The 70344-nt window shown below is 50.5% G+C and overlaps 4 protein-coding genes across 4 annotated transcripts; all 4 read right to left on the reverse strand.

The window, feature by feature from the left end:
- Positions 1–18390: 18390 nt before the first annotated feature.
- GJA4 (gap junction protein alpha 4) lies at positions 18391–19859 on the reverse strand. Its single transcript, XM_028113944.2, has one exon. The coding sequence runs from the start codon at positions 19857–19859 to the stop codon at positions 18858–18860; it is 1002 nt and encodes a 333-aa protein (XP_027969745.1). The 3' UTR covers positions 18391–18857.
- Positions 19860–28512: 8653 nt separating this feature from the next.
- GJB3 (gap junction protein beta 3) lies at positions 28513–29325 on the reverse strand. The gene has a single exon (XM_028113850.2). It carries the CDS (start codon positions 29323–29325, stop codon positions 28513–28515), a length of 813 nt encoding a protein of 270 aa, XP_027969651.2.
- A 22559-nt stretch (positions 29326–51884) lies between these two features.
- On the reverse strand, positions 51885–52685 carry GJB4 (gap junction protein beta 4). The gene has a single exon (XM_028113851.2). The coding sequence runs from the start codon at positions 52683–52685 to the stop codon at positions 51885–51887; it is 801 nt and encodes a 266-aa protein (XP_027969652.2).
- A 3000-nt stretch (positions 52686–55685) lies between these two features.
- GJB5 (gap junction protein beta 5) lies at positions 55686–56507 on the reverse strand. The gene has a single exon (XM_028113849.1). It carries the CDS (start codon positions 56505–56507, stop codon positions 55686–55688), a length of 822 nt encoding a protein of 273 aa, XP_027969650.1.
- Between the last annotated feature and the right edge of the window lie 13837 nt (positions 56508–70344).

A 70344-nucleotide genomic window follows, 5' to 3' on the forward strand; every position in this document is an offset into this window, starting at 1 on the left:
TTGTCTTTGCCCCCTTTTCAAAGATTGACAATATTTATATGGGTTTATTTCTGGGCTCCCTATTCTGTTTCACTGATCTACTTTTCTATTCTTTCTCCAATACCACATGTCTTGATTCCTACAGCGTTATAGTAAGTCTTGAAGTTGGGTGGTGTCAGTCTTCCAACTTTGTTCTTCTCTTTCAATATTATGTTGGCTCTTCTGGGTATTTTGCCTCTACCTATAAACTTTATGTCTGGTTTGTTGGTATCCACAAAATAACTTGTTAGGATTTTGATTTGGGTTGCATTTAATCTATAGATCAAGTTGGGAAGAACTGACATCTTTATACCATTGAGTCTTCCTATTCATGAACATGGAATATCTCTCCATTTATTTAATTCTTTGATTTCTTTCATCAGAGTTTTGTAGTTTTCCTCACATAGATCTTGTACATATTTTGTTAGATTTATACCTAAATATGTAATTTGGGGGGTGCTAATGTAAATGTTATGGTGTTTTTAATTTCAAATTCCAATTGTTCATTGCTGGTATATAAAGAAAGTGATTGATTTTTGTATATTAAATTTGTATCCTGGCAACCTTGCTACATTTCTTGTTAGTTCTAGGAGTTTCTTTGGTTGATTCTTTTGGATTTTCTACATAGATAATCATGTCATCTGTGAACAAAGACAGTCTTATTCTTTTCCTATCAATATCACTATCAACTAATCCAAATCCACTTTCCTATGATATTATACCACTTCATGGGTAGTGTGAATAGCTTATAATAATGAAATAATCCTAGTCCTTTCCCACTGTTCACTTCACTTATATATAAACATACACACACACACACGAATAGATATTTGCTATTATTGTTTTTGAACAAACCTGTTAGATCAAATGAAAATAGAAAAAAATAAAGGCTTTTTATTTTATCTTTACTTACTCCTTCTCTGATTTCTTTCTTTATGAATTTCTGAGCTATATAATTTTCCTTCTCTCTAAAGAACTTCTTTCAACATTTCTTTCATGGCAGGTATACTGGCAAACAATTTCCTCAACTTTGGTTTGTCGGAGTAAGTATTTCTTCTTTATTTTTGGTTGGTGACTTTTTCCTCTCAACTCTTTAAATATCTCACCTCATTCTCTTCTTTCTGAGAAAAAATTGGATATAATTCTTAGCTTTGTTCCTCTATAGGTAAAGTGTTTTTTACTCTAACTTCCTTCAGGATTTTTTCTTTATTTTTTGATTTCCTGAAATTTGAATATATATATCAAGTTGCAGGAAATCAAAAAATAAAGCTGTGAGTGTTTTTTTTTGGAGAAGACTTTTTATCTTGCTTGATGTTCTCTGAGACTCCTAGATCCATGGCTTGGTGTCTGATTAATTTGGGGAAATTCTGAGTCATTATTTCTTCACATATTTCTTTTGTTCCTTTCTTTCTTTTTCTAGTATTCCCATTATGTGTATGTTATACCTTTGTAGTTGTCCCATAGTTATTGGATATTCTGTTCTGTTTTTTTCTTTTTTTTTTCAGTCTTTTTTCATTTTGTTTTTAATTTTGGACATTTCTTTTTTTTAAGATTTTATTTATTTATTCATGAGAGACAGAGAGAGAGAGAGAGAGAGAGAAGCAGAGGGAGAAGCAGGCTCCCAAGGAGCACGGAGCCCAATGTGGGACTCGATCCCAAGACCCTGGGATCATGACCTGAGCCAAAGGCAGATGCTTAACCATCTGAGCCACCCAGGCGCCCAATTTTGGAAGTTTCTATTGAGATAGCTTCAAGATCAGAGATTCTTTCCTCAGCTGTGTCCAGTAATAAGCTGTGTCTACTAATAAGCCCATCAAAGGCATTTTTCATTTTGGTTACAGTGTTTTTGATCTCTACTTTTCTTTCTGATTCTTTCTTAGAATTTCTGTTTCTCTGCTTACATTATCCACCTATTCTTGTATCCTACGTTATCCATTAGAGTCCTTAGAATATTATTCATAGTTGTTTTAAATTCCCAGGCTGACAGATCTTGTCATATCCATGTCTGGTTCTGATGTTTGCTCTGTTTTTTTTTTTTTTCAAACTGTGTTTTTGCTTTTCAGTATGCTTTGTGATTTTTCTCTTGATAGCTGGTCATGATGTACTGGATAAAAGGAACTGCTATGAGTAGAACTTTAGTAATGTGGTGGTAAGGTGTGGGTGCAGGGGAAGTGTTCTATATTCTTATGATTAGTCTCAGTCTCTTAATGAGCCGTGTTTCTGGATTGTGAACCTCAATGCTTCTCAGCTAGGTCTACACCTCCTCCCCATTAGGTGGGACAAGTTGTCTAGAGGGGGCTAGGGTTGAGTATTTTTCTTCCTCCAGATCAGTTCGGCTCCCATAAAATGCCAGTAGATTAGGTCCTGATTCAGTAGTTTCTCTGAGGGCAGCCCTATTCAGAAGAACAGAACTCTCTGATGTGTTTCAAAACAGCTACTTTCCCCTCCCATTGCAGGAAGCATGAGGGGATTTTTCTCTGATATTCACTGTGAGAACCTAGTTGAGCCCTTGAAGTTAGAACTCACAGAAGTGTGGAGACCTTCCCACCCCATGACTCGGTCCCCCTGGAATTTTGGACTCAGACTTGTCCATACTGAGTTTCTAGGAATTTGTCAATTATTGTTTAGGTTTTCCTACCCTGGCACTGGTTCTGTCAGAAGTCTCAGTGGGTGGGTCTCATCTGTTGTGATTTTCTATATTAACCTCTTGGTCTTTCTTTTTTGGGGGCAGCAGTTTGCCTTGTGACCTCAATTCTCTTACAGATCCAAGGAAAGTTGTTGGTATTTCAGTTTGTTCAGCTTTTTACTTGTTGTTAGGATACAATGGTGGCTTTTGAATTCCTAATGTGCTGGACTGGAAACTGGAAGTCTTACTTTCATTTTCAAAATCTATTTTCCCTGAGTTTAGAGTTCTAGATTAATAGTTCTTTTTGTTGTTGTTGTTTCATTTTTATTTATTATTACTTATCATTCTTTATTAGGAAACATTTCAAATCTTCAGAAATATATAGACTAGTAGAGTGCCCAGGAATCCATTCCCAGTATTTAACAAATGTTAATAATTATGTACTGTAGATAATTAAAAAAAAAAATTTCTTGATTCAGTTGAAATGGACCTGCATACCTTCCCCAAACCAATTCCCTTCTCTCTCTCTCTCTTTCTTTTTCCCCGTCATGATAAGTGTACTTCTCAATGGGTAAAATAAGTGATGGAGACTAAGGAGTACACTGATTTTTTTTTTAACTTTAAAAATATTGTTCCATTTTTCTTTGGCTTGCTTAGTTTTTGATGAGAAATTTTCTCTCATCTTTTGTTCTTTTACGTGTAATGCTTTTAAAAAAAGTTGTGGATGCTATTAAGATTTTCTCTGTATCTCTGGTTTTCAACTATTTGATTATGATGTACCTTGGTGTAATTATATTTATTCTTCTTGTGTTTCATTGTGCTTTTTCATTGAGATATTTATGGCTTTCATCCACTTCAGTTTTTTCGGTCATTTTTTCCCTTAAATATTTTTTCTGTCTCCTTTCTTTCTACTTCTAGTATTTTCCCACTTCTGTGTTAGACTACTTGATATTATTCCATAGGTGGTGGGACTCTGCTCAATTTTTTTTCAGTGTTTCTTTTGTACTTCATTTTGAATAGTTGCTCTTGGTATGTCTCCAGTTTTACTCATAATTTTTACTGCAATGGCTAATCTGTACAAATCTCCTCCAGTGTATTAAAAAATTTCAGATATTGCATTTTTTCTATAAAGTTCCATTTTGATCTTTAAAAAATATTTTCCAGGGATGCCTGGGTGGCTCAGTTGGTTAAGCGACTGCCTTCACCTCAGGTCATGATCCTGGCATCCCAGGATTGAGTCCTGCATCAGGCTCCCTGCTCAGCGGGGAGTCTGCTTCTCCCTCTGACCCTCCCCCATCTCATGCTCTCTCACTCTCTCTCCCTCAGATAAATAATAAAAAACCAAAATCTTTAAAAAATTTTTTTCCATTGTTGTCTTCAGTATGTTCATGTTTTCCTTTATATCCTTTTCTTTTTTTGAGTTTTTTTTCTTTTATTTATTTGATAGAGAGAGACACAGTGAGAGAGGGAACACAAGCAGGGAGTGGGAGAGGGAGAAGCAGGCTTCCTACTGAGCAGGGAGCCTGATGCGGGACTCAATCCCAGCACCCTGGGATCATGACCTGAGCCAAAGGCAGACGCTTAACGACTGAGCCACCCAGGTGCCCCTTCCTTTATATCCTTGAGCATAACTTTATATATATATATATATATATCTATAATAACTCTTTTAACTCACTTTTTTTGGTAATTCTTTCATTCTATAATTACTGGCTCTGTTTCAATTTATTAAAAGTTCTCCTGGTTATTGGTTATATTTTCATGCTTCTTTGCATGCCTGGTAATTCTTATTGCATTGCATTCCTTTAAACAAAGTTCAAATTGTTCTAGCATACAACTAAATTACTTGGAATTAGTTAGATCCTTGTGAAGCTTACCTTCAAGTTTTGTTAGGGTGGGTCCAGAGGAGCCTTTAGTATGCAACAAATGTAAATCCACTACTATGCAATGCCCTTGCAGGGACTTTTTTCATTGCCTCATGATTTATGTGGTCTCTCCAATCTGGTGGGTGGAAACGTGAACTGTTCCCAGACCTGTGGAGTTCCAGGATTTGTTCAGCTTAGAGTTTTCCAGTGATTCTTGACTTGTCTTCATAGGATGCATGGACTCACCATGGACTCAAAGGACCCTTCTGAGGATCTCTGGAGTTCTTTCTCTGTGAGGCTCCACATTCTGTGGTACTCTGCCCCAGACAGCCTACCTGTCTTGACTTCCCTTAAGTTTGATCTCTTTCTCTTCAATTCAGCAAGACTGCTGGTCTCCATCTGACCTGCTTCTCTGCTCTGAAGCCTGAAAACTGTTTCCACACAGTGAACTGGGGCAATCATAGTGCCCACCTTGTTATTTCCTTTCTCTCAGGGATGATAATCCTTTACTGTCTATTGCTCAAAGTCCAAAGGAATTATTCATATATTTTATTTGAGTTTTCTAGTTGTTTATAATGGGAGGGGTTTTTCATAGCAGTTGATTCTTTGTGACTAGAAGCACAATTCTCCATTAGTTTTAAATTTCAATAACTTCTAAAAATTGTTCTGTAAGTTTGATTTAGTTCTTTAAAATGTGTGGACCTTAATTTCTTAACATTGTCTTTTTTGCTCACTTTTTATTTCTTTTCTTTTTGTTTATTTTAAGATTTATTTATTTATTTATCTGACACAGAGAGAGAGACAGCGAGAGAGGGAACACAAGCAGGGGGAGTGGGAGAGGGAGGAGCAGGCTTCCCGCAGAGCAGGGAGCCCAATGCAGGGCTCAATCCCAGGACCCTGGGATCATGACCTGAGCCAAAGGCAGACGCCCAACTGACTGAGCCACCCAGGTGCCCCTCACTTTTTATTTCTTTTTGTTTTTTTTCTTAATCATTTTAAACATATTTATTTGTATAACTTACCTATAATATTGTGTCAGTTATCACCCCAAAACTTAGTGGCCTTCTTATGCATCTGTTGATTGGCTGGGACAGCTCTGCAGAGTGAGGCTAGGCTCAACTGGGTGCCTCTGCTTAACACTGTGGCAGCTGGCATGGCTCTACTTCTCACTGAAGATCTGTGGTCAGCTGGGGCAGCTTTGCTTCTAGAGTGTTTACTCAGGGCTCTGGCTGAAAGGGCAACAGCCACTGAAGGGACGAGTTTCTCATGATGATTGAAGAGGCACAAAAGAACAAACAGAAATATATGAAGCTGCTTAAGGCTTAGTCTGGGAACTAATCCATGGTTACTTCCTCCACATGCCATTGGTCAAAACAAGGCATCTACTTAAGCTCTAAGTTAAGGGGTGTAAAAGTACAGTCTGCCTTTGATAAGGCCATTGCAAGGGTGTAGATGCAAGGAGGGATAAAGTACTGGGGCCAATAATTCAATCTTTCACAATTCTATCTGTTGAACCTATCCAATGGTTCAATGATTCGAAGTTTTGGGGGATCATATTCTTTTGTATGTTGTTTTGCTTATTCTAATTCATAGTGCATTATTTTCTTGTGTGTTTTGTAATTTTGGATTGTGTGTTCATATATAGTGGGGCTTTGTCTATGGGATTTCCATGTGGCTTTGCTCTTCCCTCAAGAGTGACTTTCAGTTTCTTCTGGGTGCCCTAAGGCTCATATTGGCTAAAGACTACTCATCATGTTAATTTCTGAGCTTGGGGTATCTGGCTGTCACAAAGATCAGAAATTAAACTCCATACTTGTGTGAGAACAGGTTTGTGGTTACTAAATCTCAAGGGAGGCATTATGCCCCCCCTACTAGCATGAGGGCTGAGAGAGAGAGAGATTGAGAGAGACATTATTGGCTTTATCGGGAGTCTCAGTTCCAACTCTGCCACAAGTGGGCCCAAAACCTTGTCTCCTGTTCCCATATCATTATTAAAGTGTAGGCTGGCACTCTGACCTCTGACTTCCTGGCCTCCAGAACTGTGAGAAATAAACAATTGTTTAAGCCACCTAGTTTATGGTATTTTTGTTATAGCAGCCCACACTGACTAAGACACCATCATACCACTGTGCTCATCTCTACCTGTCCTGTGTCTAGGCAGCCCTTCCAGGAGGGTCCTGGGCAGAAACATCTGATTGACTGAACTTAAATTATGGTCCCTGGTTGCTAGGTTCCAGGGAAAAAGTGTTTTCTCTTCACTTCAGCTTCCATGATGGGAGGTAGACCCAGTCTTCAGTTTCTCCTAGGACTCCTTCCACACTGGGAAAGGTTTGGATGCCTGTTCAGAGGTGGCTGAACTTCTCTTATCTGCCTGGGTCTCTGCCCCATTTCCCCCTACCTCTGCCCCATGCTCCATGGATGTAGCTTACTTTCCTTTCCTTTCCTTTTGTGACATATACCTGCCTTCATGCGATATCTTGGAGTTCTCTTAAATTGGTTGTAAATCTCTTGCTCTCTACTTCTTCATATATTGCAGAGAAGCTCATGGACTTTGCTCTTTTGAAAGTGTTCCTGCTGTGCCCTGTCAGAATCTCTGAGTTCAGTTTAATTAAATTCTATAAACCTTAATGAAGTCATTTTTTATGGTTCAGAAAATGTATACTTTTTGTGCGAATTTCCTGATTGCAGGTTTTGTAGATGCATAGTCCAGGCCCTCAGGGATCTCATGGTCTAGTGGAGGAGACCTAGAAACTCAGATTATTTAAATCCTTAGTCCAGGTTTCTCTTTTCAAAGCTTTTCAGGAGTTGAAAATCCTGGGCTACTTTTACTTCTTGAGGCTCTTGCTTATTAGATAGTAAATAATTGTGTATTACATTTGTGGTATGTTTCAAAGATGTAAATTTTGAATGTTTTTGACAGACATGCTAAAGCACAATTGTATGTATAATCTCACTTGGAAATAGTGTCAAAACTTCTACTGATGTTACTGATGGGTTGGTGTTCTAGGCTTGTCCCCTCATTGTCTCTACTCTAGGTATGTCTGGCTCAGATACAACCTGCTGTTATCTCTCAGTTCCTCTGGGGGCCTCTTTCAAGCCAATCACGGGAAGCTACCTGGGTTCCCTGCCATAATGTGTTTTGTTCTTTGCAGGGACTGACTGCTGTAAGGCTGAGAATGATTTTTCCTATAGCTAAAGCTTGGGTTGGGGACCTGTAGTCCTAACCTAATGCCTGGGCATCTGGTCTTGAGAAGCTTTATGGGTCCTGTGCTGAACTTGACTTTCCATGTCTGTCCCTCATTCCCCTTGTAAAAATCCACCATCCCCCAACCCTTGAGTTTCTGTTTCTGCTCTTAGAGATCCTCTGGGTCACAGCCAGGCTGGGCTGATTGAGATTCTCTGAGCTCAGGACATGGACTAGGTAATCATGTCCCCCACACCCTCAGGTTCCTGTGATACTTTGCTGTTCTGTGCTGCCCTCCCTCCTATAGAGTGGGGTGGAGCAAGGGGTATGGTCTTTTAGAAATAGTATTTTGCCCTTAACAAAGACCCTAAACATACAGACCAGGAATAAATGTTGACTCCACCAGGGAAAGCCACTTAATTGTATTAAACTCTCAGACTTACCAGATGAAGGATAAATCCGATTTATCAAAGCTAAGAGTGGCTAATACTCTGGATGAGAGTCCAGATTTAAGAGGATGGTTTTTGTCAGTTGGCATAATGGGCTGAAGTGGACTTGCTGACATTTTGCTGTTGTAGATGTCAGATGTGTCACTTTTATTGCCCAAATTCCAAATTACATAAGCTCATGCTTAGTAATAGCTTAGTGGCAGCCCACCAAACTAGTATAACTCTGATACAAAATTTCTCCACATGGCACACAAAGAAGCCAAGGAACAATCTTATTTAGGGCTTTTAGTTGAAATGTAAGCAAAGTGAGAATAAATGGCATGATTACCTAAGGCTGCCCAAACACCTAATTCAAATAGCATTTTCTTTTTTTGTGGGAAAATATAAAGTACGAAGATTCATGAAGAAGGAAATCTGAGTAAGCACATAGTTGCTGGAGACAGTAAAAAAAAAATTTAAAGAATGACATAAAAAGGCATTGAAAGAAGAGTTACTTATTCTTCTCAACTATTCCAAAAAATAGAAGAGGAAGGACAACTTCCAAGTTCCTTCTATGAGGCCAATATCACCCTAATACCAAAACCAGATAAAGACACCACAAAAAAAGATAACTACAGGCCAGTATCTCTGATGAACATAGTTATAAAAATCCTCAACAAAATACTAGCAAACTGAATCCCACAATACATTGAAAAAAATCATTCACCATTGAGCAAGTGGGATTTATTCCTGGCCTTCAAGGGTGGTTCAATATTCGCAAATCAATGGTGATACATCACATCAATGAGAGAAAGGATAAAAACCATATGGTCATTTCAATAGATGCAGAAAAAACATTTGACAAAGTGCAATGTCTGTTCATGATAAAAATCTTCAACAAAGTAGATTTAGAGGGAAAATACCTCAACATAATAAAGGCTATATATGAAAAACCCACAGCGAACATCATACTCAATGGGGAAAAACTGAGAGCTTTTCCCCTAAGGACAGGAACAAGACATGGATTTCCACTCTCACCACTTTGATTCAAAATAGCACCAGAAGTCCTAGACATAGCAATCAGACAAGAAAAAGAAATAAAAGGCATCCAAACTGGTAAGGAAGAAATAAAACTTTCACTATTTGCAGATGACCTGACTATATATAGAAAACCTGGGGGCGCCTGGGTGGCTCATTCAGTTAGGCATCTGCCTTTGGCGCTGTTCGTGATCCCAGGGTCCTGGGATCAAGGCCCACGTTGGGCTCCTTGCTCAGTGGTTAGCTTGTTTCTCCCTCTGCCTGCCACTCCCCCTGCTTGTGCTCTCTCTCTCAAATAAATAAATAAATAAATAAAGTCTTAAAAAAAAGAAAACCTGGGGTGCCTGGGTGGCTCAGTCGTTAAGCGTCTGCCTTCAGCTCAGGTCATGATCCCAGGGTCCTGGGATCGAGCCCCGCATCAGGCTCCCTGCTTGGTGGGGAGCCTGCTTCTCCCTCTCCCACTCCCCCTGCTTGTGTTCCCTCTCTGTCTCTGTGTCTCTCTCTGTCAAATAAATAAATAAATAAATCTAAAAAAAAAAAAAACCTGAAAGACCACCAAAAATCTATTAGAACTGATAAACGAATTCAGTAAAGTCACAGATACAAAACTAATGTTTAGAAATGTGTTGTATTTTGGGCACCTGGGTGGCTCAGTTGGTTGAGCGACTGCCTTCAGCTCAGGTCATGATCCTGGAGTCCCGGGATCAAGTCCCGCATCAGGCTCCCTGCTCAGCAGGGAGTCTGCTTCTCCATCTGACCCTCTTCCCTCTCGTGCTCTCTCTCTCTCATTCTCTCTCTCTCAAATAAATAAATAAAATCTTAAAAAAATAGAAATGTGTTGTATTTCTATACACTAATAATGAAGCAGTAGAAAGAGAAATTAAGAAAACCCTCCCATTTACAATTGCACCAAAAATAATAAGATACCTAGGAATAAAGCTAACCAAAGAAGTGAAAGACCTGTATTCTGAAAACTATAAAACATTGATGAGAGAAATTGAAGATGACACAAAGAAATGGAAAGAAATCTCATGCTCATGGATTGGAAGGACACATATTGTTAAAATGTCTATACTACCCAAAGCAATCTACAGATTTCATGCAATCCCTACCAAAATACCAACAGTGTTTTTCAAAGAACCTCAACAAACAATCCTAAAATTTTTATGGAATAACAGAAGACCCCAAATAGCCAAAGTAATCTTGAAAAAAGAAAGCAAAGATGGAGATATCACAATTCCAGACTTCAAGTTATATTACAAAGTAATATAATCAAAACAGATATCACAATTCCAGACTTCAAGTTATATTACAAAGTAATATAATCAAAACAGTATGATCCTGGCACAAAAATAGACACATAAATCAATCGAACAGAATAGAAAATCCAGAAATAAACCCACAATTATATGATCAATTAATCTTTGACAAAGCAGGGAATATCTAATGGGAAGAAGACAGTCTCTTCAACAAATGTTGTTGGGAAAACTGGACAGCTACATGCAAATGAATGAAACTGGCCTACTTTCTTACACCATACACAAAAATAAACTCAAAATAGGTTAAAGACCTAAATGTGAAACCCGAGACCATAAAAATCCTAATAGAGAGCACAGGCAGTAATTTCTCTGACAACGGCTGTAGCAACATTTTTCTAAATTTTTCTCCTGAGGCAAGGGAAATAAAAACAAAAATAAACTATTGGGACTACCTAAAAATGAAAAACTTCTGCACAATGAAGGAAACAACAACACTCAAAAGCAACCTACTGAATGAGAAAAGATATTTACAAATGACATATCTGTTAAAGGGTTAGTATCCAAAATATATAAAGAACTTATACAACTCAACACCAAAAAAGCAAATAATCCAATTAAAAAATGGGCAGAGGACATGAACAGTCATTTCTCCAACAACGACATACAGATGGCCAACAGGCACATGAAAAGATGCTCAGCATCACTCATCATCAGGGAAATGCAAACCAAACTACAATGAGATACCACCTCACACCCGTCAGAATGGCTAAAATCAAAGACAAAAGACATAAGAGTTGGGGAGGATGTGGAGAAAAAAAGGAACCTTCGTGCACTGTTGGTGAGAATGCAAACTGGTGCAGCCACTGTGGAAAAGAGTATGGAGGTTCCTCAAAAAGTTAAAAACAGAACTACCCTATGATCAAGTAATTTCACTACTGGGTATTTATCCAAAAAGTACAAAAACACTAACTCAAAGGGATACATGCACTCCTATGTTTACTGCAGCATTATTTACAATAGCCAAATTATGGAGGCAGCCCAAGTGCCCATCGACAGATGAATGGATCAAGAAGAAGTGGTATAGGGGCGCCTGGGTGGCTCAGTTGTTGGGCGTCTGCCTTCGGCTCAGGTCGTGGTCCCGGGGTCCTGGGATCGAGCCCCGCATCGGGCTCCCTGCTCTGCGGGAGGCCTGCTTCTCCCTCTCCCACTGCCCCTGCTTGTGTCCCCTCTCTCTGTCAAATAAATAAAATCTTAAAAAAAAAAAAGTGGTATAAATATAAAATGGAATATTATTCAGCCATACAAGGAATGAAATTTTGCTATTTGCAATGACATAGATGGATCTAGAGGGTCTAATGCTAAGCAAAATAAGTCAGTCAAAGACAAATACCATATGATTTCAATGACATGTGGAATTTAAGAAAACAGATGAGCAGAAGAGAAAAAAGAGAGAGGGAATGACAAATCAAGAAACAGACTCAACTATAGAGAACAAACAGAAGGTTACCAGAGGGGAGGGGGGTGGGGGAATGGGTGAAATAGGGGAATGGGATTAAGGAGTGCACTTACTGGGATGAACACTGGATGATGCATGGAAGTGTTGAATCACTCTACTGCACACCTGTATGTTCACTGTACTGGAATTAAAAAAATAATAAGTGAAGGCAAAAAAAAAAAAGACACCGAGTCCAACTGGCTTTAAAGGCAAGTTTTTTCAAACCTTCAAGGAATCATGCTATTAAAACAATTGCAGAGTGTATAGTCTACCTAACTCAGTCGTTGGCCTGGGTATAGAATTCCAGGTTGAATTTTCTTTCCTCACTTTCCTCAGAATTTTGAAGACATCCATCGTCCTGTAGCTTCCAGTGTTGTTGCAAAGTGTGATGCTATTCTGATTCTTGAGACCACATACAGAACGCTGTTATCTCTCTGCAGACTTGTAGGCTCATCTCTTTGTCTCCTGTGTTCTGAAAATTTTCAGTAGTGTGGCCCTATATTGTCCATTGGGCTGGGCACTCAGTAGTTTGTTTCAGACTCTTTCATATAAGGTGTTTTCCTCAAATGCTTGGCATTCTTGGCTGTGTGCTCATATTAAGGAAGGGTCACCAAAAAAACCTGGGGTGCTCAGAGTGAATGCGTGGGGCTTTCTGATTGCTCTTCATCTCACAGCCATGGAGTGGTCTGTTTCCTTCGGCAACCCTTACTGGCCACATCTTTAGGTCTTTTCTTATGGGTCTGTCAGATTCCACTGAGCAGATCTTCCAAACACCTGCCTAGAGAATTTATACATGGATTTCAGGATTCTGAAGAGAAGTAAAAAAATAAGAAGAGAAGGTATTCTACCAGATTTTAGAATGTGTGACAAAGCTACACTAATGCAAAGAGTGTTAGTATCATATAAATTAATAAATCAAAGGAATGGCATTTTAGGTTGTCCAGAAATGGATTGTTTCATGTATAAAAATGTAGTGTATGGTCAAGCTGATATCACAAATTAGTGTAGGAAGGATCATTCAGTAAGTGCTGCTGGAATCATTACTTAGTGGGGGAAAAAAGTTAGCACCTCACCTTATATGCTAAAATTATTTGTTCATTCTTTATATTATTCAACAATTATTTGTCTCCTATTATGTTCAAGACAGGTCAAACATTAGAAGCTGAAAAATAATTCTAGAGAGGGGAAACAGTATAAACTTGAAATTATTATACAGGAAGAAATTGATAAATTTGACTACATAGAGATTAGAAAGGACAAAATAACACACTAAGGAAATTTTTTATAACCAACATGCCTGATAAAGAGTTGATATCCTCTCTCTATAAAGAGTTTAAAAAAACTGATCAGAAAACACCAAAACCCGAGAGAAGAATGGGCAAAGAAAATCCACAGAAGAAACATAAGTGCTGAAGAAGTAGTTTTAAAATGTCCAGCCTCACCAGTAATTAGGGCTTATGTGTTAAAAGGTGATATCATATTTTTTTTCTGATTAATAATTAACAGGGGAATTAAAAATTTTTAATAATGTTAGTGTGGGTGCCTTGCATTGGGCGCTTTCATATAATGCAATTGAATATATAAATCTTTTTTTTTTTTCTGGAAAGTAACTTGCAGGTCATATAGAAAAAAGTCCTGAGCAATGAATAATATATCAAGCCCCCTTCTTTCGGAGCCTGGAGAATGCTGTTACCTCTGCCTGGGATGCTCTCCCCATCTCTTCCCTGAGCATCCCTCCTCACCTTTCAGGTGCTGAGGCTCACTTCCTCAAGGCAGCCTTCCAGGGCCTGCTGTCTAGATCAGGTTCTCTTTTTCTAGCCTTATCTAGAACCAGCATTCTGGGAGCCAGCTGTGGGGGGAAAGAGGGTCTCACCGTTGAGTATGTAAACTTCCATTCAATTCCCCTGTGTTCTTTATGCTACTCCCACCCTGCATTCTGCAAGGTGTCTCCCCCTCCATCTCTGCTTTGTCGTCTCCTGAGAACAAGCTCCCATTTCTCTAAGGGTGGGGGAAGGAGGCTCCTCTGTGCCCTGGGCCTTCAGTCAGCTCTCCTGTTTTCAGCTCCACCTTCTCCCCCACACAGAGGTGGCTGTTGCCTTTCCTTCTTAGGATTTGATTGTGCCTTTCTGCATTTCTGAATCATCCACAGTGAATTACTTCCACAATCAGAAAAAAAGCCCCTACCTTTTTAAAAATGAAAAATACCATACCTTTGACCCAGTGATTTCATTTCTTGGAATGTCTTTCTTTTAAGGAAATAGACAATTTGGAAAACACTTATGTTCAGGCATCTACATCACAGTAGAATTTATAATAGAGGATAATTAATTGCAAACAACTTAAAGATCCAATATCAGGGTCATGGTTAAGTAGATAATGATAAAGCGATAAAGTAGTGTATCCAACTTGATGACATGGGGAAAAGGCTTATGATTTATGTAAAATGAAAAAAGAATACAAAACTGTAAGTACACCTTTATTCAGATTTTATTTGAAAATATTCATGGAAGAGCCTGAAAGGAATTATTTCCGAATGTTAATAGTTATTATGCCTGCATGGTGGGATCTCATTGTCTACAATGATCATGCATGACTTTTATAATCTGAAAAAAATTTCTATATATGGAAAAGAGAAGAAAATAGAGAAGTTAATATAATCCTACGTTGCGTTAATAGAGGTAGAAGTTTTGAGTCAAGAGAGGTGATAATCTGGACCCTGACCACCTTGACTATCACGTCTGGCACCCAGGAGAATGAGGTGCATTTTAAGAGGAAAGTAGACAGATATGCTGATTGGCCAGGGACTTCGGGAAATCAGAGTCAGCTAGAAGAATAGGAGAAGAGCAGACTCAGGACCAGCCTGGTGGCTGTCTGTTTGTGGTTACGGTGCTTGCACGGGAAGGACAGAATGGTTGAGCCTGGTGTGGCACTGGGGTCAGAGCCAGGGCTGGTGGGGGAAGTTGTAAGGTAGAAAAAGACGTTCTAACAACCCACGATGGAGATCCCTTCCTACAAACGTCAGCGGTCATGCTGAGGTTAGTGTAAAAAGGCAACAAAGGATCCTCAGCGGAGGCACTGGAGGCTGGTGGTAGAATCATGAGGTCAGTATCCCAGCGGCCAGTGAGCCAGCACGTTAGGTTGGGAAGGGGTTTGACATCACCCAGCCTGACAGCTCTGTTTATGTGCAGCCCGTGACGTTCACATGCTCCCGTGGGTCATAGATAAGATGACCTTGGGTTATGCAAAATTCCCACTGCACTCCACATAACCCCGTCCCTTTCTTTCCTACTCAGGAAGGCAATGTGAATTCAAGTGACTGGAACTGATCTTATATAGGAACAAACTGGAATCCGTTCTGATTGATGAAAATAGCACATCACTCATGAGCTTTAGACCAGTGATTAGTCACAGGTTCCTTCCTGCAATGCTCCTCATACATAATTGCCACTTACCTGTTTCTCAGCTGAGGCCCAGAGAGGGACAAGGGCCAGAGTCAAGTCAGTGTGAGGAGTGGGAGGCAGGAGTCCAGCCTCCTATGATTCTTTCTGTGACTGAGAATTTCCTGTTACCATCTTAGATTTTGGTGGTGGTGAGGAAGTGAGGTGGAATGTGCTGGGTTCCATTCAGGCCCGCGTCACCAAGGAGATGCCTGAGTCCAATACGTGCTGAACATTCTCCTTGGCCTTGCCCCGCTAGTGCTTAGAGGTGAGGTGGGGCTGGTGGGGTGGCAGTGTGGGTTGTGTTCCCCCCAAAGAGGCATGCTGAAGTCCTAACCTCTAGTACCTCAGAATGTGACCTTATTTGGAAATAGGGTCTTTACAGAGGTCATCAAGTTAAAATGAAGTCGTTAGAATGGGCTTAAAATCCAATATGGCTGATGTCCTTATGAAAAACCGTGGACACAGAGACAGACACACACAGAGGGAGAATGCCATGTGAAGATGAAGGCAGAGATGGGGGTGATGCTTCTATAAGCCAAGGAATGTCAAAGATGGCCAGCAAACCACCGGAAGCTGGGAGAGAGGCCTCGAGCAGACTTTGCCTCACAGCCCCCAGAAGGAACCGACCCTGCAGACACCTTGATCTCGGACTTCCGGCCTCCGGACTGTGAGAGAATAGGTTTCTGTTGAAGCCACCCAGTCTGTGGTGCTTTGTTATGAAAGGCCCAGGAAACGAGTACAGGTGGGTTGGAGCTTATAGCCACTCTTCCTCCATAAGTCTTCACCCTACTGCCCTGCCCCCACCCCACTCTGTGTGGCCCCATTCCCATGACAGTGTTCTCATCCTTAAACCACAGCCCATTTGCCTTTGTGTTTGTGTGGTCACCAGCCTAGGACCCAACCCCAGTCTTGCCCAAGAGCCAAGTCCCTGGCCTGACCTCAGACCCCAGACCAAGCTCAGAATGGATGAACTTCGAGGGAAGGGAAGGATACTCTCCTCGCTCATCTAAACCTTTCTTCTTTCACCTTTCCAAGCTAGGACAGGTAGGGAATACCTACTGGAAGCTCAGGCTTCTAGAACCTTCAGGTTGGGCTGGCTATAAGAGACTACCCTCTAACCCACAGATCTGCCCTTTCACCCTGGCTGGGGGACACTCCCTTGGAAGAGGACCTCAGTCTCTTGGATCATGCCCTTCTTATGCACAAACAGCCTACTTTCTGCCAAGTCTAACTCAGTCCCTCGTTTCATAGACAAAGTGAATGATGGGCTAGGCCCATGGGGAATAAAAGTGACTTCATGGTGATCCTTAGAGACTCACTGGGGAGATGAAATAGGCTCATACTAAGCAGTGGTTCAGTTTCCTGAGGTAGAGATCATCACTCTGGACTGGCTGGAGAAATCCAGGAGGGCTTCCTTGAGGAAGAAGGACATATGATAGCCTTGCTGGAGGCTGAGCTGAATTTTATTGTATGACTGCTAGGATCCAGGGACAGTCTTGTGCTTTCTCTTGTTTTTATGTCTTGTTGTGTGGCAGGCAATGCCATCTGCATATTACAGATGATAGAACAGAGACTTAAAGAAGTGAAATGATTGACTTAAGACCACATGGCTTTGTACATGTCAGAGGCAGCATTGAAGTTGAGGACCCTCTGACGTCAAAGCTCATCTTTCTCTCCACACTCAGGTACTGCCTTTTTCAGGGTGGTGTAGTCTTTCCTACTCAGGAAGTGGGGGGAAGGGGCACTCTGGGCTGGCAAAGGACCAGGTAGGAGCACACCCAGAGGAGTCTGGGGAGCTGTGAGGAGGCTGGTCTAATAGAGCTCTGGGATTCAGAGGCAACAATGGGAACTAGAGCCGAAGGAGTTATAGGGCTGTAACTTTTCAGGCTGAGCATTCAGACTTGATGGGTAAGTAGTGAATAAGTTAGTTCTAGGGTGAGGGCTGCAGAGCTGGTGTTTTGGAGACCTATTTTGATGGAAGTGGGGACAAGTTGCCAATCTGCTGCAAAGGCTCTCAAGGAGAGGGATGTGGCCTCTTGACCTGGACCCAGTCCCCCCTCCAGCCCCAGCCCCAGATCTCCCTGGGTAGGGGAGGACAACCAGCTTGTTTCTGAGGGCTACGAACTGAGTGCTCTCCTCCTCCCATGTCACCTTCCATGAAAAGTCAGCTCTGCCAACACTGGGCTCATCCTCAGCCATATCTCCCACATTCTGGTTGGCTCATCAAGCCCTGAACCCCTTGACCATTCCTCTTCTCCATGCTTTTGCAGAAACAATTTTCTCTGCCCAAATACTCTGTGTTCTCTTCACCTTCCCAGTGAACTCCAATCCACCTGTCCATATCCAGTTCCACTGTTTCTTTTTCTGCAAACCTTGTGCCTCGGGCAAGATTTGGTCCCTTCACAGTCCCTTCCACTTCTCTGTACTGCCGTCGTCTGTTCTTACTGAGTTTTCAGTGCATGGGGAGGAGATATGATGCAGGCCCGTTAAGTTGCTCCTTCTGGTGGGCAGACTAGAAAGGGCCAAGGTAGGAGGGGGCAAGTGATCTAAGCTTGCCTCCCCAAATACCCAGGGGTCCAGGATGAGATCGGACAGAGTGCAAGGCCCATTTGAGCTGGACTGGGAAGGGCGTGGCTGGCAGGCATGCTTGGGTAGCAGAGTGTCCAGTATGGGGGTGCACTGCACACAGGGTGGGCCAGGGCACTGGATGGCCATGGGGCGGGGTGGGGACTGACACCGCTCTGGCTGTTTTGGGGGGCTAGGTAGTGGGGATGGAAAGAGGAGGACCGTGGCAGAGGCTTTTAAAAACATGAATGTTTAGGACTCAGGGCTGCTGAGAAGCAGGATGTAGGGGTGAGAGAGTTTAAGGTGCTGGGTGGAGTTGGGGTTGCAGAGGTCAGAGATCATGCACGACTGCAAAGAAAAGGGAGATGGGCAAAGCAACTGCCCCCCAACCCTCGGAGGCACATCGCGACAGCATCGGTACACACCTAGCTTGTGATCAAGTCTTGTTTATTTTAGAAGCATAAACAGTGGAACTAGGAAGGAGTGAGGAGAACGAGACGCCAGTCCCCTTGACAGGGCCAGCTCCAGCACAGGCTCTGTGCGTGTGATCAAGGCTGACCCAGCAGCCTCGACCAGCCTTCTCCTGTGAGGGCAACGTGGGCAGAGGTGAGTCTCCCACGAGGGTGGGGTAAAATTGGCTCCGAGTTTGCTCTGAACCAGGTGAAAGAGTCCAGAGGCACCACAACACCCTTGGCCAAGAGTACCCCAAGCTGGCTCGGTCCATGCCTGGGGCAAAGTCATGTTCTGGAGGGGAAACCATGGTGCGCTCTGCTCACTAGGAAGTCCCCAGGTGTTCAAAAACAGGCTGCAATGAGGCCCCTGTGGCCAGCAAGCACCTGCTTCCCTTGCCCCCTCATCCCTGCAGTCTTCCTGGAGAGGACGTCCAAGGCAGCCAGACTTCCCGGGGCCCCTCTGCTGGGTGACAGAAGCCCCAGGCCCCTACACATACTGCTTCTTGGAAGCAGAGCTGCTGGGGCGACTGGGCGATTTCTGGCCACTCTCGGGAGGTGGGTCCAGGAAGAGGGGGGCCCTGGAAGAAGCCAGCCTCTCTTCTGTTGTCAGGTTGGCCCAGTTCTGCTCACTGGATGAGAGCCCATTGTAGGTGGGGCACGGCGGGGATGAGGGTCCCTCGCCCATGGGGAGGTAGAAGAAGACCTGGTCAGCGTAGGGCTCCGAGGAGGTGCGCTGGGTCGGGGGGACATCCTGGCCCCGCTGGGCCCTCACCTCCCGCCTGAGGCAGCGGCACAGCAGGTGAGCCAGCTCCAGCAGGTTGAGCACCAGGGAGACGAGGCCGACCACCAGCATGAAGATGATGAAGATGGTCTTCTCCGTGGGCCGAGAGACGAAGCAGTCTACGAGGTAGGGGCAGGGTGCCCGTTGGCACACAAACACGGGCTCCATGGTCCAGCCGTAGAGACGCCACTGGCCGTACAGGAAGCCAGCCTCTAGCACACTTTTGCAGAGCACGCTGGCCACATAGGTGCCCATCAGTGCCCCTCGGATGCGCAGGCGACCGTCCTCTGCCACCGAGATCTTGGCCATCTGACGCTCAATGGCTGCAAGTGCCCGCTCCACACGTGGGTCCTTGGCCGGCAGCGCCCGCAGCTCCCCCTCCTTCTGCCGCAGCCGCTCCTCACGCCGAGACAGGTAAATGACATGGCCCAGGTAGACCAGGGTGGGTGTGCTGACGAAGAGGAACTGCAGCACCCAGTAGCGGATGTGGGAGATTGGGAAGGCCTGGTCATAGCAGACGTTGGTGCAGCCCGGCTGGGCCGTGTTACACTCGAAATCGGACTGCTCGTCGCCCCACACTGACTCGCCAGCCAGGCCCAGGATGAGGATGCGGAAGATGAAAAGCACCGTCAGCCAGATCTTGCCCACCACGGTGGAATGCTCCTGGACCTGGTCCAGCAGCTTCTCAAGGAAGCCCCAGTCGCCCATGGCTCCCCGGCCTCCGTCTGCAGGGAGACAGAGGATGCTGTCAGCGTGGCATCCTCCTCAGTTGTCCTAGCAACAAGCCTGTGGGGAGGTTGGCCATGCCCATTTTGCCTACAGAGACACTGAGGCTCAAGGAGGGGGAGGGACTGGCCTGGGGGCTCACACCCAGTGGGGTGGTCAGGACTAAAAGCCGATCTTTGGACGATGGCTACTAAGCTCTGACAAAATACAGCTAGGGTCCTCGTCTGACACAGGTGTATGACAATACACCTGTGCCCCTCTTGTTCCCAGCCATCGTCCCAGGATGACACAGCTCAAGATTTGGATCAAGCTGAGGCTCCTGAGCTAATGGGAACAGAGAACTTGAGAAAGTTACCTAAGGTCACACAGCTGTGCTATGCCCCTCCTTCCTTTGCTCACGACAGGCTGTCTGTCCCCAGATTGTGGGGGTGGTGGTGGTGGTGCTATCTTCAGCTTCTGAGGGGGCCCAAAACCTCAGCTCCCCACTCTTCTGCCCATTGTCGCTCACCCAGCTGCCCTCACTCTAACCTTTGAGCTTGTGGAAGGGGTGTTAGATGCTAAAGGCAGCATCCTGTAATAGTCCCACCTGTCAGCAATAGTGACCACCTGCCACTTAAGCATGGACACTGATCCTATCACCTTTCTCCATCCTTCTCCCATCCCCCAAGCTGTTGCTGCCAAATTCTTAACTCTTAAAAGAATTGTCGTAGCAGAGTGGAGGCACATGCCACAAAATTCCCAGAGCACTGGGGAAGGGGAGGGGAGAGTTGGGGGGAGAAATGCAGGGAAGGATGCAGAGGAGGTGCTTCTTCCTTGGAGCAAGGCTGTTTAGAGCCAGGCTGTGGAATCAGACTTCGGTCCTCACTCTTGTGAACTAACCTTGGGGAAGTGTCAACCTTAGCACCTGAGCATCCTCTCCTGTAAAATGGAAATAATACTTTTACCTCCTAGGGTAATAAGAACACACTGAAAGAAGGTTGGAACGTGGGTTAGCAGAGAGCCTGGCCACAGGCAGCCTGGGTGAGTCTAGCCCTTGGGGCTCCCCCTGGAGCCCGCAGCCACCTTCAGCCCCTGGCCGGTGGCGGACGTGTCCCCCGCTCGCTCGCTGGCACGTGGCGCCCCGGTTCCCCCCACCCCCCACCCGCCCCAGCCCCACTCACCGCCTGCCTGCTTGCCTGGCGGCCCAGTGGCGGCGGGGAAGCGCGACGGCGGAGCGGCGCCCGCGGGAGCCCTGCTGGACGGCGCTGGCGGCGGGGCGCCTTAAATAGCGCCGAGGGGCGGGGTGGGGGCAGGAAGCGCGGCGGGAGGGCGGCGGGAGGGCGGCGGGGCTCCTTTCAGAGCGGGGGGCGGGGGCGAGGAGGTGCAGACTCCGTGAAGCCGCGCTCAAGGAAGGGGCCCTGGAGGTGACACTGAGAATTCGGGGGGTGGAGGGGGCTCGAGAAGCCTCTGGCGTCCCCTTCTTCGCCCTTGGCGCCGTCTTCCGGCCGGTAACCCTCCTAGCCTGTTTCTCCAGGGAGTTCAGGAGTTCTCCGGGGCCAAGTATTTTCAGGGTGGCTGGATTTGAAAGGATCATAGCAAGAACTTTCTGATCCTGCACCTGACCTGAGGGCTGTGAGGGACCGGCAGATGGGGATGAGGGTGTGGGGGCCTCCAGGGAAGGGCCTTTCCTTGATTGGGGGCCTCTTGCCCTCGGTGGGAAGAAAGGAGGGAGAAGGCCATTCATTTTTTAGGTGACCTCAGTGTGCCCCGCACTGTGCCAGGACTTGGCAATGGAGGCTCATCAGGACCTGGGGAACCACACTGGGAGAGAGGAGTCATATTTGCCCTCCCTAGCATCTGTGGTGGAGCTGGGCTCTCAACCCAGCCTGAATTCTTGCCGAATTCTCAAACGTCCTCACTCCTGGGCAGGCGATCAGAGGTCACTAAGCAACTCCCAGAAGTCACTGGAGACCAAAGAGGAGGGGCTCCCCACCTTGAGTTTGGATCCCATTCTCATGCCTCTAAAGGATGTGGGGGCACCCAAAGCAATTAAAGAGGTGGGCGGAACTGCCCCCGTTCACTCAGGCATCACCCTGTGGATGAACAGTGATGAGGGTCTGCTCTGTAGCAGGCATTCTAAATGGAGCCGGGGACTTGACCATAAACCAGCCAGGTGTGGTCTCTGGCCTCTGGCTCACACTGGCTGGTACAGGAGGCAGGAACTGAGCATCTCAGCCCTTGGGTAAGGGTAAAGTTGTGAATATGGAAGGTTTTCCTGAGAACTACAGGGTGACTCAGAGTGGACTTGGTTAGGAGCACTTCCTGGAGGAGACTGAATTAGCCGGTTGAGGGGGCTGGGGGGATCGTTCTAGTCTGAAGGAGCAACGTGAGCAAAGGCGGCCAAGGGTTGCAAAGACCTTGGCTGCTGCCCCTAGGGTGCTGAGACTTTGCTGGGCAGAGGCAGAAGAGCCTAGAAGTTGAGACTTTGCGGTTGACTCCTGTGCCTCAGTTTTTTCCTCTGTAGAATGGGGATAGTAATGGTTCCTATTGTGTAGGGTTGATAGGAGAGCCAATCAGCACATAGCATAATATAGGTACACAGAGAGTTTTCAAGTGAGTGGTGGCTCAAAACGTGACAAAACAGTTGTGGCCAAAAGGGGTCTGTGGGTTGGTCTTGGTGGGGGCATACAGGGCTGAGGGGAAGGAAGCTCAGGGGTGGAGTGGTGGGGGGACGGGGCAGCTAAAGGAAAGGGAATGTGGGAGGTGGGGGCTGAGACCTGGGGCAGGTGGCAGAAAGGTCCTTGTTTTTCCACAACAGGATTCAGTTCTTGGACTCCCGGTGCCCCAGGGCTAGGGCCCTGAGGATCCTGCCTTCAGCAATAGTAGGGAGACTTCTGGGGCAGCAGGTGTGGTGGGCTTGGCTCAGACCTCAGAACTTCAGGATCAGGCTGAACTGGCTTCCCCTCCAGGCTGGTCCCTCAGGGCCAGGCTGAGCAGAGCCTCCTGGATTTCCAAAGCTGACAACTGCGCCCACTTAGTTCTGACCCCTGAGGGCATGAGAACGGAGGTCCCTGGAGGCGGCTTCTTACCACGCCCCCAAGACAGCCTAGGCTCCCAGAGTTCCCCTCCTGCTGCTGCGCCCAGGCTCTCCCAAGCCTTTCTGATCCCATCTACTGGAACGAGGGAGGAGCAGGTAGAGACAGCAAGGCCCCTCACCCTATTCTCAGCCCTTCCTCAGGGACTCTGGGGTTCAGGGTTTGAATGACCAGGCCCCTTTCTAAGGAAAAGCAGAGCAGAATCAGCCGAGACAGTAATCCCCACAACCTGGCCACTCCACCTGGGAGACATCCCTGGAACCCCACACCTCCCTCTCTTCCCACTGCCCTGATCCTGTTTATGGGCCACTGTCTCAATGGCCTCCTAGTTGGTCTCCTGGCCTCCAGTCTCCACCCTTCCCCAGAGATCTGACTGCACACTGCCTTGCTCAGAACCCTTCTGTGGCTCCCCATTGCCTTCTCCAGCCTCATCCCTCTCCCCATTTCACTCTTGTGATTCAGCTGCCCTCCTTACTGTGGTTCTCCCCGCACTCTGCCTGTGTCTGCATGTTCCCTCTGCCTGGAGCACCCTCACACGCTGAACCTGGGAGGCTTCCAGGATTTTGCTCTGTGTCGCCTTCTCCCACAAGTCCCCTTGCTGGCCTCCGCCTCCACCGGCTTAGGTGAGCCTTTGTGCTGTCCGCGGCTCGGGTACTGCTCCTGGGTGCATTGTTTTGTTTTGGGAATTTGTTGTTGTTGTTTTTTAAAATTCTTTTCTTAATGGTGGTAAAAAACACGTAACATAGAATTTACTGTCTTAACCATTTAAAAATGTACCATTAGTAGTGTTAAGTACATTCCCACTGCTGAGGGACAGAACTCCAGAACTTTTCCTTTTCTTTTTTTGAATATTTCATTTATTTATTTGACAGAGAGAGACAGCGAGAGAGGGAACACAAGCAGGGGGAGTGGGAGAGGGAGAAGCAGGCTTCCTGCGGAGCAGGGAGCCCGAAGCGGGGCTCGATCCCAGAACTCTGGGATCATGACCTGAGCCAAAGGCAGACGCTTAACGACTGAGCCACCCAGGCGCCCCTCTAGAACTTACTCATCTTGCAAATCTGAAACTCTGTACCAGTTAAACAACTCCCCATTTCCCCTCCTCCTACCCTAGGTGCATCATTTACCTGTGTCTACCCCCTCCCATCCTGCCCCATTAGACTGCGGGCCCCCTTGAGGGCAGGCAGCTGGGTCTTACTTACATCTCCAGCACCTAGCAAGGCACCAGGCCCATGTATGAATTTACTAATTCAACAAATGTGAACTGAGCACCCACTGGGTGCTGTGGCACTGTCTTAGACACTGGAGACCATCCAGGGGATGACAACCAATGTCCCTGTCCTTGTGGATTTTATACTCTAGCTATGGGGAGACAGAACACAGAACCTGCTCGATGGTGATAAATGCTATGTGGAAAGCAGGGAGGGAGGGAGGGTGGAGGGTGCAGGGGGTGCAGTTTTGATGTTGAATAGAAGAGAGGAGATACTCTCACTAAGGGGCTGACATCTGATGCATAATGTGAAGGAAGGGAGGGAGCCCTGTGGCTCGGGGGGGGGGGGGGAGAGCCTTTTGGAGGAGGGAACAGAGAGTGCAAAGGCCCTGAGACAGGAGTGTTCCTGGTATTTCCTGCTCGAGGGACAGCAAGGAGGTCAGTGTGGCTGGAGTGAGGTGAGCAAAAGAAGTATGCTGGAGAACATGGAAGGTGTGGGGTGGGGCAGATCTTAGAGGCCCCTCAAGGCCCGTGTGAGGTGTCTCAGGAGGTTTGGGCAGGGGAGCAACAGGGCCTGACTTGGGTTTTACAGGCTCACCAGGACTGTGGTGCGGAGAGTAGACTGAGGGCGTGAGTGGCGAAGGCGGCCCTCCGCCTTCATGGCAGGTCTTGTTGCCCTGCTGTGGGAGTCTGGGCAGCTGACAGCCTCCAGCTGCTAGCTCTCTTGGGTCTGCTCCAGCTGTGGGGTGGCCCCAGGCAGGGGCTGAGCCAAGCGGGGGTCAGGGACTCCTCTCACGGACCATCTTTGTCGAATGGACACTACACCCCGCCACATGTCTTGTCGCTCCATTCTGCTCCCTCCCCTTCCCATTCTTCTGTTCCCCAGGGTCAGGGCAGGAAGCAGGGGCCTTGTTGTAGTAACCCAGGGGTGAGATGATGCGGTTGTTTTAGCTCAGGCTGCTAGAACAGAATGCTGCGGACTGGGGGCAGGGAGCAGACCATGGAAATTTACTTCTCGCAGTTCTGGAGGCTGCAAGTCCAAGATCGGGGTGCCGGCATGGTTGGGGTCTTGGTGAAGACCCTCCTCCCGGTTTCCGCAGGGCTGGCTTCTCATGGTGTCTCACATGGTGAAGAGAGAAAGTTCATTCCTCGTGTGTCTCTTCTTCTAAGGGCACTAATCCCATTCTTGAGGGCTCCATCTCGAAAGGGCCCCACTTCCCGATGCCATCACATTGGAAATTAGGATTTCAACGTATGAATTTTGGGAGGACACAAACATTCAATCTGTAATAGGAGGCTTGGACCAGGGTGGTGAATACGAGATGTTTACCTTGGGCTGCATGGTGGGGCAGCTTCCTGCAGTAGGTGGGGCTGTGAGGGCTGTGTCTCTGAAATCTAAATCTATCCTATCCATGATGGAAGGAAGCTTGCAAGTGAATCCTCATGCGATGGGGAAGGAGGAGATAGAAGTGTGGGCCCCGAGAAGAGAAGGCCGGGGGACATGAGAGCCACCCTGTGGTAACGGCCTGGTGTGCTGGGGACTCTGGATGGTGAACACGTCCTGAATGGGAGGAGTGAGCTGCCCCACTCAGAACAGCTCTCAGGCCACAGGTAGGACACACAGAGCAGGGACATTCCCTCATCCACGGTCCTCGTCCACAACCTGGAGAAGATCGGTTGTGCTGGGATCGCCGATGACATCCTCCGGGTGCTCTGACCTCCAAGCCACCAGTGATCAGGCGGCTGAAACCATCCTGGAAGATGCTGGGGTGTCTGGCAGCAAGTAGGAGACATCACCCTTCCCTGAGACCTTTACAATCATCCAGTCTGAGCTGTGTCTGACCTGTGCTGTGGTCTGGGCAGCGGGCATGCTGGTGTCAGGATATTTACTAGATACATTAGCACCGTACTGCTGTGTTACCTTCAGTGTCTCCTTTGATCTTTACAACCATCCTAAGAGTAGGTACTGTTCTGAGTGCCAGGCTGAACATGGTCCCCTTGCCCCTTGGATCAACTCTCCACCCTGCTCTGTGCCCCGGGAGGCCGAGCCCTACCGACTGCCTCACAGGGCTCCCTTGCCCTCCGGATTCTGTTTGGGCTGGGTCGGTGGGAGCCACTGGCCAGTGAGCAGGAGATGCAAAAGTGAAGTTGGGGGATTTATTTGGTCGCCGGGTTGAATGCATCCTTGCAACTCCAATGTGGTCCCTGTCTGGCAACCCTGTCACTAGCCCCAGGGCGCTGAAGTGGTCTTTGTGGGTTTCCTTAATTATGCCCATACCTTTTGATTTTGTTTTTCTTTTGAGAGAGAGAGAGAGAGAGAGAGAGAGAGAGGGAGCACGAGTAGGGGGAGTGGCAGAGGGAGAGGGAGAGAGAATCTCAAGCAGGCTCCACGCCCAGCGTGGAGCCTGATATGGGACTCGATCTCATGACCCTGAGATCATGGCCTGAACCAAAATCAAGAGTTGGACGCCTAACCAACTGAGCCACCCGGGCGCCCCAATCATGCCCATACCTTCTAAAAACAATCCCTCAAGGAAACTCTTGAAAGTTACTGGGTTTGATTGTGCCATCTGTTTCTTGTTGGGCCCCTGACTGATGCAATTCGCTGTACTGATGACAAGACTGAAATCCTGAACGCTTGCCCACAGTGCAGTGTAGTGACAGTGGTCATGACGTGGTTAAGCTATGATTCAGACCTGGGGGGTGGGTGTCAGCCCAACCCCAGGCCCTTGAAGCTTGGCTGGCTTACCCACCCCACTAATGACCACACATAAGAGCAAAGGTGAACCACAGCCAGTTCTGTGGACGCGGTGATCTGCTTTCTCGCTGCCTGCATTGGCTCTTGGCTCACACTGCTCCTAGATTTCTGGCTCCTGGCCTCTGATCACTAGGTGTTTTTCTGGATTATTAGAGCCCTGCACCCCCTTTTGCTTCCCACTCTGGTCTGGCCTGGATGTTGGTGTCCTCTAAATTGCGGGTCACCACACAGTCCTGGGAGTGGGGCTGTGAACCACTCGAGCAGTTGGTTGGTGCAGAAGATGAGTGTGTTTCTGCAACCCCCCCCCCCCTCGGCTCTGGGCTGTTTGAGTTCAGCTCCTATTCCCCTGTGCAGTCTCAACATCCTGCCAGCGCCCTCCTGTGCCAAAAATGCTCAGGGAAAGTGGAAGGAGATGAATAATGCTTGAGTGACGCTGAGACTCACGTCTTTAGAGGAGAAAACCGGGCTGTTGTGAGCATATATAAAGAGTGAGAGTATGAATAACAGGAATTTTGTGTACACAGGGTGGGGATGTGGGTTGTTGATGGCAGTGATTGGGTTATAAAGGTGGAGGGGGTGTGACTTGTCTACAGAGAGGACAGTTGATCCTGTGCGTGCTCAGGGCAGGGTCTTACTATAAATGCTGGAAGCTCAGTTGCAGAGGGAGCACAGCGCCCTCTTGTGACCATACCTATAATCACAACATATATATTGGGAGGTTCCGTCCCACATCCCTACGTGGGTCAACCCCCGCCCCAGCCCAGCTTCTGCTCCAGCCTTGGCCACAGCCCCATCCTAGCCTCACCCACAGACATATAGCTCTCTCCCCTCCTGAGGGCTACCTTCCCTGCCCTCAGGTCTCGTGGGTGGGAGTGGAGAACAGAGGACGGAGCCAACCTGTATAAAACAGAGCCTTTATTGATTTCAAGGAACATCTACCTCGAGTCTCTGGGAGCATGGTCTGGGAGGCTGGCACCAGGTTGAGCACATTTATGGGGAGAAGATGGGAGCAAAGCTGTCTGAACCTGGGGGGAGGAGGATTGGGCAGAGGGGGGCTTCCCCTGAAGGCAGTGGGGACTGGGAGGGTCCTTGCATATCTCAGGCAGGGGCTCGAGTCGCCTCCTCCTGCTCCTCGTCACAAGCTCACTCTCAGGCCTCAGACCTCCCACTGCTTAGCGACTATTTCCTTCCCTCCCCAGAAGTCTCCAAGGAAATGGAGATTCCCTTTGATCTGGTGCCTCCAACCAGGGCAAGTATCTCCCGCTTTGTGGCCTCCAGGCCTCTGCACCTGCTGTTGTCTCCGCTGGGAAGCGCTTCCCACCTCTCTCAAACATTACTTCCTCAGCAAAGCCTCTCCTGGGCACCCCCTCCTGGGTTAGGTGCAAGTCCCCTCAGTGTCCCCTTGCATGCAGTAGCTAATTTGCTTGTTTCAGTGTCTGTCCCCACCCAGGGCTGGCCGGCTCTGGGGTAGGAGACTTACACCCAGGCAGACAGCGCAGTGCCCAGTGCTCAGGAAGTCTGCCAGAAATGAAATTGGATAGATTAGGGAATTCAACGGGGTGGGGGGGGCACCCAGGGCCTCTCCCCAGCCTGTGGTCAGATAGGGGTCATGGTGGGTGCTGACGCGTGCCTCTTGTCGTCACCAGAGTCGGAGCCCAGCTCCCCGGCCTCCACCAGCTTGTGGTGGCAGCGGCAGGTAGAGGCCCGGCTGGTGGAGGATGGGAGGCTGCGGTTTTTGGGGGACTTGTTCTTGGTTATGCCCCGCAGGACCCTGTGGAAGATGAGGTAGCAGATCTCGCAGATGGTGAGCACGATGCAGACCACAGAGGCCCCCACCATGAAGTAGGTGAAGACCTTCTTCTCGGTGGGCCGGGCGATGTAGCAGTCCACGACATTGGGGCAGGGCGCCACATTGGCACACTGCACCAGGCGCGGCATGCCAAAGCCGTGCCAGAGAGTGTGCAGCACGTAGAGGAAGAGGAACTCGATGACGAGCTTGAAGATGAGGCTGAACAAGTAGGTCCACCACAGGCCGCCATGCTTCTTGCCCGCGTTGGCGTACAGCTTGGCGCACTGGTCCCCGTGCTTCTCGCGGTGGCGGCGCTCGCGCTCCTCGCGGTAGGCCACGTGCAGGATGACCAGCAGCGAGGGGCACGTGACGAAGATGAGCTGCAGGGCCCAGAGGCGGATGTTGGAAATGGGGAAGAAGTTGTCGTAGCAGACATTGGTGCAGCCCGGCTGCTTGGTGTTGCAGTCAAAGTCCTTCTGCTCGTCCCCCCACACGCGCTCTGCGGCCACCACGTACACCAGCACGCGGAAGACAAACACCACCGACAGCCAGATGCGCCCGAACGCCGTGGAGTACTTGTTCACGCCGCTCAGGAGGGCCTGGAGCGTCTTCCAGTCCATGGTGCCCGGCGGGGGTGCCGGGGGCCGTGCCTGCCTGACAGAATAAAAGGAGAAGCTGTATGTTCACGACCAGGTGACATTTGTTGAGCATTGCCTACGTGCCAGGTGCTGTTCTGAGTTCTTTATGCGGATGGATTCATGCGATCATCCAATGACCCTTTGAGATGAGCACTGTTACTCTTCCCGAGCTGCAGGTAGGATACGGGCATAGAGAGGTTAAGTAACCTGCCAAAAGTCACAGAGCTTGTATGCGGGGAAGGAAGGGGATGTGCATGCTGATAAACAATGGCCATTTATGCAGCATTTACTGTGAGCCAGCCACCAAGCTAAACGTTTGGTGCAACATTATCTCCTTTAGTCCTTATAATGACCCCACGAGGTAGATAGTATTATGCTCCTCATTTACAGATGAAGAGAACAGTTGTAAAGCACTTAGCACAGAGTAAGTGCTCAATAAATGCTGGCCACTCATTGTGAAATCTAGAGAGGGCAAGTCACCCATTTAAAACTACAGTTGGATTCTAGGTTGGGCTGTTGGTGCCAGGCCATGCTATCCACCACCTCCTCTCCTCTTCCCTGCTGGATGCCTGTCCCAGGCCGGGTTCTTGCAACTTACTTCATCCATGCCTTGCTACTGTCTTGTGAGGGCGGGGCTATGGGCCTGTAGGGGCCAAGGGCAGGCCACCCCAAAATAGGCCACTTTGGCATGAAGATTGCTTTGAGTTAAAAGCAATCAAAACCCGTCAGATTCAGGAAAAGCTCTTTACCTCTCTTTCAACTGCCTAAAAGAATTCATATAGAGGACCAGCTCCAGGAAGATAAGTTATCACCACAGATAACTACATTTTTATATGAACTAGGTATGGTAGACAGGGGGGAACCTAGCAAGGCTTGTTTGATCAAAATCCTCTACGTCCCATGGTTTCTGAGTGGCCTGGCAAACATTTGTTTCCCAAATATTTATTCATTTTCATCTTCTGTGAATTGTATTCCTTCCCTTTGAAGTCCCTGACCCCTATTCCCTTCTCTTTAGTTCAGGATGACATATATACCTCATTTTGCCTGTCTTTGGAATTTCCTATCCGTGTGGATTCCCCATACATATGAAATTAAACTAGATTTTCTCCTGTTACTTTGTCTCATGTCAATTTCATTCTTAGTCCAGCGAGAAGGAGTTTGGAGGGCGAAGGAAATTCTTCCTCCCTGATAAGCCCCATTCTACAGAGAGGAAACAGGCTTGGAGAGAAGAAATAACCTCCCCCAGGGTCTCACAGTCAGTAGGTGGTGAAGTTGGGAGACCAGCTCAGGTTGGGGGTGAATGGAGGATGTAATAATGGTCTGGCTCCTGGCACACCAGATCCAGGGAAACTCTAGAGACAACCTCCCCTCCCCGTGCCAGAGCTGAGGGGAGCGCCAGCTCCCCCAGGCATGCCGGATGCCAGGGCTTTACGGTAGGGAGACATACTGTATTCAGGCCCCCAAATGACACATTTTTCTCCCAGTGCTGGAATGACTCAGAGGGTGTGGACGGGTGGGTCTGCATGAGTATATCTTGCGTCTAGTGCCATGGGTGTGGGAACACGTGTCTCCCCATGTGCGTGTGTGGGCCTGTGTGCACATGTGGGTGCTCTTGGAGCTGGGTTTGTGACTCTGAGCAAGCATAGTGCCTGTGGGTCCAAACCCTGCATGACTGCTTCTCACCCCTCCACTGCTACCGCCCTCCTTCAAGCCCCCATCACTCTTGCGGGTATTATTGCCACAGCCTCCTCACTGGCCTTTCATCATCCGGTCCTGGGCCCTTAGAGTCCATGAAATTGGATCATGTCACTCATTTGTTTAAAACTTTCTACTAGCTTTACGTTACGCTTAGAATTAAACCCCAGATTCTACATTCTTGCCCTCCTCTCTTATTTTCTCACCCCGATTCTCTCTGCTGTGGCCACACTGGGAGATTTGGGGGTTCTGCAATTATTCCTGCTGCCTGGAATGCTCTTCCTCCAGAACCCTGTATGGCTGGGTCTTTCTCATCACTGAGGTCTCTGCTCAAACATCATCTTAGTGGCCTCCACAGATTACTCTGGATCTAGGAGCCCCTGCCTTCCAGGTCACTCTACTCCTATCCCCTTTACTTTCTTCCTTGAATTTAATCACCATTTCAAAGTAAAATATGTTATTTTTTTTTGTTCTTATTTATCATCTGTCTCCCTTACTAGAATGTCAGCTCTGTCTTGCTTATTGCCAAGCTTATGCCTAGTGCTTGGCACACTGGAGATACTCAATAAAGGCTGGGTGAATAAACAAATGCATGCTGACTTCTCAGAGAGGCAGCTTGGAGGGAAGGGCTGTGAAGTGTAGGCAGGGACCCCCAGGAACGACCTGGACAAGATAGGTTGCGGGAAGGACTCCCCCCGCCCCCCCCCACCCCCGCCCCGGCCCCAAAGGAGAAGGCACAGTTGCTTCTCAACACCTTGGCTCTCCTGATGCCTCTTCTCTGGGAATCTCCAACAGGACGGTGTGACTGAAGACCTCATCCCAGGAGACCCTCCTTTTCTCCCCCACTTGCCCCTATGAGACCTGGCCTGTGGGGAGGGTCAGTGGAATGTGCATTGAGCACCGAGGCCTCAGCCCTGCCACTTACTAGCCCGGTCACTTCCAAGAATCCCTTGATAGTTTGAACCTCCATTCCTTCTCTCTGAAGGGAAAGATTTCCTACTTTCTTGAGCTGTTGTAAGAATCACAAGACCATTCCTTTGCCAGCCGCCACTCACCTGGTGGGAGTTCAAAAAAACTGAAGTGGTGGTTGGAGGCCCCGACTGCCAGCCCTCAGAGAAGAGGGGCCCTGTCACCGGACACCCATCAGGGTGCAGCCCCCTTCTGGGTCCTCACGTTCCACCTTCCGGTCCTGTCTGTCCAGTCCCGCCTGACACACCCCTGGGACTCGACTCACCTGCAAAGAATTTCCCTCCAAGCCCAGAACCGGGACTGGTGGAGCCAGTCTGATCACCCCCGGCTGGCGCCCAACACCACCTCCCAGCCATCCGCTTTTTCCTAGCCCGGGGACCAAGTCTTGCCGAGCTGCCGTCACACTCCAGAATGCCCCCGCCGCGACCATCCCCCTCAACTTACCTTCCTCCTCCACCCGCCGCACCCCCTTCCCCAGTTTCCCCTCCATCCCCGGCAGCTTTCGAGCCTGCGGACGTGGGAGGGCAGGGTGTCCCGGAGCCTTCCAGCCCCTGGAGCCCCCACCCCGCCCAGAATCGAGCGGCGAGAAGGCAGTGGGGGTGCTAGGGGAGACCCCTGCACCCTCCCAACCCCGCCCGGGAGCGCTCGGGTCCCGGGGCCCCCGCCCCGCACTCACTGGGAGCCCGCGTCCGGGAGCCCCGCGCGGCGGCGGGGAGGCGGGCGCAGCCCGGGGCGGTGCGGAGAGGGGAAGGTCCGGGAGGAGCCTGGGAGCCCGTCAGACCGCGGGGAGTCCGCGTCTAGTGCCGCCGCCACCCGCTGCCGGGGCGGCCTTCCGAGGGCCCCGTCGCTGCTCCGAGCCCCGGTTTCTTCATGTGGGAAATGGGGGCATCGGTGGCCATGGGCAGGGCTGTGGCCAAGGCTCCAATGAGATCAGGGGCGGGAGGCGCTCTAAACTGTGAAGTGCCGTGGCCCGGGACGGCCTGCAATCCTGACTCGCCCACACGCGTTACCACGGCTACCGTACCCGCGCCCTGCGCATCACTGTCCCCGCCCGGCGCCCGGGCCTGGACCCGGCTGGAGGCGGGGGGGGGGGGGGGGGAGCACTGTGGGGGTCGGCCCTCCCGGCACAACGGCCCTCCACTGCGGCGCCCGGCTCAGGCGCTGCGTCCTCCGAGGAAGCACGTGCCCTTTGGAGAACCAAGTGGGGCGCAGACTCTACGTCCACAAGGGAAGGGGCACGGCGAATCCGGTGCCTGGAAGGGAGATGGGGGTCATTTGTCTAGGGGTGAGGGCTGGTAGGGAGAGGTTGTTGCCTGAGTTATGCCCAGGGGCAGATCCTGTGGGGGTGGGGGTGTTGGGGGCAGAGATCCCTGGCCCTAGACGCTCTGCGGAAAGAGGAGGGCCTGCAGCTGGGCTGCAGGGGGCTGGGCTCTGGGCACAAGGACGCTTTGTCATGGTTATTAGTGTGCTATGACAAGGAGCCTCCCCAGCCTCCTTGGAGAAACCCCAGGGTTTCTGGCCTCCCTGGGAGTCCTGGGATCTTAGTCACCCCAGGGCCTGAGCCCTCACTGTCTCCATAGAACTGATATTACTAACACAGGGGTGACTATACATGGCATTTTCCCAGGACTGTTCCGGTTCACACTTGTGGCCCCAATGTAATTAACATCACCACCTTACTCTCAAAATGCCCCCAAACCTGGGAAGATCAGTAACATGATCACCCTACCTACTACTCATTTTTTTTTTTAAGATTTTTTATTTATTTATTTGAGAGATAGAGAGCACGAGAGGGAAGAGGGTCAGAGGGAGAAGCAGACTCCCTGCTGAGCAGGGAGCCCGATGTGGGACTCGATCCCGGGACTCCAGGATCATGACCCGAGCCGAAGGCAGTCGCTTAACCAACTGAGCCACCAGGCGCCCCACTACTCATTTTGATAGACAACTAACCCTGCATTGGATGCTCAGAGACATCTTTGCTCCAGGCATGGCTGGAAGACTATTTCATCCTCAGAGCCGCGGATGAGGAAAGCATGATCCTTCCTGATTTTAAGAATGAGATAACCGAGGTACAGAGAAGTTAGGTGACTAGCCCAGGATCATACAGATGATAAGGAGCAGAGCCAGCTCTGGAGGTCTCAGCCATGTAGTTTCTGGATAGTTGCAAAGCCACAGGGCAGACACCATCTTTTACTCATTGGGTCCTGGCCCCTGAAAATCATTGCTGAGGCTCAGTGCTGGGGTGGTCCGGGTGCTTCTGTGTATGGGTCAGTGCAGGGGGATGTGTGAGTTTGACAGTGTCCTGTGAGGGTCCAGGACTCTGCCATCTGCCCCCTACCACCTGTTGCTCTCCAGCATTTCAGAGCAAACCCGCTCCCCACTTTCTTATTTTGAACAATGTTTCCATCCCTATAGCATGTCCTAAAGGCGGACCTATCAAGGTCACCATGGATCTCCATGATGCTAAATCCAACAGTCATGTCTCTGTCCCCACCCTCCTGGGTCTACAAAAGCACCTGACACCGCTGACCACGGCTTCCTTCTCAAAACACTTTCTTCCTTTAGCTTCCTTGACACCAGTTTCCTTGTGCCTTGGAGGCCTCACACGCTAGTGTCCGGAGTGGGCATGTCCCAGGACTTAGCCTCTTTTCTCCTGCGTGAACTCATCCAGTCTGGGGGCTTTCCATACTCTCCACCACTGACGAGTCCCACATTTCTAGTGCTACTCCTGACTTCTCCCTGAACACCAGACTGCGTGACCAGGGCTGCCCATCTGACCACCAGGTTTCCAGTTACTTGTTTTTCCTTCCTGAGGTCAACTATCCATCTTTGACTGTATAGAAACTCTTCTTTTGACCTTTACCCAAGGGAGATATGATATGCACACGGTTCTGCTCTTTGCTATTTTTTTAAGAGATTTTATTTATCTATTTATTTGGGGGGGAGGGGCAGAGGGAGAGGGAGAGAATCCCTAGAAGATTCCACACGGAGCATGGAGCCCTATGCAGGGTCCGATCTTGTGACCCCGAGATCATGACCTGAGCTGAAACCAAGAGTTGGACGCTTCACCGACGGAGCCACCCAGGCGCCCCCTTTGCTATTTTTATTTAACAAAATATAGGATATTTTTCCTCTATTGATAGACATAGAACTACCTCATTTTTTTTCATAAAACAACTGCCTAGTATTCCATTTCCCCCATCAATAGATGTAGAGCTGTCTCTTTAAAGAGAAACAAACAAACAGCTAAATAGTATCTATACTATAATATATTTAATCAGTCCCATATGGATGAAAATTAAGGCAGCTTTAATTGTATATTTCCTTCTTTCTTTTTTAAAACACCGCTGCAATAAATATCCTTGGACAAACATCATTTAACGCATCTTAAAATTAAGTCTATAGGATATATTCCTAGAAGTGGAATTTTTGGGTTAAAGTTGTAGGCTCATTTGCAATTTTGACAGATAATGCCAAATCTTCTCCAAAGATGTTTATGCTACCACCAGACGTGAGGGCCTGTTTCCCCGTCTCCTTGCCAATGTGTGGCATGTTGTCCACCTGTGTTACCTTTGCCGGTGGTATCTCATTATACTTCTGTTTTGCATTCCTCTTATTATGAGTGAGGATGAGCATCTTTTGATGAACTCAACATCCATTTCGTTTGTCTTTCTGTCAACGGTCCTTTGCTTTTGCCCATTTTTCTACCAGATGGTTACCTTTTAAGTTATTGATTTCTTGGGAGCTCTTTATATATTCAAGAAAGAAGCCCTCTGTCTATGATACAAAGAAAAAAAATCTCTCTCTCCCAGTTTCACACTTGTATTTTGACTTTGTATATGGAGTTTTGGCGGTGCAGAATTAAAACATTTTTGATGTAGTCACATGTATCAATCTTATCTTTTATGGCTTCTGGGTTTGATCCTAATTAGAAATGCCTTCCCCACTCTGAGAGCTGAAAAAGTTTTCCTTCCATGGTTTCTCTTAGCTAAAGTAGTACTTTAATGATATAAATCAGATCATTTTCACTCCCTTATTAAATCCTTGCAGTGACTTACCATTACTTTTATACTAACACCCACTCTCCTGACTTTGGCCTACAAAGCTCCAAACTACCTGCTCCTGCTTTGCCTCCTATCACACGTCCCCTTGGTCATTATTCTCCAATCACACTGGCTTTCATTCTATTCCACAAACATGCCACGTCCAGTCCAGCCTCCTGGCCTTTACAATTGCTTTTCCCTCTGCCTGGACTGCTCTTCACCTGGTATTCCCTGGGCACCCCCTCTGAAGCCACCTCACCCACTTCCTCAGCTGTCGTGCTCAGAACATTCCCTGAAGTTCTCTCTAAGGGTGCAGCGAGCTTGCTGGGGACACTCCTGCAGCAGCTCCAGGCCTCAGACACTCAGTGCTTGTTTGCAGAGTTAATCTTGGGTGCACATAAAGTTATGCATGAGAACTGTCTGTTTGGTGTGTGCAGTTGGCTTGTTGGGTGTAAGTGGGGTAGAGTGGGGAGTAGGTAGGTATGTTTGGTGCATGTGGTTGTGAATGGATATGATGTTGCAGAGGTGGCTGGTAGGGTTTTGTGAGGCTGTGTGCATGTGCGGTTGTGTATGAGGTGGTGTCTCTGTGTGTGGTTGGGTTATTCAGCTCTGCTGACCGGGTGACTTTATGGCCTAGGTCCTATTGTTCTGCCCTTGCCTGGTCTCTTGTTCCTGACATCAGGCAGTGCCTCCATCAACTGGCCTTCGCTTTTCCTGGAGGGATCTGGAAGAGACTCCATTCAGAAAGGGGCTGTGAAGTGGCTGTCCCACTTCCAAGTCCTGCTCCCTGAGCAAGGGAATGTGTGGGAGGCCATGTAGGCCATCCCCTCGCCTCGGGGCAAGGCTGTGTCGTGCCAGGGCTTGGAAGCTGCCCGGGCCACCCACACCCCCTTCAGGGCCTACACCTGTTCTCTGGGGGTGGCAGGCCCCAAGCCTGGCCCTGTGCTTCTTCCGGCCCAAGCCTTGGCACAGGCTGGTCTTATTCCCAGGTAGCTCCCTGTGTCTGAAACTCTGCCCAGGCCTCAGGCAGGGGTTTCCCTCTCTGGCTGGGGTTCTCCTTGTGTTTGTCTATGTGCAGTAGGGGCTCAGGCCCTCCCTGGGCCTCAAGGGCCTCTCCTCCCTTGAGCAGAGTGGGGTAGGCAGAACCCACTGGGAAGCAGGTCAGGTGGACGGATGGGGCTTTCCAGTCAGGCTCCAGCATGTCTGGGGCTGTGGGTAGGAAAGAAGAGATATCCCAGGATCCAGGCTAGAATGTTGCTTTCCTTCCAAGATGCCGAGAGTTACTTGGAACTTCTGCCCACACATCCTCTAGTGGAGGTAACACATGGCTTTTCTGAGTTGCTGTTAGGCTTCAAGCATTCTGCACGTGCCCCGAATCCCACCCCTTCTCACCCACCCTGGACCTCACGCCCCCTCTCTTTCTCCTCCACCTTCTCCTTTCTGCTCTTTACTGGATCTTTCCCTTTACAGTAAATGTGCTGGTATTTCCCTGTCTTCAAGAGCAAACAAGCCTCCCTCCCCCCACTTCTCCAGCATCTGCCTCATCTCTTTCCAGTCCTTTGTAGTCAGACTCCGAAGAGTTGTCTTGATGCCGTATCTCCAGCTGTTCCCTGAACCCCCCTTGAGCTCACTCTCCTCAGGCCCCTGCTCAGCGCGGTCCGCCTAGACGCTCTTGCTGGGGCGCCCACAGCTAGGTCTCTGCACTCCCGGCAGCATTTGGTTGCCAGGACTTCACGCTCTCCTGACTTTTCTTCCTTTCTGGTTTTCCTTTCTCTGTTTCCTTCGCTGGATCCTCCAGATCTCCCTGACTTTGAAGTATTGGGGTGCCCCGGGGCTCAGTCCTCGGCTCTGTGTCTTCTCTGTCTCCACTCATTCTCTTGGCAATGTCATCCAGTCTCAGGATTTAAAATATTAGAATTAGGCTGACAACGCCTAAATGCTGATCTGCAGCCAGGCCATCCCCGCCGAATTCTGGGCTCACGGGCTCAGCTTCTACTCCACTTCACCTATGGGCACCCCGTAGGTATCACAAACTCACCAGGTCCCCCATTAAACTCCTTCCTTATTAGGATTGTCAGCTTTAGAACCAAAGCAAGCAAGCAAACAAAAAACCCCCAAAACAAAACAAAACAAAACAAAACAAAACAAAACAAAACAAAACCAAATCCCAAAGCACATGCTTGGTTAAATTTAAATTTCAGATAGTACATGGGACTAACTTATGCTAAAAAAAACTTACTTATTCTTTATTTGAAATTAAAATTGAGTTAGGAGTCCTGATTTTATCTGACACCCTGCTCCCTACATATGTCCCTCTCCATCTTTCTCCATCCTTTACTCATCCAAATGAGTAAATAGCAATTGTACTCATCTACTCGTTAAGGCCCCAAACATAAGAGTCATTGTTGAGGGGCGCCTGGGTGGCTCAGTCAGTTAAGCATCTGCCTTCGGCTCAGGTCATGATCCCAGGGTCCTGGGATCGAGCCCTGCATCGAGCCCCGCATCGGGCTCCCTGCTCCGCGGGAGTCTGCTTCTCCCTCTCCTCCCTGCTCCTGCTCGCTCTTCTCATTCATGCTCTCTGTGGCTATCTTTGTCTCTCTCTCTCTCTCTTTCTCAAATAAATAAATAAATAAATAAAACCTTAAAAAAAAAGAGTCATTTTTGACTCTCTTTTTTGTTTTTACCCCATGTTCACTGCCACCGAATCATTTTGGTGCTACTTTCAAAATGTTTTTGAAATCTGGCCACTTCTCACTGACTCTCTTGATGTTATCCTGGTAACATCAAAGCCACAGATAATTTCTTTCCTGCATTATTGCAGGCGTCTTATAACTGATCACCCTCTTTATCCCTTGCTCTCGTGCATCTGTCCTGAACGCAGCCATCCAGGGGATCATGCCCCCCCTTCTTTTCCCCAAAGTGCTCCCCTGGTTTTTGGATCACTCAGAGTGACAGCTAGAGGTATAGGAATGGCTTATAGGACCCCGTGTCAGCTGGTCCTTCTCGGGCCTCACTTGAACATTCTGGCTTCTTGGCTCTCTTGCTGCTTGGCCTCGGTGGCTTCTTTGCCGTCCATGGGCGTGCCTGGGCTCTTCCCCAGGCTTCGTGCTCGCGGGCGCACCTTTTCCTCGGGCACATTTCCCCCCGTCTCTGCACGGTGTGCTGCCTTACCTTCCCTGGCCTCCTCATTAAAATTGCTACAAATTTCCCTCCCCACATTCTCTCTCCTGCTTCATTTTTCTCCTTGGCAACTATGATCATGTAATATAGTCTATATTTTGTAGCTTCTTCTTATTAATTGTCTCTCCCATCTCTAGAATCTGTGAGGACAGCCATTTTTGGGGGTCTGTTGTGTCCACTGCTGTGTTCCCAGCACCTAAAACAGTGCCTGGCACTTTGTAGACAAAGTATTTGCCAAATGAGTGAATAAACCCATCACGCAGAATAAGCCCCCGTCCCAATGTTGACACAGAGTGGCTGTTTGATCAGTTCCTTCTAGCTTAGCATCCCACCCACCTACTCTTTAGAAGTCCCTCCCTGACCATCTGCCTCCTCCAGGAAGCCTTCCCTCACGGAGCCTCATCTCTCTCCCCTCCCTTCTGCCACCAGGCCCAAATCCCTGGTCTGGTACTCAAGGGACAAGTGGGCTGTCTATGTGGTTGGGTCTGTCTGTCTTTACCCAGCCTCTGTTCTCCCATAGGAAGAGGCTCTTTGCTTGAGCTACCCTTTGAGCTGCAAGGGTGTGGGCATCGGGGCAGCTGGGGAAGCCAGCCTGGGGTGAGGCATGTGCCAGATTCCTGAAATCAGCCTGCCACCTGCACTGTGGGAGCTTCCGGAGCCTTGATTCTAGGTCAAAGAGGTGCTGAGCACTGGGCATCAGGGAGTAGAGCCTAGATGGGTTCTGGGCTGCAGGGTCATGGTTCCTGAACTCGCTGTTTGGGGAGGTCCTGACATAGGCACCTGAGTAGGTGATTTGCCATTGGCTGAGCTGGGAAGCACAAGAAGGGAACCAGGTTGGGAGAAGCAGAAAGAAATGATAGGGTCATTGTGTCTGGAGTTGGCTAAGTGGTATGTGTGTTTGTAAATGAGATTCCAGTGCTGCCATTTTGACAAGGCCATCAGAACACTCTGACATGACTTGTAAAAGCCCCTTTTCTATGATGCAAGGGTGCATCAGACAGTGTCACTCCATCCCACACTCCATCCCTGAGCTTCACCTAATGCCCAACACAGCCCATCCCAGAGCCTCGGGGATGGGATGTGGCTCAGTGCTGGTTGTTTTCACACAACCGAGTTTTCCTCTGCATTCAAATGCCCTGCTGGGTTGTCTGTGGAACACACATGTCTGGATGTTCAGGGGCAGCAGGGTGCATGGGACAGGAAAGAGAAGAACAATGGGGAACCCTGTACATTGCTGGTGCCCACGCAAAATGGAAGCTGCTATGGAAGACAGTTTGGCAGTTCCTCCAAAAAAAATGGAGAATGACCACATGAGCCAGCAAGTCCACACCTATGTCTATACCCAGAAGATCTGAAGAGAGCATGAATGTTCATAGCAGTACCATTCACAATAGCCAGAGCAAATGTTTGGAAACAACCCCAATGTCCATCAAAGGAAGCATGGATAAACAAAATGTGGTATATCCATACAATGGAGTATTATTCAGCCTTCAAGGGAATCCAGTCTGATACATGCTACAATGTGGATGAATCTTGAAAACAGTATGTCAAGGGAAATAATCCAGACACAAAAGGACAGATATTGTATGATTTCTAGGATACCTAGAATAGGTAAATTCAGACAGATAGTAAGTCATTGGAGGCTACCAAGGGCTGGGTGGAGGCCTGAGTGTGGGTTATTATTTAGTGGGTACAGAGTTTTTGTTAGGGGTAATGAGAAAGTTCTGGAAATAGTGGTGTTGGTTGTACAACATTGTTAATGGAATTAACACTACTGAATTGTACACCTAAAAATAGTTAAAATGGCAATTTCATGTTCTGTATATTTTATCACAATAAAAATATTCAGGAAAATTAGGGATTTTAGGGGAAAATAGGAGACAAGGAAATAATCCGTGAGGAGATAGGGATTTGGGAATCAGCAGTGACCAGATGGTAATGAAGGCCATGGGAGCCCAGGAGCTCACCCAGGGAGGGAGTGGAGACCGGGAGAGCAGACCCAATGGCAAGAGCCCCTGGGAAGAGCCCTGAGGACCCCCCCCAGTGGTGGGGGGCAGTGAAGGACATTGACAGGGCATGACTGCAGCATCAGGAAAACTAGAAGAAGCCTGGGCGTATTAGTCAGTGCTCTTGATTGCAAATGACAGAAATCCAATTTGAATGAGTTTGGGTACAGAGGGGAATTGATGGTTTGTAGAAACATGGGGAGGGCAGGGGTGCCTAGGAGCCCCAGATGCACCAGCTGGAGCCAGGTCTGGCCGTGTCTCTCCCTCTTGCCTCACCTCTGCTCCTCTCTGACTGTTGGCTCCTCTCTCCACATGCTGACAGGCTTTTGCGCAGGGTCACCAGCTCTAAGCTCACACCTTCCCAAGTTTCCCTTAGAAAGGATTCAAATAATCTGGGGAGGAAGCTCGAGTGGCCCCACCTGGAGCACATATCCATATGAGGTCCAGGGGCCGGTTGCATGACCGACAGTTGCCTATAGCTCCTCCACTTGGAGCCAGGCTGGGCAGCACATACAAGGTATCTGTGGTATGGGATGAGGTACAGAGGGAAGGCAGTTTACCCTGTGAAATGGCTCATGGCACAGGGACTGGTAGCATCCACTGGGCTTGGTGGTGAAGGAATCTCACGTGTGCTCGGGAAGGGCAGGGCTGCTTGGGTGGGGTGATGGAGCAGGGACCAGATCATAGCTGGTGGGAGGGAGTGGGAGCTGAGGAAGTCCAGATGGTGAGTGCAGACCTGTTCTGGGAGGTGCAGTTGAGAAAGCCAAGAGAGAGATAAGGAGGTGGTTGTGGGAGACATGGGGTCGAGGAAGGGTTTTGTTTTGGCTTTTGGATGGGAGAGATATGAGTCTGCTGAAATGCTGGGGAGCCAGGAGAGAGCTAGAGGTTGAAGAAGCAGGAGGGCAGGAAGAGGTGGGAGAGCAGGGGTCCTGAGCATGGGGTGTGGTGGGGTAAGGGAGGTTAAAGCAGTAACAGGAGTGAGCTCACCTCATTTACTATGCTGAGGGAAGGAGGGAGGGCCGGTGTGGCTGCGGGTTGGTCTGCAGGTCTGGGGTCAGTCAGTGGGAGAGCATTCTTGGAAGCTTTTGCTTCCTCTGAGACATGGGATGAAGATCAGATAGAACTGGCTAGAAGTTTCGAGGAGAGTGGAGAAGCCTGAGAAGGCCAGACACCACCATTAACAGTGGCAGAGAACCGAAGCAGAGAAGAAGGAGGGCTGTCAGGTGGGGCTGGAGAACACGGATTTGCAGTGACCTCACTCTGGTTGGCTCCTGGGTTCACTGGAGCAAAGCCCACCACAGGGTGTAGCCACGGCAAGTACAGCTGGACTGATCCGGGCTAAGCAGGAAGGGCAGAGGGATGATGGGGATATTGGTTGGACAGCAGTTCATTCCAGTCATTATCTCAGCAAATATTGACTACCATTTTACTGTATACCAGGCACCGTGCAGGGCCCGAGGATACATTGGCAAACCAGCTGGATACTGTTCTGGCCCTCAGAGAGACTGCGGTCTAGAAGGAAGGAGACATTAGTCTAAGAGCTCCCATGTGACATGAGGGTGGTGGGAGAGATTGCGGATCCCAGGCCTAGGCAGGATGCAGAAGGAAGGGAATGCAGGAAGGGCTGGGAGATTGGGAGGAAGTCAGGGGGTCAGGTCTGGAGGTGCCTATGTGTCCCCCTGTGGGTCTGTGGAGCAAACATGAACAGATGCTGAGGGAAAGCTAGGTGAGACAGCTGGGGGGAGGCTGTGGTTAGAGAGGGGGGTGACCTACCTGCACCTGTCTCACCCTACCCTCCCTCCCTCTTGTTACAGTAGCTGACCTGTCCTTTTCCTATTGAAGTCTGAGCCTCCATCTGGGCTCTGCATCCCATTCCCTCTGGCTCTATGGGGGACCTTGACCTACTTTCCCCTCTACTGGATTCATTTCATCATTATCTAAATATTCTCAAGTCTCTCTCACTATAAAAATAAATTCTTGACCGCTCCTATCCTTTGGCAAAAATACCCTTTCATTTTCTATTCTTCTCCCAGCCACCATTTTCCAACCAGTTGTCCACACTTGCTATTTCCATGTACTTGGTCCTTGCTGTTCTCCCTTCTCCACTTCCCTGGGATCTGGTTTCTGCACCCCATTCTTTACAGATGATGCTCTTCCCATGGGTGCCAATGATATCCATGTAAATGGAATCAACACTTTTCAGTCCTTATCTAATTTGCCCCATGGCAACATTTGGCCCTGGTGATCACTTTCTCCTTCTCTAGAGAGTCCTCTCCTAGAAAATTCTAGAAGTTCTAGAAACTTCTCTAGAACATTTGTCTCTTGGCTTCCGTGACTTCATCTTCCTTCTTTGTGACATCATATTCCCTTGGCTTCTATGATATCAGTTTACCCTGCAGTCCCCTTTGCTGGCTTTCCCCCATTCTATTTGGCCTTTAAGCCTCCATCCTAGGGGATCTTCTCATCTCTACCCCCACAGACTCTGTACAGTATCAGCCACCCTCACGGCTTGAGTTACCACCTACCATAGAAGCCCAGATACAAGAGGACTCCAAATAAACTGCAACCCCCTATATTCCCAGTGAGGAGACCCTCAAAAGTTTGGGAGCTGATTTGAATACATAAACTTTCAGTGTGGTTGAAATAATAATTTACTTTATTAACTTAGTTTGCTACCTATTTTTTTTCTTTCCAAGTTTTCATTTAAATTCCAGTTAGTTGGCATACAGTATAAATTTAGTTTCAGGTGTAGATTTCAGTGATTCAACACTTACATACAATACCTGGTATTCATCTCAACAAGTGCACTCCTTAAGCCCCATCATCCATCATCTATCTATCTATCATCTATCTATCATCTATCTACCTATCTATCTATCTATTCCCATCCCCTATTTGCCCCAACCTCCCACCCCCCTCCCCTCTGGTAACTTTCAGTTTGTTTTCTTTTTCTTTTCTTTTTAGATTTTATTTATTTATTTGAAAGAGAGTGAGAGTGAGAGAGCACAAGCAGGGGGAGTGGCAGAGGGAGCAGAAGTAGCAGACTCCTTGCTGAGGAGGGAGCCGGAAGCCAGAAGTGGGGCTCCATCCCAGGACCTCGGGATCATGAGCTGAGCTGAAGCCAGACGCTTAATCGACTGAGCCACCCAGGTGCCCCCAGCAGTTTGTTTTCTACAGCTAAGAGTCTGTTTCTTGGTTTGTCTCTCTCTTTCCCCACCCCCCATGTTCGTTTGTTTTGTTTCTTAAATTCCACTTACGAGTGAAATCATATGGTATTTCTCTTTCTCTGACTGACTTCTTTCACTTAATATAATACTCTCTAGAATTTGCTACCTATTTTAAGATCACATATTATGTAGAACAATGTAGTAACCTATTATTTTTTCCTCCCCTGAACAGTTTATGAAGCAATTTTATTTAAACTTCGAACATTTTTCCGTAACACCTGGGTTATCTAACTCTAACATCATTAGAGTTTTGTTTGTTATCACTAACCTTTTACAGAATGCACAAACTTTATTTTTGCCTTTTGTTTGTTATCACTAGCCTTTTACAGAATGCACAAACTTTATTTTTGCCCAAGGTATTTGTGACATAGTGCTTTTTAAATCTGTGAATGATAATGGAAAACTTTATTCTCTGCCTTAAAGCCTGGTTGCATAATACTAGGTTGCATAACTTAAAAAAAAACCCATCTGGTAGGTGTGTATTTGTCATCGCCACAACATAACCACTTCCTTTACTGTTCTTAAAGTGTTTTTTTTTTTTTTTTTTTTTTTTATAAAGGGCTTGCCTGGAAAGACAATACTTGCTATTGTAAAGTCATAGCACCAGGAGTAATGATTGAATCTGTGTGAAATGTCTTTCTCTCCATTTTTTTCTGATTCCACCCAGTGACTGCCACGAATATCCAGGACTTCATTGATTGGGGTTATTTCAGGCTAATGAGTTTCCCCCAAAGAGCATTCTGTTGTTCAAAATGCAGTAATTGAGAGCATGCTCCACAACATGGGAGACTTGTAAGGATTTGGGTATAAGACAGATCCTTCCTACTTGAGCGATAATTTTGGACCAAAATCTTATGCTGTGTTCAGGCATTTTGCTGACAATTCCCAAGTCAATATTTCCTGACCAGTCCTTCCCTCCCCCCCACCCCCCACTCCCGGCATCCAACAGCCTACTAGATATCTCCACCTGGCTGTATTTTTATTGACTGCCTACTATGTGTCAAGCACTGTTCTAGGTGCTGGTGGATAAATGGATGGACATGACAGGAGTCCCTGTGCTCAGGAGTCCATTCTAGTGGGATGGTACTGAGAACAGACATGTAAACAAATAACATTTCATGTACTAGTAAATGCTACAAAGAAGATAAAATGGGGTCACGTGGTAGAGAGTGACTGTGGCGCACGTGCTTCATCTGGGGAGGGCTGGTCAGAAGTGGCCTCCTGGAGGAGAGGATTTCTGAGTTGAGATGTGAATGACAAGGAGACAAGTCATGTGAAGCCCTGGGGGCGGGGGGAAGAGTGTGGCCAACAGAAGCCAGGGCAAAGACTCTGAGATGAGAGAAGGCCAGTGTGGGTGCACGCGTGCAGAGGGGAGAGCCAAAGAAGAGGGGTTTGCAGAGGCGGCCAGGGCCTATCCATGTAGGGCTTTGCAGGCCACAGCAATGAGTTTGGTTTCTTTTCATTTTTACGGCCATTATGGGAAGCCACCCGGAGGGTTTTAAGCAAGGGAGTGACTTGACTGATCTTGGCAGAAGATGTTGCAGGCTGCCATGGGCAAGGGAGGAGGCAGGGAGCCAGGTACTGCAGCTATCCTGGGGCTCAATGAGGTGGCTTGGCCTGGGGGACGAGGCACTTGGAGATGATTGGAAGGGAATGAACTTTGAACTTGGAATTATACCCAATATAACTTACTAGTGGTGTGGATGTGCTTATGAGGAAAGCAATACCTAGATTTTTGAACTGAGCAGCTGGGTGGGTGGGGGATGTCACCTTCCAAGGTGGGAAGACTGGGAGAGGGCGTAAATCCGTTCTCTGGTAGGGGGTTAGGAGTTTTGTTTTGGATGACTAATGGGAAGTTGGATGCATGAGTCTAACACTCGTGGGAGAGGTTAGGTCCGAACGTATAAATGTGGGAGCCATCACTTTATAGATGGCTTTATAGATGGTACTGGACAAGGTCACAGAGGGGAAGAGAGGGTAGAGAACTGGGCCCGAGGGCACCCTGCATTTAGAGATCAGCAAGAGGAAGAAGAGGCATCGGTGGAGATCAAGGAGGGCCCCTCAGCAAGGTGGGAGGGAAGCCAGGAGAGCGTGCTGCCTGGAAGCCACGGAAGATGGTGTTTAAGGAGGGAGCTCTCGATGGCCAAATGTCGCTGAGGGAGGAAGACGAGAATGAAGAACTGACCACTGGATTTGGCAACTTGTTGGCCATTGGTGACCTTGACAAGAATAGTCCTGACTAAAATGGGTAAATGCAATAAGGGAGTGGAGACAACAAGTGTAGACAACCTTTAGAGAATTTTGTTTTTTTGTAAAGGGGGTGGTAGCTGGAGAAGGATGTGGTGTCAAGAGGGAATTTGAAAAAGAGAGAGGACATTCTAGCATATTTACAGGATTGTGGGGCAACAAGTGTGGAGCACAGTCCAGAGTAGGTGAGAGGTGAGGGCTCCAGTGTCCAAGTGGAGGGTGTACCAGGAGCAGGGATGCTCATCTGTGTCCCAAGGGAGAAGGCAGGGTGAATGGGAACCTAATGTCTGCCTGTCAGCCGAGGAGGTTTAGGGGAACGGGGACTGGAGCCTTGGGGAGACAAGAGAAGGTATGATACAGTCATCTCGGAGACTAGGGTTAGAGTTTTAGGAAAATGTAGAATTTGCTAGAGAGGCTGAGTGCCCACCTGAGGTTTGTGGTCAGAAGTTTCCATTGAAACCACTCAGTCCAGTTGTGTTATTCTCCAGGTGCTCTGGAACAGGTGCCACATGGAGAGTGGGGTTGTACTGGGGTTGGGGTCTTGCCTGCTGAGTAACTATAGCAGCAGGCAAAGGCAGGCAGCAGCGGATACATCTACGAAGGGCCCTCGGAGTCTAAGCTGGGGAAAGAGGGACAGAGGTCACCGAAGGGGTGATAGACAGCGACATGGGGGAGGTCCCATGGATGTGGCAGAGGAAGGGCTGGAACAGGAAGCAGATAGGTGGGTGGTGATGAGCCCTTGGTACTGACCCGGTCTGGGGTGTGAGCACGTATGTGGGTGGGTTTCACAGATGAATAAAGATCCATGGAAACAAGGAAGTCAAAGCACGGAGAGGTGGGTGTTAGAGGTGAAGTCACCAGAAATGGTAATAAGTACAGTATTCGAGAGAGAGAGAGAGAGAAAGAGAGAAGGCGATCCAGGGGCTGAGCTGGTCCCGCAAAGAGAGGGGATGAGCAGGCTATCTTATCTATCTCTCTGACTCCACGTGTCTGTAACTGAGGTTATCCGGATCTCCCGCAAACTTGCTCCTCCATTGGGGAGATGGCACCACCACCCAGAGCAGAAACCTGGGTGTCACTTTGGTGCCTCTCCACCTGGTCCCCACACCTACTCAAATCACCAAATCGATCTGATTCTATCTCGTAGGTCTTTCTTAAATCCAGCTACTTCTTCATCGCCACTGCACACACCCTTGTTGATGCCATTGTTGTTTGTCTCTTGGCCTGCTATGTGAGTTTCCAAATAGGTGACCCTGCCTTGGCCCCTCTGCACATTAACCAGAGGCACTGTGCCTTAGATCACATCACTTCTGTGCTGAGTCTCTCCAGTGACTTCTTGTTGTCCTGAGGATAAAGTCCAAGATGATTAACAGGGCTTTATCAAGAGAGTGCTGCATTGACGGAGCCCCTGTCTACTTCAGCCTGACTCTTCCCATGAGCCCCCCCACCAAGCTCCAGCCCTCCTGGGGTACTTCCCATCCTTGTCATCAGGCTTGCTCACCCTCCGCCTGGCAACCCCTCCTGCTCTGCTTGGCAAAATTCTCTTCTTTCTCCAGGTGTCACCTTAAGAAGTCTCAGGGAAGGGGCGCCTGGGTGGCTCAGTCTGTTAAGCGTCTGCCTTCAGTTCAGGTCATGATCCCGGGGTCCTGGGATGGAATCCCTCATTGGGCTCCCTGCTGAGCAGGGAGCCTGCTTCTCCCTCTCCCTCTGCACTTCCTCCCCCACCCTGCAAGTGTGGGCTCTCTCTCTCTCTCTCTCTCTCAACTGAATAAATAAAATCTTAAAAAAAAAAAAAGAAGCCTCAAGGAAGCATTTCCTGCATTCCTGGATGTTGGCCCCACCTTCTCCCTCCCCTCACTACCCCGTGCTCCCCAGCATGCCATGAGCTGTCCTCTTCATGGCATGTAAACTCCATGAGATCGGGGACCGTATCTGATTCTTCCCAGATGAATCCTTGGGACCTAGCATGGGGCCTGTCACATCAAAGTGAACAATAAATATTTGTTGATTTGAATCCAATGGGAGATTCTCAACGCGGAGCAGCTCTGGGTGAAGACAAAGTCCCAGGTGTGGTCCTGTGAGTGCGTAGCTAAATGGAGCAGAGGGGGAGGTCATGAGAGACACAGAGGGCATGGAATGAAAAGGACAGAGTGACGCCCAGATGGTCCCCGCAGCCCTGGGCTGTGAGAGAATACCCAAGGCCCTGACTCCTCAAGTCTTTCATGAGCGGAAGAGCAATGAGGGGGCAGCAAAGGGGGGCAGGGCTGAAGGTGGAGGGGAGAGATGGCAGGGGCCCAGCCGAGCGAAGAGATTTCAAGAAGGGGGAGGTGGAAAGTCTGAGGGGGTAGTGAGGGTGGGTGGGGGGGTCTTGAGAGTGTGGGTGGGGCTGAGGATAAAAGTGTCCCAGCTCAAGTGTTTCCCAGAGGATTCTTCCAGCTCCTCTGGGGCCTCGGGCTGCTCAGATGGTGTTCCGGCTCTGTCTGGCTCACTGGCTCGGGACTTAGGACCTCTGGGAACAGCTCCCACGAAGAGGGCTGCCACAGGAGTAGTCAGGTCCCCGGATGCCCTCACCCTATGCTGGCCCTGCAGCGGACACTGGAATGGGGACTCTGGACTCCCACAGGGAGTGGGCTATGGCTGGTCTGCTGGCCTGCACGTGGGAGCTACGTTGGTTTGAGTAGTATGGGGCCATCTGGTTCTGAATGGGTTGAGAGTGCCAGCCTGTTTTCTGGGATTGGGTGGTCACAGCTCTGGTCTGGATTAGAGGTAGAGCCACCCTTATTTCCTGGGACCAGGAATTCAGTGGATGGTATTTGTGCCCTGCCCATGTCCCCTTTACCGGGGGACACCCATTCCCTAGCTGCTATGGAATACAGGGTGCTCGTGGCTTATAGCTGCCCCTGGAGAATTGACCTTGATTGGATAGGAGTCACCTACCCCTTCCTGCCAGCCTTCCTGCCCACGGACTGGCCTGAAGCCAACGACTGACTGATACAAGAGTTCCAAAGCCTGATGCCCTCTCCTCCAGTGGGGACAACTCAGCGGTGAGATGTACGGTCCAAAGGCCCCTCGCCGCACTGGGGTCAAGGCTAAGTTTCCCTGAGCCCATACCCAGCTCGGCCTCCTCCCTAGCCTGCTTCCCTTGCTCCTTCCTCTGCGTGAGCATGAATTCTGGCCACTGGCCCCACTTCTGGGGCCCTGACCTAAGATGCGCGTGATGCCCGATCTCATCCCATAGCTGGGGGGAGGGGGAGGCACAGAGGCTCTCTAGGGGCCACAGGAGACACAGCCCCCTGCAGACTCACCCCATCTCTAGGCCAGTTTCCTCAACTATAAATGAAACGTTTAGGTTAGATTTAGTTAAAACAGCAACAACGAGGCAACTTACAAACAAATGGGAGGACAGCTTATCCCTGGCTGAGGTGTGGTGAAGGATTCAGGTAAACAAGACAAGTCCCTTCCCCCAAGCAGCTCATAGGCCATTTACTCATTTACCAAACATTTATTAAAGGTAGCTGGGGACCTGGGTGAGTCAGTGTCCTGCTCATGAAGGGCTCACGGACTGATGGGGAGAATGGCAGAGGCACAAGCTAGGCTTAAGGGTTCGAACCTTGGGGTCTGAGGAGGGGTCCCAGGGGAGGAAGGAAGGGCATTCCAGGCAGAAGGAACCCATATCCGAAGGCCCGAGCTGTGACGCGGCATGATGTGTCTGGTTGGGGACCCATAAGGCCTTTGGTTTTATTGGTGGGTACAAGGAGGGAGGAAGCAGGGGTGACGTCGGGGAGGTCAGCAGGGACCAGATGGAGGGGCAGTGGGGAGTAGTGGTGGTAGCGGGAGAATTTTTGAAGCAGGAGGGACGCCACAGTCAGGTGCGTGTGTAGAAAGACCACTCTGTCCCTGTGCTGGAAGAGCGGTGGGAGAGGAAGGGCAGACTCGGGACGTTTGGGGTTGGAATTGGCCGACTGTGGTACTGTACTGGGTTGTGCACCGTGAGAGGCTGGAAGATGGGAGGGCACGAGGAAGTCAGGCCAGCTCCCGGCTCAGACAGCTGGGTGGCTGGCACGCCATTCCTGGGGTGGGGTGGGTGGGTGATGTGTGAGGAAGGGTGGGTGCGGTCTGTTCGGGAGCTGCTGACTGGAGGAGACCTGGGGGCCTCCCGGAGGGTTGGGCCCTGGGCAGATGGTGGGAGGCTCGGGGACTCAGGGGCAGGTCCCGGCTGGGCGTGTGGTTCTGGGAGTGGTCTGGGTCTGAGTGGTGGGGGAGGGGGTGGGAGGGTGAGGGATGTGTGTCCGGGGAAGAGAAGGGGAATTCCTCAGACGTGAGGCTCTCTGAGGGACCCTTTAGCTCGGATGCTCTCAGCAGGTCCCTGGCCTGTGGGGATAGCCCCCTTGGACGTCCTGGCAGACTCCCCATCCTGGGCTTGCTCTCAGCACCGTGCACACGCTCCAGGCCTTCTCCTCCCACCCTCAGAGGAGACTCGCCTCCCTGAGACCTGGGCTGGACAGGGTGAGGGAGGCTGGCATGGTGGAGGCGGAGGCCTCCTGAACTACATGCATTCACCTGAGGGACTCCTTCTGAGAACTGAGCCACGCTGGGCCCGGGGTCTCCTGGGGTCTCACTCCTCCTGCCTTGGCCAGCTGCTTGCAGAGTCCAGAGACCCCTGGAGCAGCCTCTTGGCATTCTCACCAAGTCCTGGGGGTGCACTGTGTGTGTGTGTATGTGTGGCGTATGTTATGTGGCGTGTGGCGTGTGGTGTCTGGCGTGTAGTGTGTGGTGTGTGGTGTGTGTGATGGATGAGCTTGGATCTGAGGTCCCGGGGCTCAGGTGCTCACTGAGTGGTTGTGGCCTCCTTTCTGAGGTCCATGGTGAACCCCCCTGACACTTCTACCCACCACGCCCCACCCGGTCTACAACATACTGGGAAAATCATATTTATTAACGGTTTCCACATATGCCATTACCATATACAAAATGCCCACCAGCCGTCAACCTCCCTCCCCTGGGGCTCAGGACCCAGAGACCAAACTGCTCTCCAGCACTGGCCCCTGGGTGGGCTTCCTGAGCCCTGCAACCGTCTTCCTCACCTGCCCTGCCGCAGAAAAGATGCCACCACCCTGCCGTGGCCTTAGGGAACAGACCACGGCCCTGGTGGTCCTTGCTACCGACCTCACAGGTTATGGAAACCCACCTGCATCCACGGTGGCCGACCCAGCCTTCATTAAGACAGAGTTCCCATCTTGGGGGTGCTCTCCCTGGGAGAGGACATATGGGGGGCACGTATCGGGCAGGTGGTCCCGGTGCCGAGACCGCTTGCGCCTCGGACTGAAGGTCTCCAGGCACCTCTTGCCCACCAGGTAGGTGACCTCACTGAGGTTGAGCAGGATGCAGATCACAGCTGTGGCCACCATGAAGTAGGTGAAGACCTTCTTCTCCGTGGGTCGAGAGATGTAGCAGTCTACCGTGTGGGGGCAAGGTGACTCGGAGCAGGCCACCACTCGGGGCATGTCATAATCCTGGTAGAGGTGGTGGAAGATGTAGAGGAAGCCAGCGTCGACAGCAGCCTTGAAGATGAGACTCAGCAGGTATGTCCACCAGAGCCCGCCCCGCTTCTTGCTTGGGTTGTCGTACAGGGACGGGGCGTCGGGCCCGTGCTTCATGCGGTGCTTGCGCTCACGCTCCTGGCGGTAGGCCACGTGCATGACCACCAGCAGCGAGGGGCAGGTGACCAGGATGAGCTGCAGGGCCCAGAGGCGCACATGGGACACGGGAAAGAACTCGTCGTAGCAGACGTTGGGGCAGCCCGGCTGCTTGGTGTTGCAGATGAAGTCCTTCTGTTCATCATCCCACACCTCCTCGGCCGCCACCACGTACACCAGCACGCGGAAGATGAACACCACCGACAGCCAGATGCGGCCCAGCGCTGTGGAGTACTTGTTCACGCCGCTCAGGAGGGCCTGCAGGGATGCCCAGTTCATGCTGATAGTGTCCTGGCTTCCTCACGTGGACCGTCTGCACCTGTGAGCACCCACTCGTGGCGTGGGGGCTGCGAGGCCGGGAGAGCCTGGAAATGGGTGCCCTTTATTAAAGGTGCAATTGGCAAAACCCTTTCACCAACACTCTGTCATCACGTCCTCACTTGCAATGACTTGGTGGGGTCGGCATGGCCGTTACCCAGTTTCACGGGGGAGTAAGCTAAGGCCCAGGGAGGTACCCACCCAAGGCTCCCCAGCTGGAAGTGGCAGAGCTGGTGCTGAACCCCCACCTTCCAGTTCCAAAATCAGGGAAGATTTTATTCTATGAAGCAATGGATAAATGGGACAATAATCATCTCGCACCAACGCACCCGCCAACTTCTTTGACCCCAAGTTTGAGCCCTGCGGATCACACGACTTCTACAGAAACAGCAAGAAGGTGTGGATTGGATGACTTGCCCTCCCTTTAGCTGCAGGAGGGGAGGGAGGTGTGTCTTTATCGTCCTCCAACTTCTACTGAGCACCCAACGGGAGCCAGACCCTGTGCTGGGCGTGTTCCCATCGGCCTCTTGGCAGACCCCTGAGTGATATCTGTCCTCATGGAGAGGCCCAGGACATCCCCAGCCCTGACATTTCCTCCCAGACTAAGCAGGCTCTTTGGAACCGTGGGGGTTTGGCACCATCGACCACCCCTCCCCCGCACCGGTGCCGACCGTCCTGACCACACTGGGTTCCTCTGGAATTCCAACCATTTCACCTTTAGGGAGGGACTGGGGAAGGGACAGAGGCAGGATTCTGGCTTGGTCCTCCCCCCAACACTTGCTTTTGCTCTCAGGAACACTGTCCTTCTCTGCTAGCCAGCTCTCCTATTATTCCCGGTCAGGCCCCTGCCCTGTGTGCTCTGTCCTCCACACCCCCTTATCTGGGGCGCCATCAGGTTCCATCTCTGGCCCCGGCCCCTCCCCTGTCCCTGACTCAGACCTCAGCATCTTCAGAGCTTGTGACCCTGGGACATTTTCCGAGTACGCTCCTCTGCAGAATAGATCGCTGGTACTCAGATGGTCTCTTTTCCTGTCTCCTGTGCGACTGTCAGCACCTGGAGGGCAAGCCTCTACAGCTCATCCATCCGTTTCCCCAGCACTCAGCACCTGGCCTGGCCTGGTGAACACATGGTAGATATTGCTGAACTGAAACTCCTTCTTCCTGGTCCCTCCTCTTCCTGTCTCTTCTCTGGTCCTCTGTCCTCCCTTTGGTCTGGCAGGACATCCCTCTCCCTCCTTGAGGTTTCTCCAGGGAACCTCTGTCCCCTCTGCTCCTCCCAGGAGCCCAGCCTGCAGCCCGAGTTCTCAGGAATCCTCAGCCCATCTGGTCCCTGCTTCCCAGCCCGGTCTCCTGCCCAATTTGGTCCTCACCTTTCCTGGGTCTAGCCGACTCTCCGGTCCCTGGTCTGTCTGCCCGGGGGCCTCCCGGAGGCAGCTTTTGTTCCTCACGCCTCTGTTGGGTGGAGCTTTCTGAGCCAATGAGCCAAGGGAGAGTGAGCGGGTGGGCAGGGGGGTGAACTTCCCCGGGCACAGATTCAGAGCAAACACCTGTGGCTCTTTTCCCCTGGCCCACGCCTTCTCTCCAGCCTGGATGGGCTGGGCTGGGTCTGGCTCCCTGAGCTGGCAGATATGTGGGTGAAGTTGTCTTTAGGGGGCGGACAGTGCAGGAGCCTGGTATCTTTATGCCAGGGCCCAGGTCAGCACCAGTGGCCCCTATCTGTTGCCCCTAGCCCCTTCCCATTGCCTTATTGCCCCTGGTCCCTCCATCCCCAGGCCTCTCTCCTGCCCTTTTCTTCGGAAGCATGGTCCTGAGGTCCTCAGTAGCTGACATCTATGGAAAGGGGCCAACTTGATCCAGCCCGGGATCACATCCCACCCTGGTGGGGACTAGAGCTTGGGCTGTTGGTGAGCTGTGTAGGGGACGGGAGGGGATGATTATGGTTCTTTTCGACAAGGATACCCGCTGCCTTGGCAGAGATGAAGAATGCAGGTCAGCAGCATGAAATGCCCCAGTTGGCACGGGGCCAGGCACAACCTCGCTGTCCGTCCTCTATGGGCCTCTAGGGAAGTCAGGGTACCTCCCAGTGGGGCTTCAGAGGGGCCTTGGGCCTGCGTCTTGGCTGTCCTGGTGGCTGGGATAGTGAAGGTTAATGTGCAGCCGGGGAGGGGCTCTTCTGCTTCATTTCCCACAAGCATTTATTGAGCACTTCCTAATAGCAATGATTAACATTTATGTGGCCTTTTACAGCTGGCTTACCCCATCCACAGCCATGAGCTCATCCAGTTCCCCCCCCCCACCCCCCCACCCCAGTCTCCGTATTATTAACCCATTTTAGAGAGGAGCTGAAGTCCCTTTGCCAGAGTCCCAGTGGAGCTTGGGTTCAAATCCAAGTGTTCTGACTCAAAGGTTCATGAACTTTCCATTGCAACACACAGTTCTCCACAGGCTAAGTCCCATATGTTTGCAGATAGCCCTTGGACCTCAATTTGCAGCTGGGGATAAAGGCTTGTCTTGAGCATGAGCAGGTGGCATGACCCCCAGGAGTGCTGGGGACCCTCTTCCAGGGGAGGGGATGGTCCCTTCACCTGGCTGGATCAGGTCCAGCCCTTTGCAGGGGCAGAGAAGTTGACCCAGTGACCTGAGAAGGGTCGCAAAGGCTGAAGGAATGAAGGGCACCTTCAATCGAGTGGATGAGTTGACTTTTATTAAGCCTTGACCGTGCCCCCCCACGAAGGTACTTGCACATCCCTTCTCTAAATAAACCCCTCCTCACAGCAACCACCCTGCGACGTGGGCTTCACCTCCATTTTACACGAAAGGAAATGAAGGTTTGGCTCAGAGGGGTCACTTGCCCAAGGCCCCACAGCTGCAGCAGGGGCCGGACCCTCCCTGCTGCCTGCCCCCAAGGCTGCACTTGTGGGACATGCTGGGCCCTCTCCACCAGGTTTGACCAGGCGGCTCTCACAGGATGGTCTTCTTCACGTGGTCTCGAGGGAGGTCTGGTAGGAGAGGAGGGTGAGAGTCTGAGCCCAGAAAGATGAGGTCGCCTGAGAGGAGGTCGTCGCCCTTGCAGGATGAGGTGACATAGTCCGGGCAATGGCCCACGCCGGTGGCCCTGGCTCTCCTCGCTGCCAAGCCCTCACGGCACCTCTTGCTCACCAGGTAGGCCAGTTCTATGAGGTTGAGCAGGATGCAAACGGCAGCTGTGACCACCATGAAGAGCGTGAAGATGTTCTTCTCTGAGGGCTTGGAGATGAAGCAGTCCACCGTATTGGGACACGGAGCTATGTGGCACTTGACCACATGAGGGAGGGTATATCTGGGGTAGAATGAGTGGAACACATAGAGGAAGGCAGTATCCACGCCGGCCTTGAACACCAGGCTGCAGACATACGTCCACCAGAGCCCGCCCCGCTTCTTGCCGGGGTTCAGGTAGAGGCGCCCACGGTCCTCCCCCGCTACTTCTCGGTGCCTCTTCTCCCGAGCCTCCCGGTAGGCCACGTGCATGACCACGAGCAGCGAGGGGCAGGTGACCAGGATGAGCTGCAGGGCCCAGAGGCGCACGTGGGACACAGGGAAGAACTCGTCAAAGCAGACGTTGGAGCAGCCTGGCTGCTTGGTGTTGCAGTCAAAATCCTTGTGGTCATCGCTCCACACTCGCTCAGCCGTCACCAGGTACACCAGCACGCGGAAGATGAAGACCAGAGACAGCCAGATGCGCCCAAAGGCTGTGGAGTACTTGTTGACCCCGCTCAGGAGCCCTTCGAAGATTCCCCAGTTCATAGTGGACCCAGGTGTTGGCTGTTCCTGCTGGGAAATAATCACAATTTCCCACATTTCTAGAATACTGACTCTGAGCACCTATGGAAATATATCATCTGTATTCAATTCTCACAGTCACAGAGGAGCTAGGTTCTGTTACTGTCCCCATTTTACAGATGGAGGAAAGGGGGGCTTGGGGGGTTATAAAGGTTGCACAACTCTTAGGTGTGGAGCTGGGATTTGAACCCAGGTAATTAAATCCAGAACCCATAAAAGTGGGGGAAGGTGGGTCCAGGGAGCCACTCTTTCCTCCCGGGGCCGAGGCTCTGGTCTTGTGGTCCTGCACAGTGAAGGCTAAAGTAGGTGGGGCATTCTGCCCTCTCCCTCTGTTCCAACCCTGGCCCTCCTCCTCAGGGCGCGGAGCCTTGGGAAGACTTCTCTCCTTTTGAGCCCCGCTCTCTCCTCTTAGCCCCTCCTAAGGGGAACCTGCTCCTTGCCCTTCACTTGGGCAGGAGAGGCTGCTGGAACTTTGTCCCCAAACTCCCGTCTGGTCTAACGCTCAGGAAATATCCAGGTAATGTGTTGCTCAGGTGCAGCTCACTTGAAGCAAGGCCAGTGGCAATCCAGCTGAAAGCTGAAGTAGGGGACAATGGTTCTCTTTATCCTTTATCCTGGTATTCTGGGGATTCCCAAACTGGTGTTCAGTGGAACCCTGCCCCATGGTTTGGCAACAAGCGCAGTGAGAGAAAGGGATTCTGTGTTCAAGAAAGGTAGGCAACCATAGGTTCAGCAGAGTTCAATAGGTCTCTTTCCTTGACCAAGCTCATACACTGACACTTGAATCCCCCAAAGAGAAGGAAAATGTAGCATTGTCTTAACTCCTTTGACCACAAAACCCTTTTTTTTTTAATCATTGTGTGAAACAGCCTTGTCAAAACAGCAAATTGGGAAATGCTGCTCTGGTCAGTTTCGCTGGTGAGTTTACGGAACGTGACTGCCATTCAGAGCAAGAGACTACCACTTCCTCTCTTGGAATTCTTCTGCCTGGTTGCTGGAGGGGCTGTGACGGGGAGGTTGGGGTGTCCCCTGAGACCCAGGCACTGTGGGCTCCCCTGGGACCTCAGGGAGCCTGCACTGCCTCTCGCTCTAAGGGGTTCTTGATGCCCTTCCCAGTGCCCGTGTAGGCACTGGTCACCATGCCGTCCTGAACGCCGGTGGGATCTGCTACAGATGAACAGGGTAGTGGTAAGGGCCGACGGTTACTGGGTATTTATGTGGCACCAGGCACTGTTCTCAGCACTTTGCATGAACCAGTACAACAACTGTATGAAAGGGTATGATATTTTTTTATTCCCAATTTACAGATGAGGAAAGTGGAGCACAGAGAGGTTAATTAATTTGCTTATAGTTGCACAGCTGGGAAGCTGCAGAGCTGGGATTTGAACCACACTCTGGGCCTGGGCCCCTGTCTTTAAGTTGCAGGAAGCTGCTTGCCCATCTGGTCTGTGCCCAACCTCTCCTTCACCAGGTGGATGCCAGGTAAAGGAGGCTGGAGGTGTCTCGGCTTTCACCCTGTCTCTCCACTGTTCTGTCTCTACCACCTACCGCTTGGTCGTGAATCATCAGCTTGTCTTTGCTCAGTCCTGCGTAAGGTGGGCGGAACTCCTGGCAACTTGACAGGGAACTGCCTGGGAGGCTCCAGCCCTCAGTCCCCAGAGGTTCTTGGCCCAGCCCTCCTGGGGTGTGGTGGATAGGACTCAGCAAGCCCAGGCAGAGCTGCTTTGCTTGGTCAGGTCCTGGCACCCCTGCAAGCCCCTCTTGCACTCGGTCCCTGGCTCCCACCTCTGCTCAGCTGGGGAGAGCAGGAAGAACGCAGAGCAGAGGAGGGAGGAGCCCTCCGTTCCTCTCCCATCTGACACAGTGTGGTAGATATGTCCAGGCCACCTCTCTGGTCTCGCCACCAGAGAAGTCTCCCTCTGCCAGGTATGCCAGGGTCCATCTGGACCCAGGGGACCTTACCTGGGTGGCTACTCCTCAGGGCCCTCTGTGTAATGGCTCCTGGTAGCTGGAAGTCAGACTCAGCAGGCAGCTGGAACTCATGTCAGAACCAGGGAGGGTGTCTGGGCCGCACATTCCCGGGACAGAGCCTGCAGAGTCGGGCAGGCAGCCTGGGTGTGCCTCTGGCCTAGGAGGAGGAGTTGCTGCGCCTGACCCTGCCATTGGCTGGGCCCCAGCCTCCCTAGCCTGCCTCTGTTGCGGCCCAGAAACTTAAGGGTTCATGGTTCACTCTTCCTGGGGCGCTGAGCCCAGAATCCTGGCATCCTCTGAGGGGAGAACCACAGGTCCACTCTGAGCCCCTGCTTGTCCTCTCATCCCTGGCCTGGTGTGGGAGGAGCTGAGGTCTGTCCTGCCTTCTCATCCTTCTCCAGAAAGTCCCCATGCTACTTCTTGGGACTCTAGGGGCTGCTCTCTGGCCTTCCATTCTTCTGGCTTCAGTTATTTTCCATAACGCCGTGACTCCCAGACTCTGTCTCCAGCCCATATGCTTTTGCCCCATCCATTGCCTACTCTTGGATGCCCTTCTCTCGTCTTTCTCATCACCTGGTACTCCTCCAAGAAGCCTTCCCTGACTGCCACTCCAGGTGGCTTAGAGCCTCACCTCTGGGCTTTCATGGCCTCGAACTTCCAAATCATCATGACTGTATTGGAATAGTTGATCTTAACTGAGCTTGTTCCAGGTAGGACCTATCTGTTGAATAAACAAATCAATCCACACCAACAGGGACTTGTGAGCAGGGCATAAAGCAGACCAACCCCTGGCCCCCAGGAACTCACCCACTTGGCCTTTTTGACCTGCTGAGAAGTCTAGTACCAGCTGCACAGAGCCTCTCATGATTGCCGTGGGGCCACGAAGCAGGTTTCTGGGCCCAGGCTCCCCTCCCCCCATCCTGTGGCTGCTGGAATCCAGCTCAGTCTTTGTACCCTACGCTGGGTTCGTGAGGGATTGGGCAGAGAGCCGCCCCCTCCCCAAAACAGACACATACACGGAACCCCCCACCCCCAATGCCACACGCAATACTGGCCTTTCCACCAACCCTTGTTTTCAGTTCAGGAATCATTGCTGAGACACTGCTGTGTGCCAGGTGCTATGTTTGGTGTGAGGCTACCCAGATAAAGAAAGGATCTGGAGAGCCTGGGCAGGCACACAGATGGGGGACCGGAGATACCCTGACGTCAGAAGGGCCTCCAGGGTGAGCCCCAGCAGGAAGGGCTTGGGAATGGACAAGTCCTGTCCAGAGCAGGTACCTCGCTGTCTGATGGGGGAGGCATTTCAGGGAACTGCCTTAAGGCAAGGGACCTCTGCATCCGGACCCACGCGCCTGCATCTGGAGCCCATATACCCCTATATCTGGAGACTACACTCCCACATCTGGGCCTCACACCCCAGCATCTGGGCCTCATCGCCCTGCATCTGGAGCCCATACACTCCTGCATCTGGACCTACACCCCTGCATCTGGAATCTCACACCTCTGGTACTTTTAGATCAGGGCAATTTCCCTCTCCTCCAAAGTACAGAGAGACGATTTGTGCCCACGAGGGTTGCCCTGTGCACACAGTGAGCACGATGCAGCGCGGTGACCGAGCGCAGCCTGCGTGGCCTGAATCCCACTTCTGTCTCTTCCTCTCCATGTGAAGCCTCAGTTTCTTATCTGCATAGAGGGACAGTAACATCGCCTACCTGGTAGGTGTGCGGATTAACCCAGCTCATAGAGGTACAGCCTAGAACAGTGCCTGGCACAAAGGAAGCCCTTTTTCTGACTACCTCTGATATATGTGAATGGAACTGCCTCCCACAGGCCTGGCACATGGTGGGCACGTACAAAAAGTGACTTCCTCCTCTTTCCCTTATCCCTAGGCCTTTTCTCTCTGAGACATAGGGAAGGCAGAGAAGGGAGAGGGAGACAGACAGACACACTAGAGAAAGTCTCATGTGGATGAATGTTGACTTGGGGTTGGAAAGGCAAAACCCAGGCCAGGCAGTGATGGTCAGAGAGGTGGGCGGCGGGGGGGGGGGGGCAGAGAGCACCCCCACTGAGTTTCTTATTAGTGCAGAGACACAGCCTGTTGTCCTAATGAACTCCTAAGATGCCCTTTATCAGCAGGTCACACAGGGTCAGAGTTCCGGGAGCTGTGTGTCCAGGAGCCACAAATACCACAGGTCCACAGCAAGCACGATGCAACCCCACACACAGGCCACACTGTACAGCCACAGTGCCGCACACATGGGGTAGCGCTTTGTTTTGTTCACTGCTGTACCCCTGGGGCCTAGGAGAGTGCCTGGTACCGAGTTAGGCTGCATTTATGTTTATGGAATGAATGATGTATGAAATGCATGCACCCTGCAAAAATTCACACACACCTGTCCCTCTCTACATTCTTCCTCCAAAATGATTACTAAGTCCAGGAGAGGGGAGAGACACGTGGATGGATTAGGTACAACATTGTGAGAGGGGCTATAAGGGACATTCAACAGAGAAGGAGCGTCAAATTCTGCCAAAGGGAGATCCAGACAAGGTAATGTTTAAGTTGGGTCTTGAAGGATGTATAGGAGTTCACCAAGAAGAGCCGAGGAGGAGAGGTCTCTGAGGCAGAGGGCACAGAGTGTGCAGAGGAGCTTTGTGAAAGACAATGGAAGACGGGTGCCTCGTTGGCTCGGTCAGTTAAGCATCTGACTCTTGGTTTCTGTTCAGGTCATGATCTCAGGGTTGTGGGATCAAGCACCAAGTAGGGCTCCACACTCAGTGGAGAGTCTGCTTGGAGATTCTCTCTCTCTCTCTCTCTGTCCCTCTGCCCCTTCCCCCCAAATAAATAAGTAGATCTTTTTTAAAAAAAGAAAGATAATGGAAGAGACTTAGAGAGTGGACTGGGTGGGGGGCAGTGGGAGCACCAGAAGGTGCCTGGAAGGTTGGCAAGGACAATCTGGACCATAAAAGATCTAGAACACCGTGCTAAGGAGTTTGGACCTATCTTGTGTGCAGAGGGAGGCGTGAGGGAAGGAAGGAAGCTACATGGTCATATTGGTACAGTCGATTCTTATTATTCGTGGTACTTAACGTTGTGTAAAGTCACCACAAACAGGGAATTAGCAAATACTGCACCTTTACCAGTGGGAGAAAGGCAGTGTTAGGTTCTGCGAGGCTCTGGTTGCAACATGTTCGTCAACTGATCAATATATAACCCTGTTTTATATGTGTTTCTTCTTTTTTTTTTTTAAAGATTTTTTATTTATTCATTTGAGACACAGAGATACAGAGAGAGAAAGCATGAGCAGAGAGAGAGGCAGAGGGAGAAGCAGGCTCCTCGCTGAGCCAGGAGCCCGATGTGGGGCTCGATCCCATGACCCCGGGATCATGACCTGAGCCGAAGGCAGATGCTTAACCATCTGAGCCACCCAGGCGCCCCTATATGTGTTTCTTCTTAAAGACACCATATCTAATACATATTGTTGAGTCATTAACATTGAACTCACGGCTAAGGCACCATAAGTCATACCAGAATGAAGCTCATCGACCACACGGGTGTTCTCCCTGAGGCTCATCCCAGCCTCCCTGCACTTAGGAACCAGACAGCTCTTCAGTGCTACCCTTGGGGGCCCATTTAAACAGCAACATCACCAACAAAAAGCCCCAAAATGAGAAAATGTGGAAATAAATTGCCCTCAAATAGGACATTTTTTCAAAGTCTCAGAGCTGAAAGAAGATGGCAAAGTGTTGCTTGTTCAACCTCAATGTCGGGGTGGCGGGGCGGGGGGGACTCAAATTTTCAGCTGCTCTGTGCACATCCAAGAATGACTGCGAAAGCACTGGGTATATTGATTTGGGGGTTAAACAAATACATTTTAGTGAATAGACAAACTCATAAATATGGAATCTCTGAATAATAAGGATTGACTGTACGTTTAGAAAGCTCCCTCTGTTCAAGAGGAGAGACACACGAGATGCGAGGTAAAAGTTATCACAATTGATTTAAGCAAGACAGGAGCCAGAGGGAAGGATTTGGGAAGTAGTTGATAAGCACAGCCAGTGTATGGGGTCTGACTGGATGCAGGGGGCAGGTGCAGGTAGGAGGAAGACCCTGGATGATTCCCAGGTTGCTAGTTGGGGTGACTGGGCAGGTGGCAGGTCCACTGATGGAAAGAAGGAATCTAGGGGCGCCTGGGGGGCTCAGTCATTAAGCGTCTGCCTTTGGCTCAGGTCGTGATCCCAGGGTCCTGGGCTCGAGCCCTGCATCGGGCTCCCTGCTCCGCGGGAAGCCCGCTTCTCCCTCTCCCACTCCCCCTGCTTGTGTTCCCTCTCTCGCTGTGTCTCTCTCTGTCAAATAAATAAAATCTTTAAAAAAAAAAAAAGGAAGAAAGAAGGAATCTAGGAGGAAAAGCAGGTTGTTTGGGCAGAGGGAAAGGTGATGCATAGGTTCTTTCCAGATGTTTGGGAGTTAGTGAGTTCAGTGCTCCCTGTGCTGAGTGGGACGGGTTGGAGGACAGCCCCGTGGATTGTCCACAGCCAGCAGTTGGCAACAGTGGCTGGAGATGTACTTTGGGAGTCCTCAGCCCCAAGGGGGCAATGGGAGCCCCAGGACGTGGCCTTGGAGTGCGTGCTGGGTGACAAGAGGAGGGTCCCGGCAGAGCTCGGGGGAGCACTGGCATTTTAGGAAGCAGGTGCAAGTAGCATTGTTTGTGGAAGGATAGACCGATGGAGGGGAGGAGGCTGGAGGGCCATTTGACCCGCAGATGGCTCCTGCCTTGTATTTGCCATCCTTTCCCTCTCATTCTTCTCTTTCCCGGTTCTCCAGCTCCACTTCCAGGTCCCCCAGTCTTCAGCCCGGGCATTCCTGACCCTCCTCGTCATCTTTGACAGGTCCTCCTGGCTCAGACTGACCCTTCCCTCAGCCCTAACTTCAGGAGACAGTGCTGGCCTCCCTGCAGGGTCAGCTCTGCCTGGTTCCTGCCTTTTCCCCTGTTAGCGGGTGTGGGGTGGGTGGGAGCTGACTGTCTTCTGGAGACCAGCTGCCTCCCCACCCCCAGGCTCCCTTCTAAATGCAGCAGGCAAAGGGCCACGTAGGCCCCGTGGCCTGCTACCCCACTGGTGACTATTGAAGCCACTGTTCCCAAAGGAGAGTAACGTTTTGGTCCTTTTGGCAAGAGAAGCCAGCCTGTGGGGCCGAGGCGGTGCCTATTCCCTCCACTCGGGAGAGGTGGAAAAGCTGGAAAATGGAATAATAATGCTAGCTTAACTATTGAGCTCCTCCTCTGTGCCAGAAAGTAGGCCAAATGCACTATGTGCACCAAACACGTAACCATTCCCTGTCCTCACATTGCCACTACAACAGAGTCTTCTTTCGGTGGCTCCCACTGTCTTGAAATAAAATCTCATATTGCTAATATGGTCTGTAAAGTCCTGCATGCTCAGGCCTCCCCCACCCTTTGTTCTCAGCCTCTTCCCTTCTGCCTGTGTGCTCCAGCTGCGCTGGCCTTCTCTCACTTTCTAGAACATAGGAATCTCTTTCCCACCTCAGGGCCTTTGCACATGCTGTAATGATCTTTCCTCACTTTCTCTGAGCTAGCATCGACTCAAGTTCCAGATTTTGATTGTAAGGTCCCTCTCAGAAAAACCTCCCTTGACCCCTGAAACTAGATCAGGTTCTCTGTTATCCATTCTTTTGGCACGTGCTTCTCTTCTGTGACCATATCACAACTGCACTTGTAGTTATGGGGGTGCTTGTGTGTTTCATGTCCTCTCCTCCTTATGACTGTCGGTCTTCGAGAGGACCGGCCCAGAGGTTGGCTCATGGGAATCGTGCTCACTCTTGTCTCCACCATCTGGCACAACACTTGGCCTGTGGTAGCTGCCTAATGAGTGTTTGATGATGAATGAATGAATTCATTTATTTTCATTCCTCTTTATTAAGAGGAAAGGAGCCAAGAGCACCACGGAATCAGTGGGCAGGAGGGTGTTATAGAGATGCTGTCTTAAGAGTATGGGCTCTGGAGCTATACTGCCCAATTTCCCACCCCAGCTCTCCTGTGTACTGGCCCACAACCCTGGGAAATTTTCCTAGCCCCTGTTGGCCTTACTTTCTTCCTCTGCAATATGGACGACGGTTGCACCTACCTTGTAGGCTTACTGTGAAGGGTAGACGAATAAAAATATATAAAACGTGGGCGCCTGGGTGGCTCAGTTGGTTAAGCGACTGCCTTCGGCTCAGGTCATGATCCTGGAGTCCCAGGATCGAGTCCCACATTGGGCTCCCTGCTCAGCGGGGAGTCTGCTTCTCCCTCTGACCCTCTTCCCTCTCGTGCTCTCTATCTCTCATTCTCTCTCTCTCAAATAAAATAAATAAAATCTTTAAAAAAAAGTTTAAAAAATATATAAAACGTGTGTCCGGCACGTCATAAATCCCTAATAAATCCCAGCTGCTGTTCTCAGCTAAGACCAATATCTGCGAATGAGGCCGAAGCTGATGCTGCTTTGCAATTTCTTTCTCCCCTTATTTGGTGGTGGTCTTTGGAGGAGCCTGTCTCAGCTCGCTGAGGGGAGGTGCGGGAGGTGAACGGCCACACGGGCCTGAGCTGTCCATTCCTTCACCGTCACTGGAAGGATACGGGGATGCACAGATCGGCTTCCTGCTCCCTGTTTGCTTATGACCTCGAGGGGGATGGAGGAGACCAATTCATGCTGGTTCTGGGGGAAGCGCAGGGTCCAATCCTTGGAGAGCTACCTCTATGGATGATCTGCGTCTGTCTCAAGGCCTGGGCTGAGGTAGCTGGAAAGCCTGCTCCTTTGCTGAAGAAGCTTTGCTTTCTTCTGGAAATGGAAAGACTTGTGGCAAAACTTCTCGACTATTCCTTTGCAGAAGGATGGGATTTGTGGTACGGCAGGAGTCTAGGAAGGATGTCGGGGTGGAAGGGTAGGAGGCAAGTGGGGTGGAGAAGAGGCAGAGCTGGGAAGGAGGGAGAGCTGTGTGACAGACAGAACCCACACAGACCTGGGTTCAAATCCCACTTCCACTTCCTAGCCATGCCTAAACCCTTTCTCTTTTCCTGGCCTTAGTCTCTGTTCTGTAGGGTGAAGGGGTGACAGAGCTGTCGTGGGAGAGTCTGCAAGGACCTATGGAAAGCATGGGAGTTACGGGTTGGCATGCTCCCCACCCTTCTTTACTCCCCTGCTCTGAAGGCTGTCGCTCTCTGATTGGTAGGGTGGACATTCTTATTTTATCTTTCTGGGGCCCCAGGTGAGCACTCATTGTCATGCCCTTCCCTGATGACCTACTTCTCCTCCTGGGCCCCGGGAGCTACCCCACAGGTCTGCCTCTGCTCCCAAGCTCAGCCTGGTGGGGCTAGAGCTGGCCTCGACCCTTGGTCTCTCTCTGCTTTGTCTGTGGCTCTGGGTGGGCTGGCTGGTTCATGGCAGCAGTGAGCACCCCCCATCCCTGAGACTGAGAGCCCCATGCCTCCTTGTCTCCCCATCCCTCCAGCCAGGCCCACAGTAACACTCTTGCCCTACTGCACATGGGCAGCTTATCTCAGCTCTCTGTGGGGCTTCTTTTGCCGAGGATTGAGAGGCTTGTGTGAAAGTCTTGCAGCTTTGCCACTGGGCCCACCCCAGTGCTGGCATTCCAGGGCCAGGGACCCCCCTTTGGGCACCGGCAGGAATGCCTGGGACCTCTGCTCAGTGATGGTCTAGTGCGGAGCCCACATGGCTTATTGCAAATAATCAGACAGATCTAGGTTTTAAACCTCGTTTCATCAGATAGTGAATACGCGGGGCAGGTGTTGTCAGTACCCACCCCATCTCTCCTTGGCCTGCTCCGAGATGGCGACTGAGAGGGCGACGTAAAGCATGGTGATTTACCGTAGGCAGACCTGCCGCTCTGCCTGGGGCTCTCTGGGCTTCTGGGGCCTCTGCCTGTGTATGGGTGGGCTGGAAGTGCCAACAAATTGACACCTCACTGCAGTAGCCCTCAACCAATGACTGATAGAAGTGAGGGGATAAATCCCCTATCTTCCACACCCTTCAGTTGAGAGAACCCTGAGGTCCACGGAGGTCCCCAGCAGGATTAAACTCATTTGTCCACGGTGGTAACTCACTCAACCACACACCCTTCATCAGCTCCCTTTCCTTCTTGGCCTCGCTTCCCATTCCCACGCTGATAGTTCCCGGGATCACCGCCCCAGTAGACAACTTGCACATAAATCCTTGTCTCAGGCTTGGCTTTTGGGAGAGCTCTAACTCTCCTGTTTGCAGACATCTCCTGTTTGCACAGACAGCAACCCCATCTCCTGGGGAATTCTCCCTTCTCCAACCAGCCATAATCTCCTGACTCAAAGAGCTTGCTGCTGTCTTGACTGTTGATTCGCCCAGGGCTGGGGCTGGCCCCAAGTTGAGCTAATCAGTCGTATCTTGCGCAGCTGATTGGCCCAATGTGACAACAGAACCCATGCTGGTCTTTCAAGGGTCCTTCCCTGGGGCTTTTGAACACCAGCAGCATCCATCTGATGGTAAACACGGAGAGGTTCCAGATCTGCTGGTGGCCCGCTGTGTGGGAATGCTGCTCCGCTGGATGGGATGATGGATCTGGGACAGAAAGGGAAGCAGGAACAAGAGAGAAGAGGCGAGTGCCCAGAAGGCACTCACCTCCGGCTCCATTTCTCATCGGGAGCCCAGCTACACTTCCTGTATGCACTGAGCTATGACATTGTCCCTTTGCCTGAGCCCAGTTACTTCGGTTGAATACTCTGTGTGACCTTGGGTTTGCCATTTAACAGAGCCTGGTGCGTAGTAGGTGTTTACTAAATTATTTGTTTACTGACTTACGCCCTTTGGACCCCACTTCCCTCATTTGCATGGTGGGGTCGATAATTGCTACTCTGGAGGTCAGTAATGACTACTTATGCACCTTGATGGGTTGCTGGAAAGGGAGGTGAGAAAATGAAAGGGAGAGGGTTTGTCGACTCTGAGGTGTCCCGGGAGGAGCCGAGGAGGGCAAGGCATCTTAGGTGGGGTGCTCGGAGCCCTGCCAGGTGTGTGGATGGACAGGGCTGGGCGGCTGGGGCCACTAGGGTCTGCATGAAGACAATGAGGATGAGGGTCGTATGGAAGGAATGGCTTGGGAGACTTTTGTTGTTGTTGAGAGAATCGATAAGAAGGGCAGAGAAGGGAATTCCTGTTTATTGACTGTTAGGAGGGAGCCCTGGGCCAATCCCTTGCATACATCAAGAAGTACAAACTGGCGCCCTGGGGGCACATGTTTTGTTTGGCCTTCGTGGTGCTAAAGAAACATTTCAATTAATTGCCAACATATACAAATTTGGAAATTCCACATGGAAACCTAGTTGGGAAATAGGAGGTTCCGGCAGGATGAGGCCCATATTCCTTGTGGCATCAACAGCTGGAGCGACGGACAGCTGTCCCCTCCCCCCCAATGGGGCATCCACTGTCCAGTCGGCTCTAGACCCCACCAGGACTCTCCACGCATGCATGTTACTTGCTTGGCTCTAGTCATTTGAGGTTGTAATTCTGGATATTCTCACCCTGTCTTCCAACAGCCCTGCAAGGTTGGTATCCTTAGCTCCATTTCACAGCTGATAAAACAGAGGGCCAGAGGTGAAGTGACCTGCTCCAGGCCACACAGTCACGGGATGATGGAGCTGGGATGGTCGTTCAGTTCTTACCAACCCCAAAGTCCGCCCTCCTGCCCCAGCATGGGGACTGTCGGGGTGTATGCAGAGGGAGCAGGAGGGGGTGGAGAGGTTTGGTGTCAGTAATTGGGAAGGGGGGGTGTCCCAGACAGAGGCAAGGAGACTGGAGGTAAGATGATATAGTCAGACTTGGGGTGTTGCCAGTTTGAAGGGACTGTGGGCTGTCCCGGTGAAAAGGTCCACTGCCACGTAACTTTTAAGACATGGAAGCTGGGGCGCCTGGGTGGCTCAGTTGGTTAAGCATCTGCCTTCGGCTCAGGTCATGATCCCAGGGTCCTGGGATCGAGTTCCGCATCGGGCTCCTTGCTCAGCAGGGAGTCTGCTTCTCCCTCTCCCTCTGCCTCTCCCCCTGCTTGTTCTCTCTCTGTCTCTCTCGCAAATGAATAAATAAAATCTTAAAAAAAAAAAAAGACACGGAAGCTGGTCCTGGTGGTCTGAGGTAAACGGAAATGGTTGCTGGTGGCACATTAGCCGAGGGGATGATGTCAGGTGTCTTGTTGAGAGCCTGGGAGGCTGGTGCTTCAGGAGATCAGGAGTGGGGTGTGGGAGGTGGAAGGTAGGAATGGGGGGAGCAGGTCTGGGAGGGAAGATGGTGCGTCCAGGTTGGAAGTGTTGAGTTTGAGGATCTGTGGGATGTACATGGGAGGTGCCCCGGGGAAAGTTGGCTGAACAAAGCCGGGGCACAAGAGGGAGCTCCTGGCTGGAGATAATGGGGTCTAGAGAGTAGGCATTGATGTCTAGGACAGGCTGAAGGGCCCTGGCTGGGGGGTCAGGGCCTGAATATTCCCTTTCTCTGACCTTGTCTGAGGTAATGAAGATCCCCACCCCTCCTCCCCCAGCGGGCCCCTCCATAATTGGCTTCCCTGGGGATGTTTGAGCGAAATGGATGAGCGTAAGGCAAGCAGGGAAGGAGGGAGGGAGAACTGGTTATCGCTTCCCCTCAGCTCCAAGTGGATAATTACACAGTTCTCTGAGCCCCAGGACTGGGCCAGGCGGCATTCCATACAGACAGCCTCTCAAAATTAATGGGACTCTGAGAGGTTTGGGATGGGGGGAGGGCCAAGGCTGAGGGAGGAGGGGTGAGATGAACGAGAGGCAGGAAGACACTGCCTCTGACAGAGGAGCATGAGATGCAGGGGAAGTGCAAGGAAACTGAAGCCCAGAGAAGTTGAGTCATCCGCCTCGAGTTGCACAGCGTTGATGCTGGGGTTCGGTCCCTGTCTGTCTGCCTCCAGAGCGTCTGGTCTTAACTCACTCTGTGGTTCGGTCTTTGTCTTCCCTGAGAATTCCCTAGGAAAGGGTCTGCAGTAAGCCCTGGGCCGGTCGGTACCTGGGCACAGTTCCCATTGACTTCTGGAAATGGTGACCGAGAGGGACAAAGTAGTACTGGTCCTTCGAGGCTCGGCTCAGACTGGGACCCTGACGTGCTGGACCGACGGGTTTCCCTTCTGCACCCCACCAGCAAGACGCTCTTCCTCTCTCTAGATCTCATCACAGGGTAATTGTCTCATTTCCATATCTGTTCTCCCTGAGGCCGTGACTCCTCGAGGCCAGGGCTGGGCCAAGACATCTCTGTCCTGGCACAGGATGCTCGGGAGATTTAGCAATCGGGCAGAAGAGGGCATGAGCACCCAAGCTGGAGTCTGCGTACAGCTGGAGTTTGGTTTACAGTGTCGTGCCAGTGTTAATTTCCTGGCTTTTACACCGTGGTTCTGCAAGACGTTAACATCAAAGGAAGCTGGGTGAAGGGCATACGGGAGCTCTTTGAAAGATATTTGTAATTTTTACATGATCCCAAAATAGTTTGTTAAAGAACAACAACAGAGCAGATCCCAGCTGTAGGTTGTGGGCAGGGAAGGAGGCTGATCAGGGCTGGGCAGAGGTCAGGCTCCAGAGGGTCGCTGGGGCACAGGAGCCCCATGGCAGCCTTCTCAGCCAGGATGGGGCACACAAGGGCTTGGGGCACACGGGGTACTCTGGTCAGGGTGGTACGACTCACGTAGGGCCCCAGCCAGAGTCTAAACTGTGCTCACTCAGGATTTAGTTCAGGAGGGTAGGGTGGGAAACACCGGAGTACCCTGATCATCTCTGCCATTTACTTT

This window comes from Eumetopias jubatus, unplaced genomic scaffold (genome assembly GCF_037043125.1).
Source record: "Eumetopias jubatus isolate StellerSeaLion01/CBP00866 unplaced genomic scaffold, mEumJub1_p1.0 scaffold_4, whole genome shotgun sequence".
In the NCBI taxonomy this organism is placed as follows: Eukaryota; Metazoa; Chordata; class Mammalia; order Carnivora; family Otariidae; genus Eumetopias; species Eumetopias jubatus.

Coding starts and splice junctions, on each gene's coding strand:
- GJB3 (XM_028113850.2), bottom strand. CDS start 29,325: ATGGACTGGAAGACGCTCCAGGCCCTCCTGAGCGGCGTGAACAAGTAC.
- GJB5 (XM_028113849.1), bottom strand. CDS start 56,507: ATGAACTGGGGAATCTTCGAAGGGCTCCTGAGCGGGGTCAACAAGTAC.
- GJB4 (XM_028113851.2), bottom strand. CDS start 52,685: ATGAACTGGGCATCCCTGCAGGCCCTCCTGAGCGGCGTGAACAAGTAC.
- GJA4 (XM_028113944.2), bottom strand. CDS start 19,859: ATGGGCGACTGGGGCTTCCTTGAGAAGCTGCTGGACCAGGTCCAGGAG.